This window comes from Tursiops truncatus, chromosome X, assembly GCF_011762595.2.
Source record: "Tursiops truncatus isolate mTurTru1 chromosome X, mTurTru1.mat.Y, whole genome shotgun sequence".
Lineage (NCBI taxonomy): Eukaryota > Metazoa > Chordata > Mammalia > Artiodactyla > Delphinidae > Tursiops > Tursiops truncatus.
In genome coordinates this window covers 37,796,953-37,867,400 of record NC_047055.1, presented here as the reverse complement: position 1 = coordinate 37,867,400, position 70,448 = coordinate 37,796,953, and the positions used below count along the sequence as shown (strand labels likewise).

General features: G+C 50.2%; 2 protein-coding genes across 5 annotated transcripts; one reads left to right on the top strand and one right to left on the bottom strand.

Annotated features, from left to right (window-relative positions):
* Positions 1-11,737: 11,737 nt before the first annotated feature.
* Positions 11,738-69,956, bottom strand: TSC22D3 (TSC22 domain family member 3). Of its 4 annotated transcripts, none has more exons than XM_073799446.1 (4): positions 69,801-69,956; positions 68,740-69,165; positions 14,400-14,451; positions 11,738-13,247 (listed from the first exon to the last, which is right to left on the bottom strand). In XM_073799446.1, exons 1-4 carry the CDS (start codon positions 69,893-69,895, stop codon positions 13,017-13,019), a joined length of 804 nt encoding a protein of 267 aa, XP_073655547.1. In that variant the 5' UTR covers positions 69,896-69,956; the 3' UTR covers positions 11,738-13,016. The 4 variants fall into 4 exon arrangements, with proteins under 4 accessions (XP_073655547.1, XP_033705250.1, XP_004327817.1 ...); XM_033849359.2 differs by lacking the exon at positions 69,801-69,956 and adding an exon at positions 69,551-69,681; XM_004327769.4 differs by lacking the exons at positions 68,740-69,165; positions 69,801-69,956 and adding an exon at positions 15,171-15,560.
* LOC101322692 (COP9 signalosome complex subunit 9) lies at positions 23,429-26,164 on the top strand. The gene is made up of 2 exons (XM_019949400.3): positions 23,429-23,491; positions 25,853-26,164. The coding sequence occupies exons 1-2, from the start codon at positions 23,429-23,431 to the stop codon at positions 26,030-26,032; spliced, it is 243 nt and encodes an 80-aa protein (XP_019804959.2). The 3' UTR covers positions 26,033-26,164.
* Positions 69,957-70,448: the final 492 nt, after the last annotated feature.

Below are 70,448 nucleotides of genomic sequence, written 5' to 3'. Positions count from 1 at the left end.
AGGCTCTGGTAAAACCCCAGAAGGTTAGGCACTGGTTAATTGGCTTCTCCAGAAGGCAGATCTTTTTAAGAAGAACAGAATGCTCTGCTGTATTTCAAAATGATTACTTTTCACCTCCCCACTGCCTGAGCACAGGGAGTTTTGTTTTTTCTTTTTTTCCAACATTCACTCTAAGGACCTGGTTGAGCTCTTGGAGATAAAGTTCACAAAAGTATGATGGCTTCCCTATGGCTGGGTCCCCTGGAGTTTTAAAATCTCAGGCTTGTCCACACTGAGCCACCGGCAATTCATCAATTACACTTTAGGTTTTCCTACCCCAGTACTGGTTCCCATGGAGGTTTCTGCTCTAAGGTGTGAGTCTGTATCTGCTTGCCTGTCTCTCCAGTTTGGGGGGCAGCAGTTTACCCAGTGATCTGACTTGTCTTATGAAGCTAAGCCTTTTACTTGTTGTTGGATGGAGTGGTGACTTCTAAGCTCCTTACATACTGGACTAGAAACAGTAAGTCTCTATGGTTTTCTGTGTGTTTATTTATGGTTGGTTTCCCTGGCTCTGTAAGGACAGGAACCTTGCCTGTCTTATTTGTCTTATATCCTCAGTGCCTAGCATTATGCCTGGCACATGGTAGGTCCTCAACACTCAGTGTATGTTCAATGAAAAAATAAGGGACCAGGAGTCAGAAGACATGGACCGTGTGATCTTGGGCAAGTCCCTTCCTCTCTCACAGCCTCAGCTTCCTCTCTACCTGATGTTGCTCTTGTTTGTTTCTTGATTGTCTGTCTCCCTCCACTAGAATGTAGGCTCCAGGAGATCAGGAACCTCATCTGTCAGAGAGTCTGGCACACAATATGTTCTCTATTAATATTTATTGAACGAACAAGTGGGTGACTGAATGACTGAATCTACAAAGGGCGGGGGTGGCTTTGGTAATTTGATGACAGGGATTTCTGGGAACTTTCCCTTTTCCATACCCTAACGGTGTGCCTGTCTGGGCTAGTTTTACGTACTCCCAAGAGAGCTTAATGCCTCGCTAGTAGAGGAACGGAAATAGGTCTCATGGGTTAAGATGATCAGAAGCGTATGGAAAAACAACTTGCCGAACTTTGGAACTCAGCAGCTTCCCTTCGTGTCGCCCAGGAGAACGCAGGCTGTGCTCTGACATGTGTGTCTGACAACAATTTGAAGCTTGATGTCGAGCCCTTCTAAACCACATAGACTTAGATAATGTGACCCAATTCTTTGGTTTTGCAAGGAAGGGGGTATGCAACCGGGAGAAGAGAATGCAGTTATTTACCGGTTTCTTCCTAAGGGCAAAAACCAGAATGTTCAGCATTCGTGGGAGGGCAGGACTTATGTTTTGCCTGAGGAATTCTTGCTAGCTGGATGGGCAGGGTCAGGTGACAAACTTCCACAGCTCAGCCTGGTACCAGAATGGGCTCTGCCCAGAGGCGGGAAAAATACTTTCTTTAAGTCCTAGTTTCCTCAGCATTCCCCAATCATGCCCTGGTGTCGCATTTCACAGGCTTGATGGGGGAGATCGAAAGTCATTAAACTGTGGACCTTCAAAGGAAACTCTTGTAGAAGAATTCAATTGGGAGCCCCGGTGACCAAAGTTCTAAAGAGTCCCTTGCTTTTTGCTAAAAGCAAAATAAACCCATTCTTGGACCCTCTGCAAGGCAGCCACTGCCGATATGACATGGAAGCCTTTGGAGTTAGAAGGAGAAGGGAATTGAGGGAGCAGTCTGTCTTTAGGGGACACTGAATTGTCTATGTCGTTCTCCATAAGGTTGGCAACTGCTCTTCAGCAAGTTTGAAGGCTGTTGAAACAGATCCTGTATTCCTAGGTTTGGGGAACTAGGTGTGATTGGGTAATTTTCACCCACAAAAATCTTTTAGCTCTGCAAAATGCTACATTCCCATAGAAAATAATCCCCTCAAATGAGCATCTTCTCCACGCAGCCTGTCTGTCTGTTTTTCTTTCTTTCTTTCTTTTTGGCTGGGCCGTGCGACATGCGGAATCTTAGCTCCCTGACCGGGGATCGAACCTTTGACCCCTGCAGTGAAAGCACGGAGCCCTAACCACTGGACCGCCAGGGAATTTCGTGTCTTGAGTGTGACGTTGGAGGGTGGAAGACAGTGATGGTTGGTGGGGTGAGGCCAGACTCGCTCTGTTCCCAGGGCATAGACCACACCTGCCTGCCAGCTCTGGTACATCCCCTTAGGTGGAAGTCAATGGCCACAGACCCTTTTATGATGCACTTTTTTATGCCTTCTTCCTCTTTTCTTCTTCTCTCTCTTTCTCATCTTTCAGTATATCCAAACACCCAGAGAAGAAACTTCTGGTTGTTTACTCCAACATGTATTCTTCTCTTCCTTATTACCAGTTGGAAGAGGGAAGGGAGACAGGGCAAGACAGGGGTAGAAGATTAAGAGACACAAGCTACTATGTATAAAATAGATAAGCAACAAGGATATATTGCACAGCATAGGGAAATATAGCCATTATTTTATAATAACTTTAAATGGAGTATAATCTATAAAAATATTGAATCACTTTGTTTTATACCTGAAACTAATATAATATTGTTACTCAGCTATACTTCAATTAAAAAAACCCCACAAAAATGCAAAAATATGTGCAAATTACACAACACCAAGTTAAACACTGGATCAAAAAATAAATCACAAGCAAAACATTGAGATGAGTAAAAAGAATACACTATGTATCAAACTTATACAGCTTAAGTGGTGCTAAGTAGAAAATGTATGGCTGTAAACATCTATCTATATTTAAGTAAAGTTTCAAATCAATACCCTAATCTTTCATCTTAAGAACTAGAAAAACAGCAAGTGAAACTCAAAGTAAGCAGAGAAAAAGAAAATTATAAAGGCAAACATGGAAAGTAATAAAATAGAAAGTATAGAAAAGTAGAAAAAAGTCAATAAAACCAAAAGCTGGTTCTAGGAAAAGATCAGGGCACGTGAGTGAGCTTGGTTGAAAGGAACTAAGCCCAGTCCAAATAGGCTGAGCCCTACAGACTCACGAGCTAAATAAATATTTATTGTTTTATGTTACTGATTCCGATGGTTGTTTGCTATGCAGTGTTATCGTGGCAATAGATAACAGATGCAGCTTCAAAAAAAAAAACCTCACAAAACAGAAACTTAAATTTCTTTGGGGGTGGCCATGTATGCAGTTAAAGAAAGCCTCCCTTAGGAGGAGTGGCCAGACTAAGAGCTGGCCAATGAGATGTAAGCAGAAGTGTTGTACAGTGTTTCTGGCAAGCTCCCTCAAAAGGAAGCAGTGATTTTTTCTTCCCCTTCCTCCTTTTTGTTGTCTAGATTGTGGATACAATGGCTGGAGCTTGAGCAGCCATTGTGGACAATGAGGCAACATGCTATAAGTCTGGTGGAGCAGCAACTTGGAAGAAATTTGGGTCTCTGGTGACTTTATAGAGTCACCCTATCAACCCTGGACTGCCTACCTGCAGACTTTTCTTATGGGAGAGATAAATGAACATCTATCCTTTTAAAGCAACTATTATTTTTTTTTCTGTTATTGCAACCAGAGCTAATCGTAACTAATACTATACAGTCTCCCTAAAATGAGACTGGAGCTTGACAAGTGGCTCCAGGTAATGGGGTGAAGTTTTATAGGTTAAAATTGGAGAAAAGTGAGCATTTGGACTGTCTTAAGGGATAACAGAGGGGATTTCTCTAGGCAAGAGGTATGGGAATACCACTAGGCTGTATGCAGTTTCCCTTCACAGTAAGCCCCAAGAGAACCCACATCACACTCTCAGATTTGTCACAGTATCCTCAGTGCCTAGGCCAGTGTCTGACACATAGGACAGGCTCAATTGAAAATTGTTGAAAGAATAAACAATTTGTTGCTTTCATAATTGACATAATCAACAGACAAATTTACATGTGTGATTTGAAAGACTGGGAAAGCTCCCTCCGTGTCCCCATCCAAAATTTCTTCCCTAACCTACCATCACCTGCTACAACATCTGAACCTCCCATAATTTTTTTTTTTTTTGCTGATCAGCATGTGTCAGGTCCTGGATTCAGCTCCGAGGATGTAGTGGTGAGCAAAACAGGTGTGGGTCCTGCCTTCAGGGAGCTTCCTGTGCAGTGAGGGAGAAACAACAAACAAAAATACGTGAACTAGTCATTCCCATTTGGGATAAGTGCAAGGAAAGAAACAATAATGGGGGAAACTTCTGTAGATAGGGTTAGGGGTGAGACCTGTCAGAGGAAGGGAGACAGCCAAAGGACAGGAGCAAACAGCCATGCAGAGAGTCGGGTGGCAGAGCTGGTGGGAGCATCTGGACTGAGGGAACCACGTGCACAAAGGCTCTGAGGTGTGTTTCAGGAATGAAAGACACTCAGGAGGGTTGGAGCTTGGTAAGAACGGGGGAGTGACACACATAAAGGCTGGAGAGGTCAGCAGAGGCCAGATCACATAGGCACTTGTAGGCCATGCAAAGGAGTTTGGACTTTATTGTAAGTGCAATGATAAGCCTCTGATAAGCTTAAAGTAAAGGAATACTAGGATCTAGTTTTGCATTAAGAAAGTCGCTCTGGCTGCTGTGTGGAAGTGGACAAGGGCCAGTGTGCAAGCAGGGAGACCAATGTGTGAGGCCTTTGCCTCCATGTGAGAGATGAGGGTGGCTTAGACCAGGGAGCCGTGATGGGGCTGGAAAGAAGTAGAGGGATTCAGGGTGTGTTTTCGGAGGTGGAGTGGGTCACGCTGGGCGATGGATTAGATGTGGGAGCTGAGGGGGAGGGAGGAATCAAGCGTCCGGTTTGAGCAGCTGTGTAGATGGTGGTGCCTTACACTGAGGTCGGATACACTGGGGGAGTTGGGAGTCAAGACTTTGATTTTTATCAGGTAGATATTGATGTACTTGTGAAACATACATATGGGGCTGTCAAGGAGACAGTCGAATATTTGAGCCTGGAGTTCAGGGGAATGCTTAGGACTGGCAATATAAATTTGGGAGCCATTAATGGGGGGATGCTACTTAGGACCTTGGGAATAGATGGAACCAACCAGAGCGAGAAAGTAGGGTAGAGCCGAGCCCAGAGGCGCTCCAACATTTAGAGGAGGAGAAGCCTGCAAACGAGGCTGACAAGGGGCCATAGGGTTATTTGTATACTGCTCGTCATCCCCAGCAGAATGTTTTAGAGTTTGAGGAGGCTGATAAATAGCATCTTTTTTCTTCTGCCTGAAATCAGAATTGATCAAGAGAGACATACATATGAGTCAGACAGGAGATAAGAATATCTCCTTTATTAATCATGAAGCTGCCTGGAGAAAGAGTAGAGCTGCCTGTAAACAGGCCTGTTAATATGAGCAGCCTGTCTCATCTGCCCTCTCCACATGGAGACAGGAAACCAGCACCAGGGCCCGGGTTTGCCCTGGCCCGTGCCTAGCAGAGGGCAGGGCACACAGCAGGTGCCGATGTGTGTGGCACGAATGGATGTCAAGATTGAAACCATCCTCACAGATCATCCAGGAATCACCTGGGGAGCTGACCAGTGCCGGTGCCCAGGTTACAGTCCCTCATCGATTTTATCAACATTTCTGGGGACGGAGTTCAAGACACCAGCATTCCATTAAACTCTTGCCAGGTCATTCCAATGTGCAGCCAAAGTTAATAATCATTGCTCTGGCCCAGTTCCTCCCTTTACCGATGGGGACCCTGAGGCCTAGAGCAAAAGGGTCATCTGTAACTCGTGGGCTCGTCCTGGCCCTGCTGCCTACTGCATGAGTGGCTGGGACAAGCCTGTTTCTCTGTCCGGGCGTCCATGTCCTCCTCTGGGAAATGAGGAGGTTGGGACAGTTGATCTCAAGGGCCCCGCCCAGCACTGATGGCGTATTACTCTGTCCTCTGATCCCAGGTGTGACTTAACTCGCTGGGACATTGCCTGTCCCTCGAGATGCTTCTGCACGACAGTTAGGCTAGCTTTGCCCTTGAGATGTCTGGGTTCTGGATGGCAAAGGACGGCAAAGAAGAGATGTTTGGGACAGTTCGGGACCCACAGAGTCAATCTTTGGTGGAGAATTTGTCCTGTTTGTTCTTAGGCAGTGGCAGCAGGAAGTTCCCGGCAGAGGAGCCATGCTGAGGAAGGTCTAAGGGTCTGGGGCTGCCCCTAGGGCCCACATTCCTCCTCTTCTGGTTCCTGTCCTATCCTGCCCACTCTCTCCAAAGTCATCTCTTTTTCATTCCTTTCCTGCCCTCTCTCTTTATCTGCATCAGTCACAAGTGTTTCCTAGGCGAACCGATTCCCTCTGCCTACCCAAGATGACCTCTGTGCCACCCACCCACCTCCCTCCCATGTGAGTTTGGTGACCCACAGCTCGTAAGTGTGTTGTCACAATATAGGCAACCAGAAGTGATTCATGCAATGAGAAAGGCTGGGAAATAAGGCTGTAGGTGATTCCTTCCTCTACAAAATCACGTGGAGTGTCGGGGTGCTGAGCGATGTATCTGTCTTTAAAAGTGGCTTTTTCTTCAACAACTTGATAAGAACTCGATATGAGGATGAAGAGAATCTGGGGACTGGAAGGAAAACTGAGGCCTAGAGCCAGGAGGTAGCTGTACAAATCTCATGCCTAGAGGGCTCTTCCTGGCCCGGGTACTTCCTAGGCACGTGGCTTAGAATCGATCCTGGGTAACTGCTTTGTTTTGCAGATTGAGAAGCTCACGTCTGGCGAGGACACCAATGACTTGCCCAAGGTCCTATAGCTTGTTAGCCAAAGACCAGGACAACAGCCCAGGACTCCTGACTCCTCTTCCTAGACTATCTCAGCTGCCTCATTCTACCCCAAAATGACCTTTAAGAATTAGTTTAATTTAATAAGCTGGTGGGGTTTTTGCTAAGGACTCTGGAGAGGAAATGTCAAAAAGAATAGACCAAAAGATAAAGATGGGGAGGAGATCAGAAAAACCTCAGTGTTCCCTTGGGGCTTTTCTTGTCTTTCTCTGACACCTCCCAGCCGGCCCTCCCTCCTCACTGTGGGCGGCCTCTGAAGCATGGCTCTGGGCTTTCTGCTTGGCCTCCTCTGCACCCACTTCCTGGGGCGCACATCCACTCGCATCACTCCAGCCCCTGTGACACGCAGACACACCGCATCTGGTGCTCCAGCCTCAGACCTCACATTTCTTTCCATGGCTGGTTCTGGGATATTTCCATATGGAAATATGCTTAGCTCAGCCAGAGTTCAAAATTGGAATTCATCTTCCCTTGGCAAATCTGCAGCCTTTTCCTACACCCCTGCCTCTTCGGTGCTTCCATTGTCTCTCAGTCCTCTGGACTCCAAACTTTCACGTCACCTGAGGCTGCGGGGAGGGGAAAAGGGGAGTTGGTGTTTAATGGGTCCAGAGTTTCAGTTTGGGAGGAGGAGAAAGTCCTGGAGATGGATGGTGACGATGGTTGCACAACAATGTGAATGTACTTAATGTCACTGGACTGCACACTTAAGAATGGTTGCAATGGTACGTTTTATGCTATATGTATTTTATCACAGTTGAAAAGAAGAGAAAACACAAAACTTTCAAGTCATCCTTGACCTGTGGCTACTTTGCTTTCTCATCCCAACTCACTTTATTACCAGGTCATGCTGATAATTTTTTCACTTAGTGGTGGTTCCTCAAACTTTCACATCCTCCAGCATGACCAGGGGAGCTTGTTAGCGTTATCAATCCCAAGCCCCGCCCGCTCCCCTCTTTAGTCTGGGGGTAGGGCTTGGAATCTGCATTTTAAACCAACTTCCCAACAAACCTGAGGTGAGTGGACTGCAGACCACACTCGGAGAAACACTGCCCTACAGTGCCTTTTGGCTTTGTCCCCTTGTCTCTTTTCCACGACCCCCTCCCTGCCCCGGCTGGCCTTTATCACCTCACACCTGGATTACCGCAACAGCTGGCTTGCCTTCGGCTAGCCTTTCTCTGCTCCAGCCTCCCCAGCTGCCAGGACCCATCTTCTGCAAATATCTTTGGCATCACATCACTTCCCCGCTCAGAAGCTTACCATGGCTCCCTCAGACCCGTTAGGTCCTAGCTCGATTCAACTGGCTGGGAGCCAGCCAAGTTGGCCTCGCATTCTTCCTCTTTCCTCCTTTCCTATTCACTCCATCCAGCCAGCTTCATTGGTCATTTTTAATCTCATGTTAGTCCCTCTGCTAGTTGGGGGTGGTCTCCTTTCTACCTCCCCCCACCCCACCCCCAGAACACCTCTGGTGACTTAGGGGGAATTATGAAAACTGTTGAGATTTTCCAGCCAGTTTCTCAATGCATCCATCTCCCCTCCCCTCCATCGTGGCCTGGCCATTCACTTGCTATAGGACTTCGGGCAAGTTGCTTCACCTCTCTGTGCCTTGTCTTCTCGTTCTCTCATCTGTAAAATGGAGATCTTAATGGTACATCCTCATAGGTTTGCAGAGATGATTAAAAGAGGCAATAGAAGTAAAAGGGCCTATAGAACATTGTCTGACACAAAGGAAGTGCCATGTGCCAGCTATTATTACTTAATCATTGTTATGATGGCCCCTCCCAGCGAGCTCTTCCCTGGAAACCGCTTCTGCTTGGAATAGCTAACTGGTGGCGTTCTCTGTCAAGCTTTGCCTGATCTAACGGAGGTAGTTAATTGTTAAGTATTTGGGTTCCAGCGAGCAGCTCTGCATGAGACAACCTGAGGAACTAGGCTGTCTACAAAGCAATAATTATGTCCATCGATTTCTAACCAACTAGGAGGAGAGGAGGTGAGATTTGAAATCAAGATTTTTCCAGGATAAGTAGGATTATGTTAGGACACTTCAAAATACCCTAAGAGACATTGGGTTGTGCACGTTATTTCCTATGGTCTTTCCAGAATCCTTCTCCCTTACACGCCATGTCCCAGTGGCCACGATTCCTCATCTGCTCACTCCCTGGGTTCCTTCTTGGAGCCTAACCAGAAACACCCTCTTCTGTGGTGGTTTCCAGCCTGGGAGCCCTGCACCTTGCACCCCTGAGGTCTTTGTCTGTAAATAATCTACCACCCACATTTCTGTTCTACTTTTCAAATCCACCTCTATGCTTTTGTGGCGAATACAGTTAAGTTCCTTTAAAAGCCCCATTGAATTCACAGTCACTGCTTGTCATTACGTGTTCTCTCTCTTTCTCAGAGAATACAGGCATACCTTGGAGATACTGCGGGTTCAGTTCCAGACCACGGCCATAAAGCAAATATCGTAATTAAGCGAGTCACATGAAGTTTTTAGTTTCTCAGTGCATATCAAAGTTATGTTTACACTATACTGTAGTCTATTAAGTGTGCGATAGCATTATGGCTTAAAAAACAATGTGCATACCTTAATTAAAAAATACTTTATTGCTGAAAAATGCTAACCATCAACTGAGCCTTCAGTGAGTCATAGTAACATCAAAGATCACTGATCACAGATCACCATAACAAATATAACAATAGTGAAAAAGTTTAAAATATGGCGAGAATTACCAAAATGTGACACGGGGACAGAAAGTGAGCAAATGCTGTTCGAAAAATGGCACTGATAGATTTGTTTGACGCACAGTGGCCAGAAACCTTTAATTTGTAAAAAAGAAAAAAAACAAAATGCAGTAGCCACGAAGCACAATAAAGTGAGGTATGACTATACTAAGAGTTCAACCACTCTCAGGTTGGGGGAGATCTGAGAAGAGTTTTGACATTTAAAAGGTGCCCTTGTTGACAAGGCTGTGGGAACCACTGCCCCATGGGATCACGGGGAGCCATGGGAGTAGCACGGAGCTCTCTGGCTCTCAGTTTTCTTATCTGTGAAATGGAGGTGAATCTTAAGTGCCTCTTTTTCTAAGGGCTGGCTGCGTGAGGATTAGATGAGATGATACATAGGAGGGTCCTGGGAGAGGGGGCATGTCCAGGCAGGACCAGCTGAGCCCAGAACACCAAAGCCTGTGAAGGTCTTTCCAGGAGCAATGTGTTCTTTTGCCTTTCCCCACCCCTGCTTGGTTTTCTGTGGAACAACAACAAGAGCTGCTCCTCTATGTGACTAACAAACAGCCACGAAGTTCCTCTTATCTACTCTAGCAACCGCTGCGGCCTTAGAAGTTGCAGTGTTTGTCTCTGTTTAGTCACGGTTGCCTAGGAAGCCAAGTTGTTCTCTCTTTCCCACTGTGTGACTGTGGGTACGTTTTTTTCCCCTTTCTCGTAGGGAAGGGCTAGATGACCAGAGAGGGCTGTATACTTGCTGGGGCATCTTCTGAGATTGCTTTTTTCATCGGTTGGTTCTTGTTTGGCTGGAAATCAGGGCGTTGTAAGTCTGCAGATGAGCCCAAGAGTCGAGAAGTCTCTCAGTTCTTCCTGAGAGGGGGATGGGATGGGAGTGAGTGGGAACTTGGGGGGGGCCCGGTTGGGGCAAGAGGTGGGGGAAGCTAGGGGAGTAGCTGCCTGATTCAGTTTGTGTCCATCCCAGCAACTGTGAAATCTGCACAGCCCCAAAATCAACCAAATGGGCAGGTGCAGACAATGAACTTGGCATCATGAGTAGGGAGGTGAGAAGCAGGGAGGGAAGTTGGGATTTGAGAGGCCAGCAAGCAGGGGTTTGTAACGTCCTAAGCGGTTTAGTGATTCGGAATGAACAGGCCAACATGTACGACCTCTACGGTGAAGGAAGCCTGACATTTGGAAAGTATTTAGGCAGCGACGGGTGCAAGAAAGGGAGCCAACACCTCTTGGTCCTTGAGGTTTATGGCTCAGGAAAATCAAGGAGTTCTTTTAAATTTCAAGTGACAAAGCGGGAGGTGCATATGTTATAGGAAGCTGAGATTGAATGGAGTCACTCACATTTGGGGTGATAGCCTCCCCTGGGAAACCAGGGGGCTTAGAACACAGCTCAGTGGCTCCAGGTTAGGGCGTGGTGGAGGAGACAATGAATGCCCAGAATCAGAAATGGCAGGACGCCAGATGCCAGAGACATGGGGCCAGGGAAAGGGTGATGGGTGAGGATGACCTTCAAAGAGAGGCAGAAGAGGGAAGTGGAGTCGGGATCGTTAGACTTGGCCGTGCCCACGAGGCTGGTGGGTTTTGTGAGTGAACTTTCAGCAGTGACAAGTGGGGCAGCAGGGCTTGAGAGCATCTTTCCTTGGGGGAGAGGGATGGGGTTTGGGCCACCGCATACATTGTGTCCTTTCCTCACTGAGGCCCTCTTAGCTCCTTTGCCCATGTCAGGGGTCTCCTGTGGATTGGTATTAAAGAGAATGCACCAAGTAATCTGGATGATGTTTCAAAAGAGGGAAGGGGCCCACTCACATTTATTCAGTTCCTCACTTCATGCTCCCTCACATGGACCCCCTGTCCTTTTCTTTTGGACCTTCTTGGGGTATCCTTCCTCCCGAATCACCCCCTCGAGCTGAAGTTGTGTTAGTAGTCACCTCGCCACTCACTCCGAAGCTGTTATATGAAAGCAGGAGCAGGACAGAGGGATGGATGGAAGATTGGGTCCCAACTCGCCATAATAGCTGTGTGACTTTGTGCAAGTCACTTGAACGGGCTGAGCCTCAGCCTCTTCACCCGTACAATGGGGGTGTTGTGACAGTTACACAAGATCATGGCTGTAGCACAGGCCTGCCACTCAGGGTGTGCCGGTGAACGGACAGCGAGTCAGAAAACCAGTGCCCCTGGGGCCCCTACCGCCCACTCCATTTTAAACTCAGTAAGACACCAGGTTTATTTTTAGAAAAAAAAAGAGCAAACTTTATTGAAATTTCAAGCTACATTTGAAACATCAAAGTCCAAATCCTGGAGACATAACATCAGGATAAGATGTCAGAAAGTGGAAAGTGTTCTCACTGCCACAGAACTCCCTAGAGACAAGCTCCCTGAGCACATCACCCAGGCACCGTCGGGTCAAAGCCATTCCCTTGTCTATCCTTGTCCACAAGAGGACACCGGCAAGCTACTCATTCTGTTCATTTGCAAGTTTTCCAAAAAAAAAAAAAGTTTTCGAATGACAATGTGGAGTTCCAGCTGATCTTCTCTCAACCCCATTCTATGTAGTCAGCACCAGTGAATGGTGGGTTTGGCATTCAAAAGAGGACCTCACATGTCTTCAGGGGACAGATGGGGCAAAGGTTGCAGCAGCAAGGCATTCAGAGGGTGCCCCCCCCACCTTTACTCTTTAGTTTTACTTAACCTAAAGGACAAACTGGATCAGCCTGGTAGATGAACACAGTCAAAGAATTAGCCTTAAGAGATAAGGGACCAGTCAATACTCCCAAAGCTGGTTAGGCCCTTCAACACATAGGTGTATGTGTATATGTATACATCGCTACACTAAGATACAGATCTAGCCCTATGGGTATATATACGCACGTATGGCTATATAGAAAAACTATGCCAACACTAACCAAACAGAACTTTGTAAGCGGTCATCCCAAAGCCGTAATCCCACACTGGGCTGTGCAGAAAGCCATGCATTACACCATATTAACCAACAGAAGGCTGACTTGGCTCAATCTCTCCCAACTGTGGCCCTGCCTTGGCGAGGCAGGGGAAGAGAGAGAGGCTGCCTCTGCTTAAACCACAACTGGCTTCTTCATAGGACAGTCGTTGTCAGGTGAAGCTGTTGAAGATGTCCATGGAAATGAAAAACCAGACCCCTTAGACTTTCTGGAGCAAACTGGCGGCCTGTCTCAAACTACCTTTCTCCTCTGCCAGCTGCAGCTAAGTTGCCCAGGCCCTGGGAGCCCCCAGGGCGCGGTGGCATTAGAGGCTCGCTGGCTTGGGGTGACGAGGCCCCATGCAACTCAGCCTCCAGAGACCTGCTCTTTGTCAGGGGTCTGTCACTGGAGTGGACCCAGGTGGCCATGTCCTTGGGACATCTCTTGGCACCAGCTATGCTAGGTGTAAAGTTCTCCACGTGAGATGACGCTTGGGGAGCCAAAAACAAACTGGAAAGAACTAGGTAGAACAAGTTTAGTGGCTCTGCCCACCCTGAGGACAGAGCCACTTACACCGCAGAACCACCGGGGGCCTCGGGTGCTTCTGGGGTTTCGGGAGCTGGCTCCTCGGGGCTCAGACGGGACTGGAACTTCTCCAGCTGCTCTGGGCTCGCCAAGGTCTTCAAGAGAGTGTTTTCACGCTCCAGCTGGGAGTTCTTCTCCACCAGCTCCCGGATCTGCTCCTTCAGGATCTCCACCTCCTCTCTCACAGCATACATCAGATGATTCTTCACCAGATCCTGTCCCGGAGGAGATCACGACAAAGCTATCCGTTAGCCGCGGCGGCCCCTCTGCGGCACCTTCTCCTGGCCGTTGGGGCGCCTGCGCTGTCCCTCATGCTGCCAACCTCCAGCCTTCCCTCAGCAGCCCCTCGGAATGCTGGCCCCGCAGCCCTGGTCCTCCTGCCCCTTTCTCCGAAGCACCTAAACCTTCGCTCAGGAGAGCTGCGTGATCGGGGCCACGCCTGAGTTGGGAGCCCAGCTTTGAACTACATAGGAATTCCCCCCTGTAAGTTTCTGATGACTTTCAAAGCTGGCCTCCTGGGAGACTTTTGGGTGAGACTTCTGCTGGTTGGCGGTGGTATGCTATATCCCCATTTCCACATAAGGTCCCACGGCTGGCCCAGATCCCAGGGAACACCTGCAATGCACCCTGTACTGTTGGTCTGCTTTACCCATCTCCACCAGGAGAATATAATGGGCTCTTCTGGAGACTTCTCCTGTCCACAGGACCCAGCATACTGAGCTGCAGCTGTCCTGCAGCCTGGCCGGAAAGGACACTGGCCCTGGGGGAAGGTACCCGGATGGCTTCATCCTCTCTGAATTCAGATGACTGCACTGGGGGCGGGGAGCTGTGTCATTAGGCTCCGGGGCACAATAAAGTGTTTGCTAAAACTGCTGGAGGCCCCAATCCCCTGCAGCCATTTTGGCTGCTTGGTGGAGTACGACCTCTACCTGGTGAAGGAGGGAGAAGGGGTGGGGTGCTTTGCTTCCTGTTTCCTCCCAACTCCTGACCCCAGCCCAGGCTCTGCAGAGGCACTGCAGTGCGGTGGCATCCAATGAGCTCTGGCCCCTGCCAACTGTGGGATGCAGACAAATCCAAGGGTCTGAGCTCCCTGCCCTGCCACGGGCCCAGGAGGGAGCCAGAGGCTGCTGCAAAGCCCTGGGATGGGAGAAGGAGGAGCAAAGGAGAGGGTCCAGCAAGGGTGGCCTGGAAATGCCCTAAAAGGTGCCACTCTGATGGGACTCTAGCTAAGGCCTCCAAGGGGACAGGAGGCAGGCTGTCAGCTTCCTCGGGCGCTTGGCTTTTGCACCCACCCGCTCACTGCCACCCTGAGTTACATAAGCAGTAGCCAGGTCTGGGGATGGGAATGACGCAGTGATGCCACTCACCATGGCCTGCTCGATCTTGTTGTCTAAGGCCACCACGCTGGCTCCGGAGGCACTGCCAAGACAAAAAGGAAAGCGACTGCGTTACCCACTTGGTTCCAGTCTGAGTACCTGGTAGCGGTGGCCACAAAGTCCTCCATCTGCCCCAGCTCTTCCTCTCTATCGCCTCGCTGGCCCGAAGTTCCGGGCACTTTGTCCCTAGGTCCATCTCTGGCCCCTGCAGGAAGCTGCACCTCCCCACCCAGACCGGCTCCGCGCCGCCACCGCCCAGAGCTCCGCGTGGAGCAGCGCGCGGGTCCGGGGGCGCACGGGCCAGCGAGGCCTGCTCGGCGACATGCAAACAATGGGGGCGCGCGGCCCAGGGAGTCCCCGGCCGCCAGCCCATTCCGGCGCCGGCCCAGAAGGTCCCAGGCAAACCTACCGAGCTCCGAAGCTAGCTAGGAATTCCTCCTCGGCTCGACAGCTTCCGGCCTGCTCCCCAGCGGCGCACGGCGCGCGGCTAGCCCCCCTGCCCAGCCCAGGCCCACTGCCCCTCTGCCTCCGCCCCCGGCTGCAGCAGCTCGTTCTTACGGTGCAGCGGCCGCAGGGACGCTCCGACGGCAGATCCCAGCGCGGCGGTGACCCCCCCCCTTCCCTGCGTCCCCTACCCCCGCCCCTTCCCAGGATGCTGCACCGCGGGGAACGGGGACCGGCGGCGCACGGCTCGCTCGGAGATCCCGCTCTCAGCCCAGCCCCCGCCGGCGCCCGGGCTTGGGAGCTGTGGCCAGGGGTTACCTGTTATCCAGCTTAACGGAAACCACATCCCCTCCAAGCAGGGAAGAGAAGAAGGAGATGTTGAAATTGTGCAGCTGGTAGACCGCCACCTCCATGGGGGTCTGATACATTTCGGTATTCATGGCTCGGGCTGCCGGGGAGCTCTGGCCGGGCTGCGGGCTGCGGGCTGCGGGCTGGGCTGGGCGGGCTGGGCAGCCGCTGGCTGCTGGCGCGCTGGACGGGGCTGGGCTCTGCGCGTCGGGCCCTGGGGCTACGAGGGGGGCGAAGGCTGCCGAGCGAACCCAAAGCCGGTCGGGCGTTCCAGAGTTGAAGGGAAGTGACTCGAGGGGTGTCACCTGGTGTGTCAAAAACTCCACGGCCGCCAGTCCAACCCAGACTCGGAGATATTTCGGCTCCTTCTTCTTTATATAGGAGGAGCCGGCTGCGTCACATGGCGTCAGCGGCATGCAAATGAGTCCTGTACCGGGCTTTGTGGCTCAGTTAAACCACATCCCCTCCCTGAACCTTAGTCTGGAACTGTAAACAGTTCAGCACTTTCTTGTGCCAACTGGCAACTCCAAAGAGGGCTCTGGAGATTGGTAAAAACCAAATGGAACTGATTTCTTAGAGAAATGAGAAGTACAAATGCCATTACAGGAGGTAGGAAGCCTTCAGTAGAGGGCGGCGCTGGTTTTAAAAGCTCTTCTTCGGATGTCCGCCAGCATACCTCCCGTGTCTTTGCAGTGCTGTCACAGGCCGCCCTCCCTGGACACCCGCCCTCACCATCAGGACCCTCACTCCTTCCTGGTGCCTGCCTTCTCAGCCTCTCTCCTGCACACAGACTTTGTCAGTTGCATGTCCCCTCACCCAGCCAGCTTGTCCACTGGCTTGCCCCCATCCGCAGCATCTATCCACTCACCTCCTCCTACGGATGTACCTGTCCGTGTACTGACACATGCACAGATCTGTGACATGCACGGACTAGCTAATCTGTACATGCCAGTGTGCATGTATGGAGGAGAGCATGAGTGTCCAGGAACTCAGATGAGTGGGGGAACATGTACAAGGGGGCAGCTGGGGGCCAGGTGGGTGACAGAGGAGGTGGGGAGGAGACAGTAGGGGAGTGGGCACTGCAGTGACCGCAAGATGCCAGCCCTTTTCTCTTTGGTCTCAACACCCTATTCAACATCATCCAGGATCTCATGTTCCTATTTTTAAAAACAAGATTTTGTTACTGTCCTATGAACAGCAAATGACAGCAAAACTACAAACCAAGGCTAAATATAAACCATCCCAGGAGAACACCCGCCCTGTGATTGGTCCAGCCACACACGGGGTTACAGGGTACTTCACAGACAAACAGATTCCAAATCACAGGGAAAATGAGGTGACTGTTGCCTACTAAGAGTTACACATGTTACCATCAAAATATATTTTCATTCTTTTAAGCGTCAAGCTTAAAAAAAAAAAAAGCCATCAGAGGTTTGAGGTCCTTTTATCCTGCTCTTTCCTAAGTGAGGCCACCTGGTGGTCTGAAGCAGAATTGCAGCCAGATGGAGCAACCTAGACCAAACAAGGGACAGGTGATGCAACTGGGAGTATTATTTACACCAACTCAGGGCCGTAAGAAGAACATTGGGTTTCACCACACATACAATAGTTTGGATGAAGTTAGGGCCAGTACCCATGAATCAGTTGGTGATTCAGGCTATGGTCCAAAGAAATACCCTAGTGCAATCAAGCTATTGGAAAAGTACTGGGGCCTCTTATCAGCAAAGAAGGTAATTATTATTTGCTTCAGGATATTTCACCTAACCAGGTACCTGGCACAGACACCCTGGCCAAGGCCCCAGTTAAGCCCAGTCTGAAGGCCTTAGTTTTCTTCAGGCTGCCCGTGCAGTCATGCCACCGAACAGCCAACATTTTTCACTATGACGTGGAGCTCCCATTGGATCCCACCGGTGGTAATACGTGCACAAGGGCCATTCTATTTGCAAAGGACCGACAAAGAGATCTACCCAAGCAAACCTACTGCATGCACTAGCCCAGGATGGTGATTTCCTTCACCCCAGTTTAGCTGGGAGACAATCCCAATCTCAGGATATCATGTTATCTTCAGGTCACAAACTCCCTGAACAAGGTGTTCATGCTAAGCTGCGTGTGGTAGACAGAACAAAGTGCATACCACATTTATAGGTCATCAAGAACATTATTTGAGCAAAAATAAAAAAAAACCTTCTTAAATCCGGAGCTTAGCTGATACTGGAATTCCCTGATATATTAATCTGCCCTCTGTGTCACATAGAGCTTTCTTGGTCCAGGAAGAGTCTGAGTTGACCTTTCATTGGCTTGTAAATCTTTCCTCAACTCACTATTGCTACCTACCCCAAGATTCCAAGGGAGATGATGAAAAGAAAGAAAGAGAGATAAATAAGCCGGGTCGGCAGGGAAAAAACACCACCAGGAAAACAGGGCATGGGACCGAAGAAAAACCAGCTCCTTCAATGGGGACTCCCTTATATGGAGACAGAGGCACAGAAATCCAGGTAGTTTGGGGAGGGGAAAAAAAACAACAGATGAAGTTTGCTAGCAAGGCTGTGTTTGAATTGTACATTAATTATACTTCAATTAGAAATAAGCTCGGCTTGAGACCCGCTGACAATAACAGCTACCATTAACTGAGCAACAGCTGTGGGCCAGGCACTGTGTTGGCTGAGTCACAAACCCTGTGGTGTAGGTGCTGTCACCATCATTTAACAGATGAAGAAACCGAGGGTCTGAGAGGCTACCTTGCCCAAGGCGGTGGCACAGCTAATAAATTATAGAGCTGGGACTCCAGCTCAGGTCTTCCTGAGTAGAGACCAAGTTTGTTCTTACTACACTTACTAGTGGGGGCAGGGAGTAGGTTTGTTGAATGAGTGAGTCAAGGAAGTTGGGGGACGGGTTGGAGGTGCCAGGAAAGTGGTGTAGAGGAAGAAAAGGTGAGGGGCAGGGAAAGTACTCCTAGGACTCCAGCAACATGGGGGACCAGAAGAATATACAAAATGTCCAAATGAGCTTCATAACAGGGCTTTGCTCACCTGCATTATTTCAAAAGGCAGCCACTGCAGTCCTTAAAGAAAGCCCTCTCTGCCTAGGAAATAGAAACTATGAAGCCAACTAGCTGGCTCCCAGAATGGACTCCACAGCGTCCCAAATTAGGTATGGAGTCTCATGACAATAATCACAGTCCAGTCAATTTCCAGTTTGTAACTGGCACCCTTAATTAACTCTTTCTCCCCCCTATACCTGCTGTGTCCAGCTTTTAGGAGAATTAAACCAACAAGAAAACAAGCTAATTTCAGGGATTTCGTTTCAGAAAAACAACTTTGAAAGGATGTCCCAGGTTCAGCCCACACTCAGCCAATCTCTCAGTCCCCTCTGCACCTCTAGTTTACCAACCAATAGTGAGAAGAGCTCACCCTGAGGGCTTATGATTCTCAGTTCGCAAATAATGGCTGGATCCCTGGATCGCAGGCTTTGCTAAAGGGAGACCACCAACCTAAATGTCTCTGTAGGAAGATTTTCAAACAGCAGGGGTAGGGGAGACAGGGGCAGATAGGAGGGGGAGAGGGAGAAGTTGGAGGAACCCAAAAGGCTTTCTGTGTAACCCTCGGCACACCGGAAAATTCCTCTGCCCAGAATAGCTGAGCCAAATGTTGCAGTGAGTGGAAGCTTGTGCTGTATAGGGTAACTGTGATCTGATCTAACTTTTCTGAGTAAAGTGCTGATCTATGAGGCTCTCAGCGTCCTTGTGTCTCTGGAGGTGGGCCTCAGGCAGGAAACAGTGGCCTAAGGATTCAACAGCATAGCAACTCCAACATGTGTGTTTCCAAATTTCCTTTCTTCCATCCTGTGAGTTACATGGTAGGCTGGACCCAGAGCCACCGTGGTCACAGCGCCCAGCTGATGAGCCAGGTCCTTTGCTGGCTCTCGGTTCTAGGCCTACAGCTATGGGATTCTGTGATTAAACAGACACAGCTGACCCTCCCTCTCTCAGGGTGACTTTCTAGGTGGAGGGTGGCATGAGGAGGATGGGGTCAACTCCCACCGTTTCAGGTGGCCCTGGAAGCCAACTTGTTCCCTTTGAAGTGGAAGAAGGGTCTCAACATCGTCACCGTTCTGTTCCACTTCAAAAGCCAGACTCTCTAGGACAAGAGTCCTTCCTATTTCGGGTTCCCATGGCGCAGGAAGGCGGAGACTGGGCAGTCTGGGCCTCATAACCTGTGGGCAGGATCTCAGCACGCTGCCGAGGGGTGGGAGGCAGACTCAGGGTGGGTGCGGTAGGTAGGGGGTGGTGAGAAGGGGGAACATCTCACTTCCCTTTTTGTCACACTCAAAGCATTGTGTACCACGCAGCCCAAAGGAAACTCTTTATAGGCAAGTCTTCCTTATTTTCTACAGGGAATGTTCCACCCCCAAGGCTCGGCAATGTTGGCGGCGAAACACAGGGTCTTGCGGCAGGAGAAGCGGGAAAAGACACGATGCGAGAGGTGCGGGACAAGCCACCAAGCAAACGCTGCGTTAGGAGCTGGACAAGGAAATCAAAAAGGATGCTGAGCACCAGAGTGTTAGCACAGTTGACAGGGAGGCTGCAAAACAACCCTCCCCGTTTACCCCTCCACGGCGGCCCCCTTCTGCCTGAAGCTCTGTCTACGTCTAGTTACTGACTTGTCCCTTTTTCTGAAGAGGCTGGGGGAATAAGGAGGCTGAAGTGCCATCATTTAATTTGTGCTGGCTCCACTCTTCTCTCTTCCCCTTGGTTCCACTCCAGTGTGGGAGACTATAGACAGGAAGGATGCTGCCACTTAATCTTTACTTTGGCCTCATGGAAAATCCCCAAAGTCCAGAAGAAGGGAAGCAAGAAGGAAAGACGGAGACAGACAAAGTGCCTTGTCCTCTGTGGGTCACGTGAACTGCCCTGCATGGCCAGGGCCCAGAACGTTGACTTTGGGGGGCAGGAAAACAGGGAGGAGGATGCGCACGCAGATGCAGAAGGCAGTGGTGGGCGGCAGGGAGCCCACGAGGAATCGTGGTGGAGAGGGACACTGTCTTGGAAAAGTGGCTCTAGCAACTGATTTGGGCCAAACCCTGGCACTGAATGATGGCAGGAGCAATGAATTGTGCCTTTCAGCTCCCTCCCCAGACAGGATCCAATGTGAGCTTCACAAACAATCTCCCAGTGACACGAGGGATGACAGGCAGAACCAAACCCCATTTGGACAAGGCACTCCACTCCACTCACCCTCGTTCAAAGAAGTCAAAAAGGGCTCTTGTCAAATCACCTTTGTTACCCCAACTTTGGTGGCTAACTATGGGGGGTAGGCAGTCTCTCCTGGCATCTCAGCAAGACTGGAAGTACTGGCAACGTTATCCAGGAATGAATGCAATTTAGCTCAGTGGATCTTAAATTTCATGAACCTTGTATCAATATTTATGCTTGTCTCCCTTCTCTTTTTGCCTTGCAGCTGGGAAAATTTACGTCCATCATTTTTCTAAGCTCTCTTCTCATTTTCCACCATCCCCATTACCCATCTACAAGTATGAAACAGATATTCCTGAAAAAAGAGAATGTCAAATTAACCTCGGTAAATGGAATCCCCTCCTCCACCCAACACTAGTTGCCATCATCATTCAATACAATTCAATTCAACTCAATTCAAAGTTGATTGACTGCCTATTCAAAGTACAAGGCACATTTCAGGGAAATTAAAAACAAACAAACAAACTGGTAGTGCAGGTTAACAACTGTGCTTCCTTCCAGAATATCCTGGGCCTCTGGTGAACTCTGAAGTCTACCTACTGGTTAGATCTCAGTGAAATGTTTACTTCAGGAAAAAGCCTAGGGCTTGGGGGTGCTCAGGAGGGTAGCCTGGGGTTTGGGAAGGCCACACCACCGCCATCACCCCTGGCATCACTTCAGTCCTCAGAATCGGGCCCGCCTTTTTTCTCCCCACCCTGTCGTTTGGTCCGTGCCCATCTAGATGGGGATTAACATAGCAGCCACAAAACTTGGAATTTCTGTGGGACCCAAGGCTCCTCTGACATGGTGGCCAACAGTGTCAGGGTCCCTCACTCTGATTCCCTTCCTTTGTAAACCAGGGGAACAAAGCACAGGTCCTTAAGGGTCTCTGAGTTGCCAGCCCCTTCCTTCTGAGAAGGGGGTCTATGTTTAGCACGGGGAGGGGGTCACCTCTGTCAACCTCCTCGTGGTCTTATCCTTGTTCTATAGTGCCCTCCCAGACCAGCGAGCATCTTCACGTGGGCAAATAAACTCCCTCATCACGGCCCACCTTCTGGGAATCCTGGCCCTCGACAGCCTTCTCAGGGGCTGGGAAAGGAAGCAGCAAGAACATGGCTACTCTCCGTGTTTGTTTGTCTGCACCAGCCCTCCACCAGCTTCTCCGGGCCAGGGAGACACTGGCAGGGCCTCTCCCCAGTCCTTTTGCTTTATGGAGCAGTCCCAAGAGCCGAAATTCCAAGCCTTTTTTTTTTTTCTGGCAGTTGCCGGGGTTACTCTGAGTGGTATGTGAAGGACTTGGGACTATTGGCAATGCTTGGAAGACGAGAACCAGGAGAATCTTGCTGGGGACGCTGAGCCAGCAGACAAGGGGCCTGTGAAGAGGCCAGGGGCTCTGAGGTGCAGCACCTGACTCCCCTGTGGGCCCCGCTATAGAATGGGTGACCTCTGAAGTGGTCCAGGTTCCCTGGGGAACAAAACGACGGTAATAACGCCGGCCTCTTCAGGCGCGGGGGCTCCTGGGCCACGAAGGGTGAGCATTATGAGTCTCCCAAGGCTCTCACATTGTACGCCCGAGGCCCTTGTTTAACTCACAGCGGAGCTATTCACCGTGGGCTCACTTGAGGTAGCTCCTTGATCCTCTGTTGTGCGACTCTGTGACTTGTGAGGAAAGGCTCTGTAATTGCAAAGGGCCTCTGGCTCTCCAGCCGCCTCCCCCCTCCCTTGGGTTTCCCGGATGGAAAGAAGGCAGCCCAGCTGAGGTGGGGGGCGGTGGCAGGAAGGGGCAGGGGACACACTAGTCAGGAGAAGAGAAAGAAAGGACAGAAACAAGGCAAGCTTCTCCCTGGGGGCACCCCACCCAGCCCCAGCCATGGGAACAGAGCCAGGCAGCTCAAAGGCATGCGGGGAGGGGTTAAGGAAGGCCTCCTGCCCGGTTTGAGAATTGCTGACAAGGAATACACACACCTTATCAGGAAGAAAGGGCGGCACACAAGCACACACACACACACACACACACACACACACACACACACACGTTTATGCAAACACCCGTTCAGCCTTTGACAAAGTCTAATTCACAGAGCTAGGCACGCAGAGGGCATCATTCCATCTCTGTCTCTCTCACCTGATGCCAGCTTCGTGACCCCCAAAGGGGTGGTAAAGCAATAGGACATGCAAAGTGGCAAGGCAGGACGCTGTAGACCCAGTCAGAGTGTTACAAGCCGTGGCCTCTGCTCTCTCTGACATCCAGAGCTGGCTGCGTGCTGTGCAGGGGTCATAGGTGACAGGCTCTTGGGGGAAGCTTGGAGTGGAAGTTAGGTGGGCATAGGGGGAACCAACTTGAAGCTTCACACTGTACACCGGGCACAGGAAGCGCTGGTGCCGCCAGGTCCACAGTTTTCAAAGATGTCAATCACACATTCAAATGAAAGAGAAATAAAAACAAGCACCATTTGTGTACAATCAATCATGTGAATGCCTAGGAAATGATTCCCATAGGCTCCTCACGAGGACAGCTCTAAAGAGAGCCAGTCCTGGCATAGATGTCACATGTGACTGACGACCTGAGAAGTGTGATTTGAACGGCACTGAGAAAAATTCCTCTCAGTCCAAGCTGTTTGCCTGACCAGACTACTGCAGTGCCTACAAACGTCACCCTCGGAGTCATACCTTTGAGTTATAATGGAATTCTTTACACTTTGAGGAATTAGGAAAGTTTTTTCTTCCAGTGCAAAAGCCCTGGGAGAGTACCACATTCTGCCACTATCAGCTATAAATACTTAAATAGGGATAAACTAAAGTTCTGTAATACTTTCAACACAGTAGTCAGTGGTGGATCAGCATCAGAAGATGATTAAACACACAGCAGGTACAACTTGCTGGTGGGCTGTGGAGGGAAAGAAATGGGTCCAGGTGAGGAGAGTATGGATATCCTGGGCTCCAGCCCTAGAAAATCTAGTAGAATACATCTGTGGCTTGAGAAGGGTACTTTCAGGAGATGAGGATGCAGCTCTTCTGGCCCCAGTCCATGGAACTGCTTTTGGGAACCACTGGCCTACAGGTGAGAGCCAAGACAGGATCTACCCGAAGACTCCCCAGAGTGCCATGACCACCACGACCCACTCTGTGTGACACACGATGATGGGGCTCAGCATATTCTGAGCCTAACATCTGTTCAGTCATCTCCTTCCCTGTCATGTCTGGCTACCTCTTTCCCTCTCACTCCTGAAAACTTGATCAGAACGTGAATGAGAGCTGCTATTAGAAAGATAACGCAAACTTGCTCTGATTTATAAATCAACCTTTGGCAAATTTGGCTTCTCTGTTAATGAGGAACAGATTGCTTCTAAGACACTTCACAGCTGTCTGTGGGAACTCTTGGCCTGGGAGGTTGGAGGCGTGGGGGGCAGGTATCACAGGGCGGGAAGGGAGAAGAACCTGGAGAGAGGGAGAGAACGGAGAGGGGCTGATTTTTCTCCAACAGCACAGTCTGGTCAGTTAAGCTGCCCTATCCCCCTTCAACAAAAGCCAGCTCTCCTCCAGCCCTGTGGCTCTCCCTGCCTGGTCAAACGTGGATCCATTCCGAGGTTGGCTGGAGGGCTGTGACTCATTCCCCCCTCAGGAGCTTGCTGGGGCTGACTACAAAGACTTGCCAGGATCTCTGCAAACGTGCCCATCCCGTCCCTGAGCCAAGCCTTGCGCTCCCCTGCCCCTACCATCCGCATCCCATCCCATGGCTTGCAAGCGCCTCCGGGGCAAGGAGGGTACCCCTGCGGCTTACTGACTCCCCTCTCCCAAGGGAACTCACTGCTCTCTGTGGTACGCATCCGGCCTGTGTTTCAGTATTCTATTTTATTTTTATGTTTAATTTACACTGCCTGCTAGGTTTGGGGCTTAAATAAACAAAGGCTATGTTTCCCCCAAGGCCTGGACTTCCCGGTTGCCTGTCAGCAATAGAGTAACCCTTTTAACCTCTTTTCTTGCCCCTTGAGACACGCAGTGTTGGGGGTGGGATTGGAAGAGAAAGATACTTTGGGTCAAAAGCCTGGAAATTCTTAGTGCCAGCCTAAAATACCACCCCCTCGCTCTTCTCCACATGAATGTTAAGCCCCGAAGCTGCCTTAGCAAGTACAGACTTCCTTCAAAGGCCACTGCAAGACTGTAAGGGTTAAGGCACAAAAACGGAAAATTCAAAGTATTTGCATTGATTATTTGAAAAATCTACTTACAGATGTCTTTGTACCACTGAGCAAAGACAGAAGGGCCCAGGTCTTGGTGAGTGGAGCCTTGGCAGTGAGCAGCCTTAAAGGCCTATAGACTGAGCAGAGCTCGGTGGGCCTGCCTGGGAAAGGCTTCCTGCCAAAGCTCATACACCTTAAAAAATAAGAGGAACACTGGCCCCTGTGTCCTAGGATAGAGCTCTAACAGCAAAGTAACAAATCCTGGTCAACAGTTCTGACATCCTGTTATTTGCTAAAACTAATAATACTGTGGCGTTTGTTGACAGAGTTGCAGAAGAGCTAAAGTAAACATGGAAACTGAGGAAAGGCCAAGTATAGACGGTTACTAGCTCAGCAGTTGAGAAAAGGGAGTTTCACAGACACTCCTTGGACATCTGGGGGCAGTGGGGCCTGAACACAGTTCGGAGACAACCCAGAGGCATCTGTCTTGTCACCAGGTGATTTCTCTCTAACAATAGGCTACTGCAATAATGGGCTTGGCCCATGGAGCTGAGTCCTCAGACAGAGAGTAATGACAAGACGAATTGAGAGGGACTCTCCTAGTGCGTATGCCAGGGTAGGTGCCCCCTGAGAAACGCAGCTCTGGCACCCATTCTAAATGAACTAGGTCAAGTGGGAAGAAAATACGTCAGAAGGCCAGAGTTCCTTTTCTACCTTACCACCAGGCCCCCAGAACTGCTTAGAAGGCTTCTAAACCCCCTATGCTGCTAGCTCCTCGTTCATGAAATGGGAATGATGCCCCCCTGCCCCACATAAACAACACACAAGGTGTATATGTTTATGGACTCCCCAAAGTCTGGAAATGGAGATAACATTGTATAGTTTTTGCAGACTGATGATGTCCTTGACAACATGTATATATGTGCCTATGTTTCCAGACATGGTGGATATCCTATAGGCGGCATAGCTGAGTTCTTCAGGTAGTAAAAAGGGCCATGTGAATGCGATATGTGCCGTGATGAGTAAGGGCCCTGGTCCTCAAATGCTGTTGGCAAAATGGCTCACCAAACGAGCAGTCCTATCAATGCTGTTTCAAAGTCCAGCATTTCTAACTTCCTGTCCAGTTCCAGTTTGTTGTTTCCATGATTTCACAAGTTATGGATACTGCCTATGGGGAGGGGCATAGTTTGAGGGACTGATGTTCAGATGGAATCAACATTCAAAATTTAGTGTCTTGACAGGCGGAGGTGAAGCAGGCGGTGGACGAGATGTTTCCCGAAGGTGCCGGGCCCTACATGGATCTGGACGAGGCAGGAGGCAGCACAGGGCTCCTGATGGACTTGGCAGCCAATGAAAAGGCAGTTCATGCAGACTTTTTTAATGATTCTGAAAATCTCTTTGATGATGATGATATCCAGTGAGGTGTGTCCGGCGGTGTGTTTGCTCAAGTTTTGCCACGCGGTGGTGTGGCGGATCTCCTCAAAGGACAATTTCAGATGGTTCCAGAGAACTTGTGGAAATCACTTAAAATTAGGAGATGGTTAACCAAGAAAGAGAAGATGGTTTTAACCATCTGGATGAGGCCTGTTAATCTCTGAATGTGGCCAACTTTTGTCCTTAACTTCAATTAAAAAAAGTGATGTTATTAAAAAAAAAAAATTTGCGTCTTGAAGGTCTTAGCAATCCTTCCCTCACAGAGGACTTGTAACTTGCATAAAGTTTTGGCCTTGAGAGCTTCTCCAATGGCACAGTCAGTAATCAGCAGGACCATTGGACTGAAGGCACAGCGAGATAAGATCATGACCACTGGAAGTGGACAGTGCAAATGGTCTCAAGTGAGCAGTGACTGGCTTTCTAGACTAGAATACAAGCTCTTCGAGGGCAGGGGCTTATCTTATTCATCACGGCACCCCCAGAGTCTAGACTAGTGCCTGGCACACAGTCTCAATGCCATAAACATGTGCTTAATAAGTAAAGAGAAGGTTTAGATAAGTATTAGAACTTGGCTAATGGCCTCCACAGGGAAGAACTACAGGCAAATTCATGAATTTGCCTCCTGTTAACATGTTAATTTGGGGACAATCATTGTACAAGAGCAACTCTGCAGTTAAAAACACGGAAGACTGGTGAAAATCAAACATACTTGGAAAACCCAACCCAAACACAATTTAATTGAGTAAGTGGCCACTAATGACCTGGAACCAAGGCCCGACCTCTTCAATAAAAGGGATAATTCACCCGTGTGTGTGCTCCTGGTTCTGCACTAATGCTGGGACTTTGCTCAGTTCCCATCTTTAGCTGGAGGGGCTGGGTCAGTTGGGAACAGGGCACCCACAGGGAGCAGTAGAGGGTGATGAAGCCCAGGAGGAGGGCAGCCAAGTCTCAGCTGGCAGTAACATCAAAGAGGGATTTCAGGCTAGCAAGCCTGATTCTGAGCAAGTGACAGCCACATAACTGGAACGATGTGGCGGGGGTGGGTTGCAGATAAAAAATCCATCCTGACTAAAAATACCCTGATGACCATCAACATAAAGGAAATTCTCACCATTAATGTCATCCTTGGGTTTGAATCTTGAGGGTCCCTGTTAAAATGAAAGGTCTTTCTCAGAAGGGGAACTATTTAGTTTTTCTCCGGGAAGGAACATGATGACCTGCTCACTGTGGTCCGAATAGTTGGGGGGCTTCTGGGAGAAGTGACCCAGGCTGACTAAGTATATAGACTAGGGGGGTACTGCCTGGGGTGGGCCATACAATGGGTCGTGGCTAACTGGTGGCCTTAGGCTTTCAGGGGACAGGCAAATGTGCCCAAATATTCCTGGACTCACTGTAAAGAAACCAAACTGCCTGAGTGGGCAGCTTTGAGTAGCAGAGTTTATGACAAAGGAGATTGTTTTCTCCTGCTCTTCTTGGTAAACACAAGCAAACTGTTCTGAAGAGGCCGCGAGGAGCAGTAATATATATATGTCCAAGCCCGACTCGGGGTATCTATCTTCAGTGCTTTCCTGTCCGGGGAATCTTGTTTGCATATGCTCATCAAAGCATTTTCCCTGGAAATCTCCTCCTCAAGTCCTACTGACTCACTGATAAGTTGGCATAGGTGAGAAATGGAAGGCTCTGTGACTGATAAGGGGTTGATGGGTTCTCCTTCCCCCTGGTAATTTCTTTTTACCAAGAGCCTCCTGTTGACCCAAAGGAATGCGTCCAGTGGGGGAAATGCCAGGCAGGAGGTCAGGTTGCTGGGGGGAGCTTTCTTTGGCCATCTTCCACCAGTCTCTGTTGGCAGTTGCCTTCTCTGCCTGTGTAGCAGGCGACTCTGGCGGCAGACACAGTACTCACACCAGAGCTGGCCAGGGCAGCCCTTGCCCCTCAGCACCCCTCTTTCTTGCCCTTGTAAAACTGGCAAAACCTCAGCCCCAGAACCCCACTCTAGCTTGACCAGGTGATGGCCAACTGCTTGATACCAGGCAGAGCTGGGCCGATGGAGGGAGGCAGGGGAGTAGGGCTGGGCAGGTTCTCCCACCCCCGTGGCTCTGTTGTGAGGTGCTGACAGCTGAGAGAGGACCTGAAACCAGTTAGCCTGGGGCTCCCAGCCAGCAGTGTATTTTCATCTTGTTTTGACTGGGACTGTCCTCCTCTGTGTAAACACGTCCATGTCAAGGGGAAGAAAATGTAGAACAGCTTAAAATAGGTGGGTGGAATGCATCCCACCCATGAATCACCAGCTCAGGGAATGCCCTGCAGGTAGGCCTTGCTTTAAGCAAACCTGACATATGAAAACCTTAATTCAACAAGAGGGTAGCGATGCACCGCTATTAGGTCTTGACCTATCACTGAGAGATCTCAAAGCCACATCTGGTCCAAATAATAACTTCAGTAGCTCCCATGTACTGATTACTTAGCAGGCACTGTGCTAAGAGTATATTCATTAGCCTTTTGAACGTTGTCAAGAGTTATGGATAACTGATAGTAGGAATTGGGTATCGTATTATCATTAAGCCCATTTTGTGGATGAGGAAACTGAGGCCCAGACAGGTTAAGTGACTTGCCTAGAGTTACCTGGCTCATAGTGGCAGAGGAGAGATGTGAACCTCTGGGGTGTGATTCTAAAGCTCCAGGCTGTCTCTAGCTGGGCATTTAGCTTTGTCTTGAGATTTCTAGGCAGGGCTGCATTCTTGGCATGAATGTCCATTCGTGCTGAGCCCCCTTCATCACAGTTTGCAGGGGAATGATTAACAGGCCTTTATCAGGGTTAGGGTGGGGGAGCCCCCCAGGTGGGGGATGGTTCTTGCCACTGACTAAAGGATTCCCATAAGGGGGGCCCCCCTAGCATGCCAGGATCGGACAGATCTGCATTTCATTTCAGGCCTGGCAGACTGTTTAAGGGCAACTGCTTGACCAGACACAGGGAAGGTCCCTCCTAATTGCAAGTAAGTACAAACTACTCGACACCAGGCTGGGGTAGGGACAAAAAGACTCAGTATAATCCAGTATAAGGAAAGACCAAATGTAAACATGTATTTTGAAAAAACATGTCACCAATCACAATGTTGGTGCAGGGCTGGCCCCCAGGCTAAACTGTGAAGTAGGAGTGTGTCTTCAGAACCTTCCTGCTTCATTTTTGGGTACCTTCTTCCTGCCTGTCCCTGCAGGTGACCTGTGCCCTCCTGCTGCCTAGGGTTCCATGGGGCCCCTCACTACTGTTTGCAGCTGCCTGTCTTCCCTAGCAATGCCCCCTTTAAGGGGGACTCTTAGTCTCCCTCCCCCAAATCATAAGGACCCAGCCCATCCTAAAGGACAAATCAGGAGATGTGTTTGTGTAAGTGATAAGTAGTAGCTTAACAGGTTTTCCCCAGATCATGGGGCTCTAACCCTTAGATTTCAGTCAGTGGTACAATTTTAGGCATGGGCGGGGGGTGTGGAGGTGGGCAGAGAACAAGCTGGGTGGGGGCAACAGTGGGAGTGGGGGAGACTGCTCGTCAGTGACCTTCAAATCTTGCCAAGTAGGCCATGTGCTCCTGTCAAGTCTGGGTCTGCATGGAGGGATAAGCGCTCCACCCTTACACTCATGCTGTATTGTTTCCAGAGCATGGTAGACAGGGCACTGGGATAATAGTCAGGAGACAGGAGTCTGGCCTGGTTTTGCCTCTGGCTACTGGAACAACCTTGGAAAAGTCTCATAACCACTCTGAGTCCCAGTTTCCCCTAAATGTAAAATGAGAGGATCAAGGCTGCGAATTTATAGTTATGTGGGGGCTTATTTGATGAATGATACCCCCATTTAGACTGGGAGCTCCATGAAGCCATATACCAAGGGCCTATAACAGTGTATGGCACATAGTAAGTGCTCAACGAATGGAATAATTGAATGAAGGAAGGAAGGAAGGAATGGCAAAAGTGACTTCTAAGGTTGCTGCCAGTTCCAGCAGTCACAGCCTTGATGTCCTCAGATGCAGCTCTTTACAGCTGTGCCTCTGAGTGGAGAGGCCCAGGCCAAAGGCTGGGTTAGGCCTTCAGGCCCTTGCCCTCAGGACCAGAAGGTACAGGGGCAGCCTGCACTGCAGAGGGGCAGGCTCTGGGACCGAAAGCAGTAGGCAAGAGCTTCTGGGAGGCCCAGGAGGCTTGCAGGATGCTGGATGGGGTGGGGGTGTGGTAAGGAATGTAGAAAGGGAAGGGACGGTCAGGAGAAGTCAGGAGAGTAACTTTTACACAGTTTTCTGTAAAACGGGAAGCTGAGATAAGAGAGACTTGATGGGTGTCTGGGCTGAGGTAGGAAAAGTGCCGAGTTGCATGGTGACTCAAGGTCAGGAGCTGGAATGGGGCCCAGAGCTCTCAAGCCTCTGCTCACCCCCTTGGGACTGGCCTCTGGCTCCAGGCCAGCTCCCTCAATAGCTCCCCTCCCCCACTCAGCCGTCCACAATTCCAGCTTCTTACGCCAACCTGCTTCCCTGTCCAGCTGATGCCTTGGCTGCCCCCTCCCCCTCCCCCACTGAGACGTGAAGTCCTCCCCCAACCTCCCTCCGAGACTCCGGTGCAGTCACCCATTAGACCTCTAGAAGCAGACTTGCCCACCCCCCTTCTCAGCATCGCCCGCATTCAGACTCTGACGCAACTCCTCACCTTCTTACGCAAAAGGCTGCCTCCCTCCCCTCCCCTCCCTTCCTGGCCTGCCCCCCTGCCCTCCCCTCCCCCACCCCACTCCGTGGCCAGGGCACTCTCCTAGGAATACTCCCAGACAATATTCTAAGGCGCTGAGATATTCTCGCGTGTCCCCACTCTTTCCTCTAGCACCCTTTCACGTTTCAACAGGAGCCACAGTTTCAATCCAGGAAAATGAATCTTTAAGAGTGAAATTTCAGGTATTAGTGAGTGGAGAGAGAGAGATTTATGGGGCAGGGGTCTTTCCCAGAATTCCTGATATAACGCTGTGGAGGTGGTTACCTCCATAGTCTGGATGCTCGTTAGACCAATTCTGTCTTTTGCTGCCCTGGGATTTGGGAGATCAAAGTTCTGGTCCCATCTCTGCCATTAAAACTGTCTGTGTGAACTTGGGTAAGTCATGTAATCTCACTGAGTCTCGGTTTCTTTATCTGTCAAATGGGAGTAATTACCCTTGCCCTACCCACCTCGACAGGGGTGTTTTGAAAATTAAAGGAGATGTGTGTGTGTGGTGTGTGTGTGTGTGTGTGTGTGTGTGTGTGTGTGTGTGTGTGTGTGTGTGTGTGTGTGTGTGAGAGAGAGAGAGAGAGAGAGAGAGATAGAGAGAGAGAGAGAGACCACTAACTGCAAGGCCCGGGACAAATATCAGGGATTACTCATTCAGGTTACTTGTACAGCCCTTTTTACAAAAATGCCAGTGTGCCTTTGGCCTGCCCCCTTCCTCTGTTTCTCCTCGAGGGCTTGGGCCTTAGCCAAATCTGGTCTCCTGTGTAACTCTGCCCAGCTTTGAGAACATCTCCCGCCCCTCCCCCAACCCCTCACCACCCATCCTGTCGCCCTCAGGCCTTCCTTCACCATCCAAGGGCCTCTTGCCACACTCTCTCCCTCTCTCGCAGCCCAGGGCCCAGGGCCATCCGTGTGCGCCGAGTGACCCTGCTCTCCCAGCCCTGACCTCAGCCCATCCCCATAAATGCTTTGAAGAGGAAGGACTCTGGGGCAGGGGTAATGACTGAACTTGATGATTTGCTACAGAGGCTGAGCACAACGCAGAACACCCAGCATGCGCTCCAGAAACACATCATTGTTTGGTTGCGTGTGCTGAGGGAGACCTGGGGGTGGAGTCTGCTTTGGGGCTCCTGACATCGCACCAGATAGGCAACTGCTCCACCTCTAGATCCGCCAGGCCCCGCCCGCCTGGTCTTCCCACCCATCTTTCCCTTCACCTCTCAACCCAGAGAATGTGCTGGGCTCTTTCATCTCCAGGACCTGCATGCTAGAATGTGATTTGGGGCCTCCCTGGCCTAGCGCCACTGAGTTTCTCTGGTGACCCCACCTTTCCCCCAGGGACAAGAGGCTGAGAGCAGTCTGGGGCACCCTCTGAATTTCCCAGCATAAGCAATCAGCTCTCTCTGAAGGCCGTACCCAGGAATCTTCTCACCTGAGGAAACCTGGGTTTCCCTCTTCAGAATTAGGGGCTCCTGGGATTTTCCTAGGGGCTGGAGAACGATGCTTACCACAGTTCAGCATGGATCTAATAGCTCTGCTCCTATATTAGGTTGACAGCAGTCCCCTTGGCTGGAATGTCTCTTGGTCTAGCAAATACTAGAGAGGGTTTCTTCTAAATGGCGGGGGCAAAGCCCTTACTTTTATCCTTCAGGGCTTCGTTTCAACCTCCCCTCCCCAAAGGAGGAAATTAGAAGCAAAAGGTGACCTTGCTAGGCCTTGGCAGGGAACTGGTGACAGGGCGGCAACACAAGGCCTTATTTTGTTGGCCCCTGCCACCTGTCTCCCTCCCTCTGCCTGCTGTTGGGGCCCCATGTTGGCAGGCAGGTGGAGAGGAGGTGGAACTCTCTGGAGAGGCCACCTGGGAAAGCTGGTCTCATAATGAGAACCTCAGTCACCTGGAATTGGTTTTTCTTCACTCCATTTTTTCCCCTAAGAGGCTAACAATTCCAATCAGGGATTTGTTTAAGAGCATCCAATGAATGGGGCAAAGGTCACACAAGAGTACTGGGCTCTGAATCAGGAGAGAGACCAACTTTTGCTCCTGGCCCTGCCATGACGTTGTTCTGTGACCGCAAGCTGGTTGAATTCCCTCTCAGGCCCTCAGTTTCCCCACCTGTCCAGACTCTATCTCTGGTCCTGGGCAGGGATCAGCGATGTATAAAATCCAAGGGTGTCAAATACTTAGTGATGGGCCCCTGAACCCTCTGTCCTCTGTGGAAGAAGCCCTGCCAATTTGAAAGCGTTTCCATTCCCCAAACCCCACTTGGAGCTTACCCTTTGGTGAGTCCACTGTAGCAGTCACCACCCTTAACATCTGGTCCAGGACCCACTCAAGACCTCTGTGCCAGGCGGTGGCTCCTTAACTGGCATGCCCTCCAACCAAGGCCCCCCTCACTGAACATGCATCCATGTCCCTCCCTTCCAATCTCTCCTTTGAGATGACCTCGCCCTGCCTCTTCCTCCCAATTCTCCTTGCTCTCCTTTCCCCCCAGCTCACTATTGCTCTGGGAAAACCATCCTTCTTTTCTCCTGGCAAATATGTCAGATACACACTGGCTGGCTTCCTCCTTAAATGGGCAATTCTCCCCTTTGGCCTACTTGGCATTGTCTGACCTCTTTTTGTTGTGTTTTGCCTTCCCACATATTCAGAGAGATGGAAGGAACCTTGAGGATCAACTAGTTCCAACCCCTCCTTTTATAGGCGAGGAAACAAATTTGAATACAGCAAATGACTTGCCCAGGGTCACACAGCCAGGCAGGGGCAAAGCCAAAACTCCATCCAGGTCTACCTGATTCTGGGGCTTCTGCTCCTTTACTCTGCTCCCTTACCCTTCAGGTAAGGCCTTAGCCCACCAGCTGCCATTCCCCTCTTTCTCCAAATGCACCTATTGCCCATGTCACACCGCTGAGCACTGATTCTATTCCCTAATTGTTTCCCATGTGTGTATCTAGGTTTCCCAACGAGAAAGTAGTCTACGAGGGCGGGAGCTAACTCATTCCTCCCACTTGAATGAGGCACAAAAAGGGGAAGTGAGCCGCCTAAGGTCATGCAGCTCTTCAGTGGTAGAACTGGGAACCAGATCTAGGTCTCTGAGTCTCCACTTGGGGCCTCTTCCCACTATACCACGATGTGGTGCACCTCTCTTTTTATCCCATTTTTCCCATTCTGTACTGTACTGGGATGTTTCATTCTTGCTTCTTCTTTATATTCTTATCCTCCTTCTTAACTTCTGCATTTCTCACAAATCTGCTGGATTTTAGAGCTGGAAGGGACCTCGGGGATCATTAGTTTCACCTATCACTGCACAGATGAGGAAACTGAGACCAGGAGAGGGGAAGTCATCTGCTCGAAATCAGAGAGCTAATTAGTAGCCCAGCTGGGAGCCAAGTCCAAGTCACCAACTCTTAGTTCAGTGCTCTTTCAACCACCCTCTTCCTGTCTGCACTCTTTGCCAAGAGTCCTTCTTGTTTGGAAATCCCCCCTCCTCTGCCCTCCAGGTCCTGCAAGATCTGAGAGTGCTTGGGCCCAGGGTCATAGAGCATCATTGGGGAAAGGTAGAAGGAGCAGAGGCCTGGAACTGCCCATATCCTCCCACTTCCCACCCTGGAAGGCCCCAGCCTGGCCTTGCCGAGAGTGGTGACTACCAAGTATGTGTTGAGATAAAGCAATAGCCTCTCGGATTCTCAGTTCATGGCCTAGACGGTGGCGTCAAAGCCCGAGCCGGCTGCAAAATGAGGTCAGTTCACTGTCCTCCCAATGGAAAAATCTTGTAAAATCAATAGCACTTATAACGTCAACAGACCCGGAGACCTTTCCTGTTTATTTTTTCCTTCTTTCTCACCCACCCTGCTGTGAAGGCACAGACAACACAGGAATCTGGCCAGCGAAGCTGCAAAGGCCAGACCATAGCTCCCAGAGCCCCTGAACCGAAAGGGGAGGGGTGGGTGCACATCAAGGTATGAGTGACTTGTGAAGACCCCGGCCAAGGCCCTCCTGGCTAACCCTCGGGCAATGCTAATCAGATCCTAGGCCCTCCTTGGTAACTGGCACCTGGTTGGGAATAATCAGAAGCTGTCCGGAGCTCCAGTAGTGATTCTGGAAGCTCGGCCCTACCCGAGCTTTGCCACACTGGGCCTTCACTAAGGAAGAGAATAACTAGAAAGCCAATTAGACAACACCATGGGGCCTTCCTGCACTGGGAAGTGTCTGAGGCCCTCAGACTGGAGTGGATGTTGGCCCTTTTCCCAGACATCCTTCCCCCAGCCCCAGTGGGTGTATACTACCTTCCCTCCATGCACACAGAGAGTGGCTGCCCTCATGCTGTTATTTGCATGGTCACAAACAGGCTTCTTCCTCCTGCCCCGAAACTGGTCCTGAAACCAGACCACAGAGCCTGAGCCTGACATTTCTTCTATTAAATGCTGTCCTTTATATGAAAGTACTGTGAATTTATTTCAACCTGGATTCATTTCACAAATATTTACTGAGCGCCTACTCTGTATCAGACACTGGTAGCTTCTATCAACTGTGTTTTGTGCAGTTGAAGACTGCTGTACCTCACGAGTTCCAAACGAGCATGTAGGGTCAGATGAAGCTCGGGGGTCAGCTGCGAAGGCAGGTCCTGAGAGTAAGCGTGTACCATAGTGTGGGTCTCTGCACATCGGGGATACTGAGGCATGGGCGCCTAGGGTGGTGAGCTGGGAGATGCCACTTCTACACAGACTCCTAGGACCAGGGACAAACCTCGCACACCAGAGAAGTTGTCCTGGGTAGCCGCAAGAGGCAGAGGTGAGGACAATCACAGGGCCTTCCATGGCTAAGGGACAGCTGTGCGCTCCACCCTCAGTCCTTGCCTGTTGACCTCGCAAGCAAGGCAAAGGACAGGACATTTTGGAAGGAGCGGTGCTCTCTTTTCTGATATGTCCCCCGGGCCCCTGAGTTTGGTTCCCTTGCTGGTCAAGAGGTATCCAAGGCATTTAAAGGCAACTAGGTATTTCTTCAGGGGACAGTGTTCCTGGTTAAACACCCACCCCCACCTCCCAAGTGCATGAACTTGACTTTGCAGCTCATCTTCTCCTAGGCAAGGTCTTGGTCCTGGGCCTGGTCCCCCAACCCTGCCCTCTGGGCGATCTTGCTAAAGGATGCCAAGGGAGTTGGTGGCAGGGGCTGGGAGCAGAGCCCAGGTTTCCTGGATCCTGGCCTGGCACTCTTGCCACCAGATCCCACTGCCTCTCCCTCTCTTCTCTTGCCCTTTGTGCTCTGTCTGCACCGTCTGGAGGCACGTGCCCTGCACCCCACTAGCTTTCACTGCATGAGATATTTCTGTCCGACACCAGTCAGCAGTTCAACCATATGGGGCATGGGGAGTCTGGCTGTCTGCTGCCCGTGGGGCCAGGCCCAGGTGGGGGAGGGGGAGGGCGGGTCGCTCTGCTGGTCTGGGATCCACAGAGCTGCAGCCCTAATGCAGTCATTTTTTTTCCAGGGGCCCTAGGTGGGGCCCCTAAGCTTAGCATCCCAGGGCTAGGGCTAGGTCACCGTGGGTCCCCACTCCCAGGGCTGTTGCTACGATACTGGGTTCTACAAGTGCTGAGTGGCACTGCCGGGGCCGGATGCAAACGGCATGCAGCAGGGTCTAGCTGTGAGCCAGTTGGCCAGCTGACATTTCAGGGTCCAAAGAGCTTGTGTGTACTGGACAAGCTGTTTATTGTGGTCTTGGCACTGCCCGGCCCTTCAGACAGCAACAAATGCTCCCAAACTGGGAAAGGAGAGGAAATAAGGAGACAGCCGTAGCCAAAGAAGACCTGGAATCTCTTTCCTCACACCATTTGCTCCCTGCAGCTGACATGGTGCTGGTGCCAACCATCGGAAGTGCCCCTGTGAGGGTACCGGAGGGGGCAAGCCCCACAAACCTCCATTCGTGAAGACCTACATTGCAAATCATGTACATGCCCACAACAGCATCCTTCCGACTGCCCAGCTCTCAGAGGCCACTGCTGAGGGAAGGTTGAGCAGTCAGAAAACACTAGGAATGAGAAATCTTGATGTCACAAAGTTTAAACACGCAGAAGAACTGGTACCCCAAGGCTGAAGGTTCTTCACACACACACACACACACACACACACACACACACACACGGAAACACACACATGCGCGCGCGCGCGCACACACACACACACCATCTTCAGAGAGATAATTATCGACAGGCCATGATAGAAATGGTCATTTCGAGTCTTAGCCTGGTTTTTTAAGTTACACTCAGGGTTGACAACATGCTGGGGAACGTGCAGCAAGGGCATGTGTATTAGAGCATAGGGTGGGTGGACAGATGAGACATAGGAGACCCCAAATGAGGGAAGCTGAGAAGCCAGAGTCCAGAGAAGTTGTAGGAAAGGTAGAGTTTCCCAGAAGACATTTGGCCCTATCCACGCCTGCGAGTCTAGTCTGGCCTATGGCCTGAGGAGAAGGCTTACTTGGGAGGGACGGAATCAGGGATAAGCGGTTGAACTCGGCCTCAGGCTCTTGACCTCCATACCTTGTTCCACCCAAGATTGTGGCTGCCAGGGCTGGACAAATGGAACTGCCAGAGTGCCTTCTGAGTGTCTTGGTCAGGTCCTCCAGTTTGTCTATGGTTTAGCACATAGTCAGTCTTATCAGCTCAGCTGTGCATGATAGATGCCTCCAATACACACACACACACACACACACACACACACACACACACACACACACACACGGTAGCAGTAATGAACACCAGCAGTTAACATTCATTGAGTGCCTACTTTGCACCAAACATAGTTCAAAGCACTTCATATACAGTACGTATTTTATCTCAATTAACCCTCCCCAGTTTACAGAAGGGGAATCTGAGGTCCAGAGAGACGAAATAACTTAAAGTCCCACCAGGTAGAGTGGCTGAATAGGGATTCAGTAGAGGTCTGGCTGACTGCAAAGCCTGTGCTCATTAAACTACAGGGCCCTTGTGACTAAGCATATGAATGTGCCCATTTATACAAAAAGCCTCAGGGAAGGAAGGAAGAGAGGGGTAAAAGGGAAGATTGGAGAGCTGGGCCTTGGAGAAGAACCACAATGGTGGAGGAGATGGTGGGCCATGGTGTGAAAGAGGGAAGATGGGCAGCAGAACGCCCTCCAGATGCCAGAAGCTAAGATTATCTAAGTTTGCAACCTCACACCTCTTGGGAACCCCCAAGGCCCCCCATCATGGTGCTTGCCCTCATACCAGTACTCACTCAGTAAAACTGCTAAGGAGCAACCTTGGGGAATACACACAGACCAAGTTGCTGCCTCCCTCTTGGTAAGACCCAAGCTTTAAAGTGGTTTCCTCAGAGGCCAGGTCACCAGACATTACTTAAGCCCCCAGCACGTGGCAGGCACTAGGGGGATAGAGACAAACCCAACAGGCACCCTGCCCTTGAGATGTGGCAGGCTGGCAGAGGAGATGTTAGATTGGCCTTGAGCCACCCCCAGGGGTTAACTGGGGCTAACGGTGCGGGCTGTGCACAGTCAGGGAACAGAACGAAGCCCCTGGGTCTCCCCAGAGACAGGGCTGCTGCCTTTAGCTCCACTCACAGAGCTAGGCAGCCCAGCTGGCACCATTCTCCACTGGGTTGCTTCTACAAACGTAGCTCGGAGCAGCCTTTCAGGGCTGTGCCGGGACACTTTAGCTGACACACAGGGAGCCTGAAATGGGTGAGGGCTGGGAGAAGTGGTGAAGCCACAGGAGGATACCCTTGCCCTCTCGTTCTTTAGCTTCTGCCAGTGGGCCTCCCACCTCCAGCAAGGGGAGAACACTCTTCTTCAGAGCTCTCCCCCACCAGCCCATCGTCTCCTCCCTTCCTGGGAAGCCCAAGGCTTAGAGAAATGAGTCCAAGTAATTAACTAATTAATGAATATGGATGGGAAAGTTGCTGAGGTTGCTGGAAAACACCCTGTTGCAGCCAACACACACAGCCCAGCCAGGCACCCGCCTCCCAGCATGGGTGAGAAGGAAGCTCCGAGCGACTACTCGACTGTATCTCCCCAAGGCTCCAGCTGCATCAGAAGCACCCGCCACCCAGCAACCCCTCGCCCGATGCCAGGAGACCTGCCTCTGGACGGCACATCCCCTTGCAATGACAGCCACCACCACCCCACTCCAGCTGGGGCTACGATCTGCTCAGTTACTCGGCATCAAGGGTACTCTCTGTGGTCCAAGGAAGTCCGCCTGTGCGCTCTCCCAATGCAAAGTGCAAGGCTGCAGGAGATGGATGGATGGAGATAGGAGAAGGGGAGAGAAAAGCAGAAGGAGCAACCAAGAGGCACACACAGCTGGCAGGAGCCCATCTCCAGCTGTTGGGCGGGCTGTTTCCTTTGATAAAGCACTTGGCAGTACTCCCAGTTCTGTAGTTTCTGGCCTGCGAAAGCACACCCGGAGCACAAGCCTGCCTGTGGGAGGACTTCAGCCTTGCTTTGTTTTCTTTCTTTCTTTCATTTTTTTAAGCTTTAGAAGATGCCCCTCCCCTTCCAAGGAACCTCATCCCTCCCCCACACCTGGACAAAGTGAAGTTGTACCAACAGGTGATGTGGGCTGGGCTGCCAGCTGGTCGTCATAGAAAGTCAGTGCCACAGAGGCACAGGGGTGTGCAGTGAGGCCTAGGCCTGTGTGTGTGTGTATGTGTGTGTGTGTGTGTGTGTGTGTATGTGTGAGAGAGCGAGAGAGAGCGAGAGCGAGAGCGAGAGCGAGAGCGAGAGAGAGAGAGAGAGAGAGAGAGAGAGAGAGAGTCTGTGTTTGTCTGAGAGGCTCTGCTTGTTTGTTGTGGCTGACACTGCCTTCTGTGTGGCACACCATCACTGGTCTCCCCACCTAGCATCCTTCCAGGCTACTAATGTTTCCCCAGAAAGCACTGGGAAATAGGAGTCCCGCGGTCACATGATCACACAGAACAACACGCCCTCCCTCAAACCCCTGGTCCTGTGGCTTTGTGGAAGCCAGTCTCCTCCGGCCCGTGTGAAATGAGGGGCCGGGCTTGAAGGCCTCCCAGGTCCCTTGGAGGAAGCAGAGCAGGCGCTGTAGCAGAGCCCCTGCCCCCTCGTCTCCCCCAGGCTCCTCAACAGCCTAATGACAAGCTGCCCCCAGGCCCCAGTGTCCCAGATCCCTGAGGGGAAGCTCATCGCCCGCCCGCCTGCCCGGGAGTGGCACGGGCTCCTCGCGGGGTCCCCAGAAGCCCCCACTCCCCGAGGGCCCCGAGCCAGCACCCACTCCCACACCCAGTCCGCCCCCGGCGCCCGGAGGCCGGGTCTCCCAGGGGGCCGCTCAGCTCGCTTCGCAAGGCTGCCTCCCAGGGGAGGAGGACCGGCCTGGAGGAGACACACAACTTCCTCCGCAGCCAGAGGGGGAGGCCCGGGGCGGCCCTGAACCACCGACCCGCCGCCCCACCGCGTTCACGGCCCAAACCGAGGGGCCGCCGGCCCTTAGCCATGGGAGAAGCCAGTCGGGAAGAAGCAAACACGGAAACAAACACAACCTGGGAACTGTGGACCAGCTTCCAAACTGAAAGTCCTCAAATATACCTTGGCCGCCCCCTCGCAAAAAAAGCATTTGCCTCATGAGAAAACCTAGGCACTTAGACTGCAGGATGGCAGAGCCAGAGCACCTCGGGGGATCATGTCATCCAACCATTTCATCTTATGTATGGGGAAACTGAGGCCCAGAGTGAGGTGGAGACTTCTGCTGGTTAGCAGAAGAGCTGGCACTAGAAGTCAGGGAACTAGCCCAAAGAATTCTGGGTCCTGGCCATGGTTGGAAGACGATATACCAACCCAAGGCCCAAGTAAGAATTCTGGGATCTAGAAGCTCTGAGTTGACATGGGCAGGGTAGCCCGGTGAGCTGAATGTGGCCCTGAGGCTGGTGTGGGTCTGTGAGCACTTTAGATCCCTTTCACCTGTCAAGGGATATGCCTGTTGATGTTATGGGGCCATGTGGCCATCACACCTGGGGCTCAATGTCAAGTCGGAGTTGGGTTGGGGACCCCCGCTCTTTCTTGCCTTCACCTTTTCTAGAGTATTCTTCCTACCAGGGCTCAAGCTCTGGAGGGGGAAGAGACTCAGCCATAGTTTCTCCACTGGTTGGGGAGGGCAGTATGGGGGCAAGCCTAGGTATGTGGCTTTTGCCACCTCTTTGGGATTCAAAGCCCACCTTGCTCCTTCACAGCCCAGGTATAATCCTCCAGTTGTGAACAGGGAAGAAGAAGTGGGTAGGCAGGAGTGCCTATCAGCTTCAAGAAGGTAATAAGCCTTAGATAGCTTTCTTAACTTTGAGCAAGCTCTGGGGCCAGATTGTAAGCAGATGGCAAGGCCCACAAGGCTAAGCCTGGCATGCTCAGGCTGAAATTATATCGACTGCGTCTGTCTTCAAGCCATGCGCTGGGGCTGAAGCTGAGCTGACCCCACCCCCTCTGACGTAGCCAACCCTCCACCACTAGAAGCCACTAACCCTTCACTATGGCTAGTGTGGAAACAGCACGTGCTGTTTTCTGAGACACAGTGACCTGGATATCTGCGAGAAGCTCCATTAACATAAAGAGCTCAGCATGGAAGACAATCATGCCCAAAACTTTCAATACTTAAACACATGCTTTAGAACCTACTTTAACCACTTCCATTCCCCCTTGTTCTTGCTGAGGGCTGTGGTATTCAAGTGACAGTTAGAACAAGGTCCTTCTTGATCCCACCCATGAAGTTCTGCACCGAGATTCCAGACAGTTGCATTTACCACTTAATTCCACCCATCACTTTATAGAGACCATCATTTTATAAGACATTTTGCTATGTGTTATTTTACATCTGTGGACTATCTCTATCATTGTTCTGGAGTGATTTCTCTGTGTGTGATCTATCTCCCCAGCTTGATCCAAAGCTCCTGATGGGTGGGAAGCGGGCCTTTGGTGGCTTTTTCTCCCCTCCTCCCTCTCCCTGTAGCACTCAGGACAGTGGTGTGGCCAAGAGGATGGTCTCAATAGTGCTTGTTCAACTCAATAACAACAACTCGGGAGGCCAGCATAATTTCTGAATTCATCGGCAGGCGCATCCAGTGATGACGGAAATCTGCAGCTGGATGTATCCGCTGCTGTAAAGAAAGAGCTATTCTTGAAGGGAGGGTCACCCAAAGCCAGCATGTCAGTTGACTTAACTACCCCCTCCCTGTCCCATCTTGATGAAACAACAACTAAGCAGTTGGGACAAGAGTGGGGTGCCTCACGCCAAGCGGCCATTAAGCCGAGGAGCTGGACATTCCATTTCCCAACATCCTCTATTCTGTTTCATCCATCTCTTTGGCAACAGAGTGTTAGGCTTCTTTCTAGGGTCGTTTCCACAAGTGACAGTCTCCCTGCGTCTAGCTGTGGGAAGACAGTGGACCCAGATTGAATTATTGATAGGAAATTATTTGAAACTAGAGATCATGTTTGTTCATTAATGGTTATTAACGTATACCTTGTTTATGGGTTTACCTAGGGGAAAATAAAAGAGGACTGGCTTTGATGGTGGATACACATTTATGGATGGGAACCTTGAGTATTTAGGAATACTTTTCCTAAAACACTCATTCCAGTCAGAACTGTCTCTAGGTTTTCCTTCTCTCCTGTTTCATAAGTGGCCTCACCAACTGAGTAGCTAGAAATCTTTCATTTCTAACAGGAAGAATACAGAGGTAGCCTGGAGACCTATGTTATAGCTGAGATTGAGAATTTAGCTAATATCTCTAACGAGTGAGCTACTTACTATTAACCTGGTCATTAATTAAGGTCATGTTTGCACTTCAATTGTCAGCCCTAAACATCTGTTTGTTTAAACCGAGGTCACTTCAGTTTATTACAGTTATAGCCACTGGTGAGATAATCTGCTTAGATTTCACAAGTATGTGTGAATTGCCTACCTCAGCCCTTATTTTCACAGAATAAGAGTTCTCTTGAAGGCACAGGGTCAGACTTAAGATAATACATGCTTTTCCTTCTCAATAGAACTAAAAACAAGGCTTTAATTAAGTCACCAAAATTCTCGGATTGAATATCTATATTACATTTCTTAATGATGTTAATCTGTCCAAGGGTGACCCACAGGATTCCCATTGATCCAAGAACAATCTTTAGGCAGACATTTTATTGGCTCGGAGATTGTTTCCTGATCATTCAGCACTGCCCTTCTCAATGGTGGAGTCACCCCCACTTTGTTGATAGAGACTGCAGGTGGCCTGGGAGAGGGGGGCAGTGGGGAGGGATGATAGAGATCATGAAACAGAGAAAGGGGGGGGGGAATGCAGAGGCAGAGAGCTTAAAGAGGTCTGTGAGTGGAGAAAAGGGAATAGGGGCCAAGATGGTTCTCCCAGGCAAGCCTAGGACTTGAGGAGAGTCCAGACATATACACCCTCACAAACCCTCACCACACACACACATACACACACACAGAGGCACACATGCCTCTTTTACATATACCTTCCTCACCCTGACTCTCAAGTCCCAAATACAGGAATAGGCTCAGATGGAGTTACAAACATATGTCACACACACAAGAACACCAACCCTCCCAGATGCCATCTTTCCAGCTGTCCCTTCACGAACACAAGTGTCCCTCCCCATCTACACATAAATATATTTACCATACATTTTCCATACCTTTTTTTGCATACGATTTGAACATATTTTTATGTACATTCCACATTACTACCCAAACTCCCTCCACACAACCAAGTCCTCGCATATGTACACAGCTACACACATACACACACTCATACACATCTTCCTTCCCATCAGAGGCCAAAAAAGTCTGTGCTCAATAAATTCTAGTGCTTTCTTCCTTGGTGCGTGGGATTTGAAGAAGTGGCTGGATAGCCAGGTGAACTAGAGAAGTGCTTTTCCTAGCATGGTTCTTAGCATGGTGGAAAAGTCCATCAAGGACATTTGAAATCCCTCAGAGTTCACTCCCTTGGCCTATAGACAAGACACCAGCGGTAACCTTTAGCAGCTGCCAAAAGCATCTAAGACTCTCTTAGTTCTGCTATGCTAGCTGACCTTTGCAAGGAATCCTGGGTATTTTGAACCAAGAACATTTAGTATAAGAAACAAAACAAAACAAAACAAAAATAAAAATCTTTCCCTGACATTTAAGAACAATACTAAAGTGTCTGTGCAAATTCACCTGGCAGGCTTGGCCTGTGGCAAGATGGCAAAGAAGGAAAAGTTGATTTTAAAGCCCACCAGCCCTGGATGTCCTCTTGGAGCCTGTCCCCATCCGCCTCCCCATACATGCTCTGGAATCTCATTGTCCCCCACCAGGCTGCCTCTGTTCTGGCCAAAGAAGACTAGAACTGGGAAAAGGCTTTTGGATTCGACAAAAAGGAAGTGATGAGCAAGCTGAGAGTGTGCAGTTAGTCTATTAGATCTAAGATCCAGGTGGTGGGCACTGTGATCTATGCAGTGCCATCTGCATAGGAAGTCTACGGTCCGGTTAGTTTCTATCCAAGTCCCACCAGCCTGCCCATTAAAAAGTTGAAATGTGGCTAGGCTGAAAAGCAATCAGATCTGTTATTGACACTGTTTCATTCTGAATAGCACAGAGGACTAAAGGCTTTCTTTACTTAGTTCATTAGTTAGCTAACAAGCATTTTCCAAGCACCTACTGTGCATGGAGCACTGTCCCAGACACTCGCTCTTGCCATTGCTGCTTCTGCTATTTAATTTCTGAATACAGGCTGTTGCCAGACATCCAATTTTCTGAGTGCTTGCTCTGACAGGGAACAATGACTAATGAACCAAACATCAGGGAGGGCCCTCTGATCTCCAGCACAGAACATGCCCATAAAGGCAGAGTCTAATTTGTTCAGCAAGCAGCTGCCAATTCTTCTGGGATCTTAATTACCTGGAGCAGTTTATATGGGTGAATCCCCTTGGGAGAGAAACCCTGAACTCCGTCTTTCTCACATCCTATCATACGCCAGGCCCTACAAATGGCTTTAACCCCCAGCCACTGCACATGGGTACAAAGTCCAGGACACGGTGGTTCACCAGACAGGCATTCCGGCACTGCACACGACCCTCCTTCACACCTCTACACACACTCCCCTACACACACACACACACACACACACACACACACACACACACACACAGCGGCAGCAGTGGCTTATTGCGGAAAGCACTCTGGACTGCAAGTTAGGAGATCTTGGTATCAACCCAGCTCTGCCTCTGCTTCTCTGTGTGACCTTGGACAAGACTTTTTCTGTCTCTGGGCTTCTGTTTCCTGTCCTATAACGTGAGGGGTGGGACTAGATGATCTCTGTGGACCTTTCCGGTTCTAGGACTTGACATTCTACTTCCTGAGTCCCAAGAGAGCTGTGTGACCAGGTCAGGTTTGTAAAATGGGGATAAGACAAGATGGGGGCAGTGGTCGACTCAAGCAGTCACCATCATGGAGAAGGGGATATCTCCTTGGGTCAGCCCCTCCCAAAGTTCCATTCTATTTCTGAAAAGTTTCACAAACCAGGCTGGGGGATCTGGTGGCACTGTGGGCTCTGCTGCTCCCTTCAACCTCATCTCCCTCCCCCATCATTTCTTTTTAACCCTTTTTCCAACTCTCATTCCTTTTAACCAGGCTTTCAGCTCATCCTGACTAGTTCCCTTTAGCAAGCTCTTCAGAGAGACGGATGATTAAATGGTCTTGAGAGTCTCCTGAGTCTGTAAAATGTAAATAACAGTCCCTGCCCTGGCGGCCTTCACAGGCTTTCCAGAGGATCAAATAAGATAAAGTCTGTGAAAGTGCTTTGGAAATTGTCAAGTGCTATGCAAATGCGAGGGATTATTATTAATGATGGTTGGGGAGGCAGCCACGTGATGCAAGGGGGAGCAGAGTGTCAACTTGCCTGCTCTCCTCACCATCTTCGCTGGGTGAAGGCACTGGTGTTGCCAGCCAGCTTGTAGCCGACTAACACATCAGTAGGGGTGGTTCTTTGATTAGCGTTACCCCCCATTGTCCCCTAGTAGAGTTCAGAACCAGAGGAAAGAGGACAAGGAAGGAGTAGGTTGATCTGGATATACAGAGAGTAAGGCCTAGGGTAGTGATTTTTTTTCCCTTACAAAAGCGAATCCTTTCCTTCAAACAGAGTCTCACATGGAAAACCCAATTTATAAAACAGATGAAAGCAGAGCTACTCTAGTTGAAGTTGAGATGAGGCCCATGGATTCCCACTGGCTGGGCTCTCCGTTTGCCCTCGAGATCACTCTGGTGGCTCCCCAGGGCTCCAAAAGGAGCACATTGGAAAACTAGCAGTGTAGAGCAGGAGCTCTTGCCTGGCACCCAGTGCTCCAGACATCCAGGGGGCAGCCACAGCCTGGGCACTGGAGTGATGGGGGTACAGGACATAGAGAAGGGGAGTGAGAGAATGCTATAGAAAGGCAGACAGAGTTGCGGGCAACACCTTTTGTTTACTCAGCAGCTTTGTCTAGGGTCCCAGGCCGGCATTCTCGGGCTACCCTAGAATGGGGCTGCAGTTTTGTGAATCAGTGCTGGAAGGCCTACGGAAAAACATGGGTCTAGAAATGGTAAAACAAAGGATGGGACCAAATGAATGTGAGCAGGGCTCCTGCTTTCTTATTTTGCTTTGAGGGGCAGGGGGTGTTGGGCCTGGTCAGGATTGGAGTCCAGAAGCCTGAGACATAGAACAAGGAGAGACAGCTGGGGAGTTGGGGGGTGGGGAAAGAGTAGGCTCCGTCCTGGAGCGCTTGCTCCATTTTCCCACCCTCCCCACCCAAACAGGCTCAGCGACAGGGCACGCTGACTGACTAGGCAGAAACCGATCAGATACTGCAGGTACAGGCTGAGGGTTCCAGGCCAGATAGGGGTATGTGTGTCCAAGACTTTCACACAGCCAAGACATGTGTTGTTGCTGACTCCCTAAGGCAGATGGAACAGTGTCAGGGATTTTGTTTGAGTCACTGTAACTGGGAGGATATAATAATAATAAAAAAAAATCACCTTAGACTAAATGATGCTGGCATCCGAGAAACATCCGGCGCTGGTATTTCTATATTATTCAGGCCGTTTGCAAAAGCCCAGCATCTTTCTCTCTGTGGAGATTCTTATTCCACATGTGTCTTCCCCTGATTCCTTTTGCACATGTGGTGGCCTAGAGCTCCTTCTCAAATTACCCTGAGGTAGCTGCTACAGAGACACGTTTGCTGTGCCAGGGCTGAGCAGGAAATGGGTAACCCAGAGCAGAGGATCAGCGGCAAAAGCCATTTGTGCTCGAAGGAAACGAGAGCATTTGGAATTCCGGTGTGCTCGGGCGGAGGGGAAGAGGTCGTTACATGGGCCCAGACAGCCTTTGTCCCTGCTCTTCTGGAAAGGAGCAGTGGGACCATCTCGAAAAATGTGTTGGATGAGAGAATCACTTGGCTAGAGGTTACTTCCCCTGCATAAGCCTGTGTGAGCACAGACACCAGGAAGGAGGTAGAGAGGGGGGCTCCTGAGGGGCCTGGGGAGGAACAGAACTCAAGGAGGAAAGAAGAGCAAATGAGCCAAAAATAGCTTAGCAACAGACCCCTTGGAAGGACTGTAACCCTTGCTCTGTAAGTGGTTAGAGCTCCTCCCTTCAAACGAGAATGGTTTTGCTATTACAAGTAATTGCCTCACTCTTGCTTTCTCAGATATTTAAAGTCAACTGAGTTAGGTACACACACACACACACACACACACACACACACACACACGAGCGAGGATTTCCAGTTTCTTCCCAGCATCATCCAAAGTGCCTGCCTGGCTGGTGGGGGGAGGGCAGAGGCCAAGGCCAAATTTAGGCTCAGCTGGAGCCTTACCCCTGTGTATGGGCTTCTATGGGGATGGGGGCAGGGCACAGCCAGGACTCTCCCAGTTGCCTCTGCTAAAGTCAACTGCATCCCCTGGGATGACTTTGCACATACATGGAGAGGGTAGCTGCCTGCTTGGTATGATTTAAGGGGCTAAAGGTCAGAGGAACCTTGCCCAAAAAGGTCAGCTCTGCTAGCCCCCAGCTGAGCCTGCAGTTCTCACTTCACTTCCATCAAAGGTCTAGGTCTAAACAGAATTGTGACTTGGGCAGGGGAAGCACATTCAGTTACTACCAGCTGTTTACACCTTAGCTGGATTCACTGTACCATATTAGCAGTAGCAGCAAGTAAGCCTCCCTCAGGGGCATGGTTAAGAGGCAGGGTGATCAGGAAAGTTCTGGAACACGAGCTATCTATCACCCTGTAGCTGAGAGCCCTAAGCAGCTGGGGGTAGTTTGAGGGAACCTGTGCTAGAAAGGAGAATGGGGGAGAAAAGAGAAGGTCAAAACCAATTTCTACCCAGTTTGCCATTTTCTGTAGAATGTGCCTGCTTCCTCTAGCCAGGCTGACAATGCTTCAGATTTGGCAATTAGGTTTACAACAAGAGAGATAAAATCACCTCTCCAGACAGAGGCATTTCCCCAGAATTCAGACTCATCGCCTCCCACATAACGTAGGGACCATGTGCTGGTGAGGAGGGATGAGATCTGGAGCCAGGAGTGTCATTCACCACCCTCCCTACTGGGCTTCAAGGCCTGGCATGGCCCACCCCTTGCTTCCTGAGAAGAGGAGCATGACAACAGTCACTAGTTTTTTTTCTTTCTTTCTTTCTTTTTGCTTTTAGTTCTTTATTTTTTTAATTTTTATTGGAGTATAGTTGCTTTACAATGTTGTGTTAGTTTCTACTGTACAGCAAAGTGAATCAGCTATACGTATACATATATACCCTCTTTTTTGGATTTCCTTCCCATTTAGGTCACCACAGAGCATTGAGTAGAGTTCCCTGTGTATGTTCTCATTAATTATCTATCTTATACATAGTATGAATAGTGTATATATGTCAATCCCAATCTCCCAATTCGTCCCACCCACTCCCCTTCCCCCTTGGTATCCATACATTTGTTCTCTCTACATCTGTGTCTCTATTTCTGCTTTGTAAATAAGATCATCTATACCAACTTTTTCAGATTCCACATATATGCATTAATATATGATATTTGAGTCACTAGTTCTTTGTCATGGCGGGGAATCTGCTCCCTTGGCCAAGCCCCTGCCCTGGAGACAAAGAATAGGAAAGGAACACACAAAGAGCTGCACCTGGAGGCCAGGAGTCTGTTTCCGTTGGTGCTGGGAACAGACCTGAGTGGAGTGGGTGCTCCTAAAGACACTGGGTTGGACTTTGCAGCTGGGGTCCCTTGGCATTGGAGAAGCTAGAAGTCATCTGGACAACTAGAGCCCAAAAGATGGAGCCCTGCTGTCCAGCTTATATTCCCCAGAGACACCACGGAAGCCTAATGACATTGCCAAGGGAGCAATCCTGGCAGCCACGCTTCAGGGGAAGGGATGTGGAGCAAAGATGCAGTCCCAGGCTCAGCAGAGGGCTCATAGCCAAAATGTGCCCAGCAGGCAAAAATACAAACATCAATTCACAAAGACTGCAAAGAATTAAGTCTAGATAGAGCCCCCTGGCCTCTGTGGGCTGCAGGGACCTGAGGAACCCCATCCACCAGGTTGCCACAATGCCCATCATGGCAACATGGCATCCACTGCAAGCTGCTGTGACTGGCTCAAGGGTCTGGGGTCCGTCCCCTTGGCCTCTAACTGCCAGGCAAAAAGCAGCAACAAGCCTCCTTCCTTCACCTACAGCTTGGCCCCTGGCGGGATGCACCTGGCCAGCTCTGCTCTGTTTTCTTAAGTGTGTGCGGAGCCAGAGAGGAGCGAGGGAGGGAGGAAGGGGGTGAGGAGGGAGGATGGACTCGAGGAAGGGAGGAAGGGCCAGGATGCTGGCCTCCTGAGGTAGCCCGGATTCTGCATGAATACATTACTGACTGTGAAAGGTAGCAGTGCTGCCTCTTCCAATTCTAGCACTTCTGGGAGTCATTTCTCAGCTCACACTTCCCTCCTGTGACAGATACATAAATCCTTGGCTGAAGAGGCTGCCATGCCCCTTCCTGTCTCAGACGTGATTTTCCTCAGATGAATTGCACCACCTCCTTCAGACTTGCACAGGTCGGGTGACCAGACTAGGCACAGTGCAACAGCCATCAGGCTATGGAGAAGAGGGAGAAGGGAACGACGATTTCCTGTCAACTCCCTGGCCCTGTGCCTCCCCAAGTCAAACTAGGTACTGGTAGGCAGACCCCTTAGACCTTCCTGGACAAATCCATGGCTTAAACTACTATATGACACATTCCAAAGACACACAGAGAAGATTTCTGAAAGCCAACTCCCAAGTATTTCTGGTGGCTTTTCCACTTTGTGAAATGTCTGTGGCAACACTTGGTCTCAGCTTAGCTTCTCCCTACACCCAGGTTCTCCTCCTAGTTTCTGTATACTCCAGGGATGCAAGCTCACTTTCATATGGGTCCAAATAATTAGGAAGGCAGAACTACTGAAAAAAGAAAACTAGACCCATAGTGCAGTTTGAAAGCCAGCTATACATGATTTTTTTGTGTAACTTTTATTTTCGATTATCTATGCCACAGGTCCAATGTTACCTCAGCCACGTAAAATTCAACTATGATCGTATTTGAAATCTGTGTGTGAGCAGATAATTTATTTTTACAAGAATCTTCTTTATTTATGCTTGACTTGGATTGGTGTCAAAGTGACCCTGCATGCCTGAACACCCAGAGAGCAGCTCAAGGGTGTGTGTGTGTGTGTGCTGGCAACCTGGGATTCAGTGACTTCTATGGATAATCCCCGATGTGGATAATAAATATAAGAATAATCAAAGTATGACTCTACCCAGATACGAGAATGGGGCTATGTGGGTAGGGCAGCAAAAGACAGAGGTTGCAATGAATTATAAGCACACAATTTAGTATCATTAAGGAAAAAGCATGATCCTGGATGCTCTAAATAAGGAAGAAGCATGTAGGAACTCTGAGGTCATCTTCCTTCTCTATTCTATGGCCACTGGCCATTAATGAAACCCTACACTGTTCCAGTCTCCCGTGGGACAGCCAGCTCCGAGGGTTAGGGCAGGTGATTGGGTCCTCCGAGGTCCAGTTAATTTTGCTCCTTTCCTAACCTGCATTCTTGCAAATGTGTGTCACTGGTCAAAGGAGAGATTTGGGCGATTGGCTAAGGGCAGAGACGTGCCTGCTAACTCTCAGCTGTTACGGAGGACAGAATGAAGTTTCTGGTGGAGAATTTGGAGACTGTCTAAGGAATGGAGAAATACAAACTGATTCTAAGTATTTTTTAATAGATTTTGCTAATTTGGAAAAGAGAGCTGACAAAGGACATAATAACCACCATTTAATCATATTAAGGGGGTATATCTGAAAGCAGGAGGACAGAATTTAGGAGGAACAGTCTCAGAGAGCAGAGGTTGTTAAACACTGGAGTGTATGACCAAAGGACAATGTGGTATTTCCTTTCTTAGAGGTGTTGGAAGATCAGCTGTCTCTCCTTGAGCCTTTGGCTAAAGACAGTTCCAGGGACAATACAGGAAAGACATTCAAGGCTCCTGAGGTACAATCCAGGTGGAAAGCAGGAGACCTGACCCAAAACCTTTATCACCTTTCCACTTCCTTCCAGGGCTCACCTCGCAATCCGCAAGGTGAGCCCTGGGAGGAAGCAGGACTAATAATCATGTTCCCTATCTCAGGGCAATGGAAGGAGGAAGTGGCCCAAGCTTATTTACACAGAGCCCATTACAAATTCTTGGCAGAAGTGGGAACCCTCTTGTACAGTTTGATTTTATACAAATTTCCCACCGAATCTTGCCCGAACCTGTCCGGAAATCAGCACCGGTTCATGCGAAATTGCTACAGTGACATATTTCCTGTCCTTCTACTGTGGCTTTGTGCATTCAGAGAAAGATTGGAACCTCTTTGACTTGCTTCCTGGATATACTCCTTAGGTTGGAGCTGAATATGTCCATGAACAATGCTGAGAAGTAGTCAGTGAAAGCTGGTGAGGACAACTTCTCAGTGCTGTGTCCCCGTGTGTGCCCGAGCATGGTAGAGACCATGCCCTGGAGCCAGGGAAAGGCCTGCTGCTGATCTGGAGTGTTGAGTGTCACGGGGCAGAGCAGGACACCAGAGATGTAAAAATAGCAGGGTGTTCTTACACTTGGAATCGGGCTGTCAGAGGGGGACTTCAAGCTAGGTGTACATGGACAAGACGATGTCAAGTCATACTGCATGGCTCCTATTGACCACTCTGCTAACACAGTGTGGTAGGATGGCCCCAAATCCAATAATTTGCCTACCACTCTCAAGATCTGGGCCATATTTGAGGACCACCAGTATTGTTATTTATTTACTACTTTCTCTAAAATAACTTAAAGCAGATTAACTTTTTAAAAATGCCTCCACCTCAGAAATATTTTTGAAATCATACAGTGTACACACTCCCCCCCATACATGTTAAATAAATAAATAGCTACAAAAATAGAAGAACAAAGTTAGTCCACGTACCACCTAAAATCATCTTGCACACCACCAGCGTATGTTTACCGCACTTGAGGGAACAGTGCCCTCTGTATAGTGCACGCAGATGGTCCCCACCGCCAACAAGCACGGCTTTATTTCCTCCTGCGATGTAAAGCCAGCAGGGCTTTAGAGGGCCGAATGGCCGGGATGCCTCCCTCACGCCTTCCTCTCAGGGCTAGAGCCCTGGCTCTTATTATTTTCCTCCTTTCAGGTGCCAGCCCCAGCCAAGGCTGGAGTTTGCAGCAGAACACAGGGCCCTTATTCTCGGTCAAGTGCTCCTTCCCTTGAGCTATTTCCCCTGCTGAGAATTCCTCACTAGACCTCACTTAACTCGGACAGTGCCCTCTGTGGAGTGGACTTCCTCAGCCTTGGCCCCAGGGGCTGCTTTGGCTGGAGTGCCCTAAGCCCACATCAGTCGCCTGCCTGTCCATCCCAGCGCTCACATGGGCCCCAGCAACCTCCGGCTGGGAAGCTCGGAGCACGTGGTGCCCTTAGCTGGGAACACCGTATTCCCTGGGAAGCCAGCGACCCCCCTCTGAGCCTGCTCTCCGGGTGGTCAGGAGACAAAGGAGGCCCGCAGCAAGAACATGAGCAGTGGGGCTAAAGCATCCTGCAGGCCAGAAAGATTGTGCCAATGTTGGCTAAACACAAGGACTGTCTAACAATCAGGGCTGACCAACAAGGCAACCGGCTTGTGGGTAGATGCCTTCAAGCTGAAGCAGTGTGTCCACCCCCTGGGGATGCTTTACAAGACATTCTTGTTTGGGCTGGAGAGTTAAGGCCCTTCAGTGGCTTACGGCCTTTTTTGATGTTGTTGTTAAACAGATAGTCATTCCCCATCCCCATTTCCCCCAATCTGACCTGGACACTCTCAGAGTCCCTGGATACAAAGTCTTCAGACGAGCAGAACTGCTCTGAGGGAGGCGGGGCTGAGGCAGGGAGTTCCACCCACTCGGCCCAGAGCCCCCTAACTTCCACTACCCACCAGGAAATGCCTTGTAGTTCAGGGCAGCCCAGCTCGAAAATCCTCTGGTGAGGAAAATTAAGCCAGATGAGGACCCAAACCCCTCCAACTTTAAAAGACACATGCAGATTCTTCTTTGTGACCTTATTTGGAAGTGTAACCTCTATTTGGTGAGGGCAGTGGCACAATCAACCTCCCGTCTTTCTTTCTGTCCCCCTCTAAACTCTCTCCTCTTCTCCTTTCCTCCCTTAAATTCACCTTCTCCCTGGCTTCTCCCCTGCCACCAACTCTCTCCTCCCTTTCTCCCTTCTTCTTTCCTTTCAGCAGTCCCTAAGGCACTAAGGAGGATCATAGCACTCTATATAGTGCAGCACTATTCCCTGTGGGAATTCTAAGATCCCTTGCAACCATGGGAATCTATGACTGATTAACTGAGGGGCAAGAAATGATTGTTGAACAAACTGAGCCAAGAAGAAGGAGGGTTAGCGGCGAGGAAGCAGAGTGTGCGGTGTTGAGGGTGAGGGTGCTAGGGAAGTAGGCAGGTGTCAGGACAGGTGGGGGCGGTTCCTCTTCTACTCACCCTCCCCACCACAGTCTCCCCAGCAGTGGAGAGGCTGGTGGGTACACGGTTGGCAGAGGACACTGGAGATGATCTACCATGTAGGGAACCCCGAGCTCTCAAGCCTCTTGAGAGCTCTCTGGTTAGTGAAATGGCACCTACTGTGGCTCTGGACCCTCACCATATAACCCAGGGAGAGATGACCCACTGTGAAGGAATCTGAAGGCAGTGAAATGTACCAAACACCAACATTCACCAAGCAGATTGGTTTCTGGTAGCTCATCTGGGCATTAGCTGGGGGGAGAGTAGCTATACATAGCAGCCGTCAAATTCTAGTCTTTCTTCTTAGGCAGTCTTTTAGGTCTGGATGTGAACATCCAAGACCTGAAAATCCCCCTAATTCGAATGAGAATTTCCACAAAGACACACATGAAGAACTCAAGAAACGCATTCTGGATTGAGGACCTGAGCTGTGGGGGTGAAGGCGCCACTGGGAGACATTTGGTGGAGGGCTCATTGGCAACTACACACTGACCACACCCCCAAACACCCTCGTTCTTGTTACTAACTCATTCCGAGCCCATCATCCTTGAGTTTCGAAAATGGACCCTAATGTTCTATTCAGCCTAGACCCTCTCTTGGAGTCACGACTCTACACATTTACCATCTTCTCCTTCCCTTTTTTGCTCATATGAACCCCCTCTTTGTCACTCCCACCATTCTAACATTCAGGGGTTCAATGACATATTCAACTGTCCATGCATCCCATCTACACACATCAAGATTTTAGAGATGTAGCCTTCCAGAATATCTGAATTGGAAGAGACCCTAGAGACCACCTTGTCTCCCCCCTCCCCCATTTTTTAAGTAGGGAAAGCAGCCCACAGAAGGGCAGGGAGTTACTTACTCAAGCTCAAGCATCAGATTGGTGGCAAAATCAGGATTCGAACCCAGATCTTCTGGATCCAAATCTGACCCACTTTCCACCACTTCGAGCTGTAGCTCCTCCAGGAACTGTGCCTCCTCCACGAGTTCAGTGTCCTCTACAAGCTGGGGGTCTTCCACGAGCTGGGGCTCCTCCAGCCTTTCCCCCTTCATCTCACTGTTGCCCAGGGAAACCTTGATTGCCTGGCTGGGGTTGGCTCCTGTCTCTCTCTCTCTCTGTGCCTCCCTCTCGCTCTCTAGCTCTCCCTCTGTAGCTGCCTGGCTAGGCGGGAGCAACTGGAAACTCTTTCCCAGGCTCAGAAGAAAAAGTGCTCAGGAGCCTTGGGGCCAGCCTGGACTGGCTCAGCTGTGGAGGCGGGAGGAAGTTCCCGGCCCCGGCCCCGGGCCCGAGTGCCTTTGGGGGCTCCCAGGCTCTGAGGGAAGGCTGGAGCTCCTGGGGCGAGCGCTGCCCTCCAGATCTTCTGCCGAGGCCGGGCCAGCTTCCTAAACTAACTCCCAGACTGAAGGGGAGGGCCGGATCCTCCGGGGGAGCCCAGACGGCGGCTCTGCCAGCCAGCCCCTGTGGTTGGAACTTTCAAAAAGACCAATGTTTCAGTAACTGATTTCTTTTCCAACCCGAACAGCAGGCCTTTCTGTCCCCCTTGCATGACTGTGGCTGTGGCATGCAGCCCCAGCCTGAGCAGAAGCAAGATTCCAGGGCTGGGACTCCGTAACACCCAAACCACTGGTCAATCCCGTTAAATGAAATCAAATTCAAAAACACCGTTCTTGGCATCAGGTAGACCCAAAGCTGGTCTCCTGGCATGGAGGTGTTGTGTACCTACTGGGATGGGATGTCCACAGCCATCTAGAGACAAGAAGTCATGAGGCCATTGGATCAAGAGAATCAGGAGACATGGTTTCTTTTTTCAGCTGGTCACTAATTGGCTGTTTGCTTTGTGGCAGGTACCCACCCATCCCTGGGCCTCAGTTTCCTCATCTGTAAGGGGTGGGCGTCAGACCGAATGGCTGCGGAAGTCCTACCAGTTCTGAGCTTTTGTGTCTCCGGCTAAGATGCATGTGGCAGCCACCAACCCTCGGGAGGGGGAAGCTCAAGGTCTTGAAGAGGCAATCCCCAGCTCCACTGCCCTCTGAAATCCTTCTCTATTTGCCAGCAATGCCAGTAGGGTGCCCTGGTGCTTCTGTAGGTCTTGATCTGTTAAAAATTTCGAAGCTCCCAGCAGCTCGTCCCTCCAACAGGAGGAAGACCAGAAGCCTTCTCAGTAATTTCCACCTGAGTGTGAATGAAGAAGGTTCAGAGAGCAAGCCTTGATAGGGAGAACGCTTGCCAGACTGGGCTGCAGGTGTTAGCTGGCTTTGGGCAGGATGGGGTGTGTGATTGACGGAGCAAGGAGAGGGGTCGGTGAGGGGACTGGTGAGAGAGGGAGATGAGGCAAGTCTGAAGAGGTTTTCTTCTGGCTCCACGTATGACTTGCCTAATGATAACGAAGGCCTCCCTTTACTGAGTGCTTCCTGGGGGCGTCCTCTCACTTAACCTTCCCAACCACACTTTCACCATTTTCTACACGAGGAAACTGAGGTCCAGAGAAGTCACTTGCCAAAGTCACAGAGTCTGTCAATGGTAGTCTTATCAGACTCTTCAGGAGCACACAGTGGCTAATGTCCTCTACTCCTCAGCGGCTCCTCCAGGAACTTTCAAGGGTGAAGAAGCCCAACCCAGCTCCCCACAAGGGCCAGCACCTCCCACCTCCCTGGGACAGGAACCAGGGAAAGCAGAGTGGGGGCCCTTCCTCTCTGCAATCCTTGCTCCCCCAGTCTCTACAGCCCTGGGCACATCCTGCAGCCAATACTAGAATATACCAGCAAAGCCTCCCATGTTTGAATAGGAGACTGAAGATACAGCATTTTGGAGACATGGTCATTTTGGGGGGCCAGTTCCGAGTGTAATTTTCAGCACATTAGTTCTTTTTTCTCTTCAGTGACCTTCATCCTGTTCATCTGGCAGGTGATGAGCTCTTCAAAGCCTTTCTGATCCCGATTTTCAGCAGATAGGCTATTACGGCCCTTAGAGAATCACTCTGCCTAAATCATGGCTGCTTGATCTTGGCAATGAGAAAATTTCCTCGGAGGTTTGCTCCTATCTGAGGGCCCCAGTGAGCCAGAGGAACTTCAAAATCCACATCTTAGGGTATTAGCGGTGACTGGGTTCATTTTAACTTTCCTTGCTACTGATTTGGGGCAAGAATCCCTCACAGAGGGACACAAGCAGTGCCCAAGGTTTTAACAAGGTGACTTTTCTTTTTGCGGATTGTCTAATCCTGGGGGAAGCCCCCTTAGCCTGTGTTCTCACGGCTTCCTGCACCTTTTCTTCATTATGATCAATTGTAATGATATGGTTATTTGTGTAATTATTATTTGATGTCTGTCTCCACTACTAGATTGTAAATTTCCTGCCGCGGGGATCCTTCCTGGCTTGTTGGCTGCCACTTTCTCCCCTGTGTCTGATTTTCACTTGTGTGTGGAAGGAGAAATCCTCCTCTTCCCCATGCACCTGGGGTGGGCAGTCTTATCCCAATGCCCCCCACATTGAGATGCTCCCCCAAATTGTTAGACTATGGAGGATGGGTGTCCCATTGAAGCTAATTTGTCCAGGAGATAAGGCTGAAGGATGCGGAGGGGACCTAACCGCTCCTTAGTCTATTCCCCCACATGATTCCAGTCCTAGGAGAGTATATGCTAGCTTTCATGACTGTTCTCCAATGGAAATTTCATACACATTTCTATTATGAAAGTATCTTCCTAAAAACACCTTCGGGCTTCCCTGGTGGCGCAGTGGTTGAGAGTCCGCCTGCTGATGCAGGGGACATGGGTTCGTGCCCCGGTCTGGGCGTATCCCACATGCCGTGGAGCGGCTGGGCCCGTGAGCCATGGCCGCTGGGCCTGCGTGTTCGGAGCCTGTGCTCCGCAATGGGAGAGGCCACAACAGTGAGAGGCCCGCATACCGCAAAAACAAACAAACAAACAAAAACAAAACAAACAAAAAAAACACTTTCATCTCTCACACAGGCACTTTCCTTTTCCTTATAAGCACCTACTCTGACTCCTTTGCTTTCCCCACCTGTCTATCCCCTTCTGTCCATGGTCCTTATAACCAGCCCTCTCACACTTTTATTCAGTTCTTTATTGCTATTGTTACCACCTTCCCCATATTTGTAATATAACATCCCTTGGTAATTTTGTCTAGCTTCTCTGAATGCTGGTAGGCAGGAAGTTCTTTCTGATATCTAATCGCAATTCTTCATGCTACAGTAGAGGCCTATTTCCTCTTGTTGTGTTCCTAGTGTGGTTTGGAAACAGCTAGTCACCATCTCTGAGTTGTAACTTTTCTTATATTTGAAGATCAACCTCTCTTCTCTCTCTCCACAACCCTCAGGCCCACCCTTAATGTTCCTCTCTGATCAATCATCTTAGTTCCTTTAGCCTGGCCACGCAGCTCCCTGAAGCCCCAGGCTTTAGCCCGTTGGCTAAACAAGCCTCTCTTTCCTTCTGCATTCAGGCTGTTTTTCAGCCTGGACAAATTATCTGACATTTGCAGCCCAGAAAATTTACACCCCAGGCCCCAGAAAGGAGTGCAGCCTGAAGCTCTGTGCTCCACTGCCTCTGTATGATGAGAAGCATTCATAACTCACAAGGAGGCCCACAAAGGGAAAAGAAAACCCAGACGACCCTCCCCATTCTTTTTCTTTACAGTAAATAATTTACAAAAACAAATTTTCCTCCCCATATGCTATACTCACTTTATCACTGGTCCCCAGGGCCAGCCTTTACGCATTTCCATACTGTCATGGACTATTTTTAGCGAAGGATGACGTTAAGTACTAGCTGCCCCGTGGGCTTCAAACTCATCTCTTCCTCTTGTCAGAATGCTGTCAGTCCTCCTCTTGTGGACCTGCTGGCCACTCATGGCCTAGAAATATTTCCAAGAGTGTGAGCAGCTACCTAATGTTATGACTTCAGAGGTTCCTGAGAAAGCCTCTGTCTAAACACGTCTCCTTTGGCTTGGGTCTGATGATTAGAATTTCAGCAATAGAGATTCATTTCTTTAGCGCAATATCACTTCCTCAGGAAGCCTTGTCTGATCCTTTGTTATACTCTCTGAGAGAAGCTTATTCCTTTTCCCCCTTGGCACATATTTGTAATTATACTTTCACTAGCGTGGCTCTTCTGGTTAATGTTCATCTCCCCCAGTCTACGGACTATCCCATGATGGCTGTGACCATGCCTTTTGTGAGTTTCCCACTCTATTCCCAGTGCCTAACGGTGAGCCTGTTACATGGAAGGCACGCAAGAATTTGTTGTTGCTATATTTGTTGTTGACTGAATCTGGTCATGAACTTAAATGTGAATTCTCCAGAGCACTGATAGGAAAGGGTGTGGGCGCGGATGCCCAGGACACTAGCACGGGGACAGGGCTGCAAGAAAGTAAGGTGCTGACCACAAGCAGCATCCTCCTTCCCCAGATGATCTGAGGCTGGTTCCTCTTTGCTACTCCAGCTCCCTCTCCTTTCCCGTCAGCTCGAGGCTTCCCTCCTTCCTCAGCCCAACCCCAGGACCGTCATTTATAGGGAACCTGGGAAAGAAGCGTTTGACCAAAGTAGAAGCGAGGCTAAAATGACACCCTGTGGGGCCTCCAGCGGCAAAAGGTATATATATTATCAGGGCAGCACCTTGGCACGCCCCTGCTTCTGTCACCCCCCCTTAGAAGGGGTCTGGTGGAGACTGTGCCAGAGGTGCACAGATGTGAAGCCATACCCCCAGGCTCCTCTGGTGCCCACCCTCAACTGCACTCCCAAGCTCAACGCTGCTGGTTCTGATGAGCTTTCCACAAGCATCCACGAGAGGTGCCTTCCTGCTCCCGGGCCCTGAAGGCCTCCACCTATCCAAGTCTAGCTAGGTCTCTGAGGGGAGGCTACTAGGGGCCAGCTTGCCCCGAGTCAGAGAGGGGCTATGAGAGGAGGGCCAGAGTAGGCCTCTCCTTCCTGAAGCTGGGTGACTCTGGGTTTCAGCCCAGGAAGAATAGAAAGTGTTCCTCACTGTTCCCACCGCAGCCAGCTCGTTCTGACCCATGAGCCCCGCTGGACTGGCAAGGTTCCCTTTCCCGCTCCCAACTAGAGAGCCCTACAGCTCTTCCCACAGGGCCACACCAATCCATTCTTTAAGGCCCTGCTGGAAGCCACAGCCAGAAAGAGACTCTCCTTTCCTAGTCTGCTTTGGCATCGCCTAAGCTCCGGACTTGCGGATCCAGGGAACAGCAAGCTCGAGGCCTTTCCCTCAAGGAGCAGAAGCCCCAGTGTGGCCTGCGGTGGCTCCGGTGGAACTGCTTGGTTCCCCGCCGGCCTTGGGATGCAGCTCTATCACTCTCAGCTCCCCGCAGCCCAGCCCGTGCCTCTGCTGCCTGCCTTCTGTGTCCTCTACAGTGCTTAGCGGGGTAGACATTCAATAAATCCGCAGTAGGCGCTAGATTACTAGCAGGCCCCTGGTCGATAAATGATGGATTGATTAACTGAAGTGCTTGGTCACTCAGTGCAGGGCCTGAGTTCATTCATTTCCCTGTGTACCTGGGGAAGGCGGAGTATATTGCCTTAAAACTGGGCAGAGGTTTTCTTATTTTTTTTTCTTTGTTTCTTTATTTTACTGCAACTGAGATGGTGGTCTTCAGCTTGTCTGAGGATTCATGACTCTGAGATTTGGATACAAATCATAACTGCTGGTAATTCCCAATGCCACCTTTTTGACTTTATCTCCCTGTTTCTTCCTCTTTTTCTCAGACAGGACAGCAGTGTCCCCAGCTACCCTCAACCTGTGAGCCATTTACCCCCTGGTGACACAGTGTGACAGGCTGGGCAAAAACGAGGAAAGAGAAGAAGAGGACTTATTGGTTTAGTCACAAACTTTGAGTCAATGCACTATTAGATCGATAGGGCTATTCTGTAATGTAGATATTCGAGTAAGCTTATTAGAGAAATACGTCATAGAATTCAGCAAGCCCCAGTTCACTGGGGGCTCAGTTGCACCAAACCGGTAATGCAATTTTCTGAACAGGCTAGGAAGAGAGCTAAGTATCACTGTGAATTCAGGCTAGCCTGGGGACTTTTAGACTTTGTGGAGAATGGATTGGTAATTGGCTTAGGCCTTCCTTTAAAAAGTTCCTCCAGCTTCCACTAAACCCTTCTCCCTAAAGTCTCCAGAACAGTACCTGAACCAACAAGCAGATAGATACAAAAGGAAGAAGAACTTCTGACACCTGTTTTGGGGCCCCTCCAGATGCACCAGGCTGACTCTTTAGCACCGTACCATCAGGTGATAGCAGGAGATGCCACCCACCCCCCAAAAAACACCCCAAACCACACTAAGCCCACAGCAGCTCACCTGCCTGGTTACATTTGCTGCTGAGTGTGGGGGCTCAAGAGGGAATCACCTTCACAGCCTGGCACTTGGCTCTGAGCAGATACTGGCCTGACACTAAGGAGAGCAGGCTGTTCCTCTGGAAGTGTAGTGAGCTCTACTTAGACCCCCATCAGGCTTCTGAATGCCTGGCCCCAGGGAAGCCTGCCACTGAGCAAGCAGAAGCTTGATGCCTCAGTAACCTGGCTCTGTTACATAAGGCACTATGCGAGATATGAGTCAGGGACCTCAGGCTGGCCCAGGCCCAGCCTAGTCTGGGAGTGAGGCTAAAAGGGAGGTGTGTGTGTGTGTGTGTGTGTGTGTGTGTGTGTGTGTGTGTGGGGTGTAAGCCAGGAAGGAGCCGCTGGAACCACTTCCCTTCCTCTCACTTCTCACCCCCTTCTTCCTCAGGGATAGCTGTAGCCAATCACTGGCCTAGAAAGCTCAGAGCGGGAATCCTGGCCAGACCCTAAGCTGCGAGCAGCTGCTCTCCATCTCCCCTGAAGAGAAGACAAGAGGAAGTAGGTTGAATACCCAAGGCTGTTTCGTGAGTAAATTCTTCCTTCGAGGAAGGATGGGGAAGGTCCCTGTGGGGCTTTGTCCACAGGCAGGGGCCTGATTTCAGGCTGGGTCTATTTGAGGAAAGTGGCTCCCAGGGGAGGAAGGCTGATAGCGTGCCTGGGGCATCACTGACCAAGCATGCTTCTTGCTCTTGTTTCCCCCTGGGCTAGTGTCTGCACATTGGGAAGCTTCCTAGTCAGTCTCCATGCTGGCTGGGATCTCACACCTCTTAAACTATTTCCAAAAGGGCAGTAGCTACTTTGGGGCAGGGATTTCCAGCTAGAAGGTACAAGTGAATTAGACTTGTCTGTAGAGAAGATTCCCTCCTGCCTGGATTAGCATTTGAAAAAGTTTGTTTTCTATTCTCCAGGACCCCATCTTATCACCGCTCTGACTCCTTCGCTAAGCTGGATTTCGGTATGGTACATGGTAGCTTCCATAAGCCATTTCCCTGCCCTGACTCCTCATCATAACTGCTTTGAGGCTGGGATCTATCCTTCAGGCCTTCACAGAGATCCCATTAGCCCACAGGGTCCTGCTCTGCCAAAGCTGCGGCCCCACAGCGAAGCCCTAACCCTTGTCCCATTACTGCAAGCCTTGGGACAGTACATGTCCTGGGCCATTATTGCCTTCTTCATCTAAAAGGGAAATTTCATCTTTTTTGACCCCTTGTGGTCAAGGAATGCTCTCCCTTGAGTGCACTGAGCACACAGATGCCCCACCAAATGGGTCCAAGCTTCGGGTCCAGGCAGCACATTGGCTTCTCCAGGGGTAGAGAGACTATTGCATGACACCAACCAATTTGTTATGTAAACCCAGCCAGCCATGGCAGATTATGGCTTTGTAGTTATCTTGAGGGATGCCTTACATAAGAGGAGAAAGTTCAGGTAGGAGCAGAATCGTGATGAGCAAACACCATGCAATGGCCACCACCAGGTGCAGACATGGCCGACCTTATTCCTCTCAATCAGCCCACAAGGTGTGGGCAATGCTCTGCTGGGCTCCATCACTCAGGGGACCTGGAGACCCTGCAGCCATGGCCAGACACATGCATCTCCATTTTCCCAGACTTCCTGGCCTTCAGGACCTGTTATGGAAAGGATCCAAAGCTCTAGCTGGAATTGAAAGCTTGTTAGCTTATCTGGAAGTGCAAATATAAGCAGGATTGTTAACCTTCTCTTCAGGCTGGGAGGGAAAATAAGGTCATCCTGGAAAGAGTTATTTTCTGAGGTGTGGGCTCACATGGGTCCATTCCTGACAAACCAGAGGTGGAGAAGGTGAAATCTGTGTTCTGTTCTTGCCACCTTTCTTGAAGAGCACGAGCATTCCATCTAGACCTCTCAAGCTCCATGCTGGCCAGAGCTCCACACTGCAGCAGGCCTTTCAAGAACTCCGGCCCCGTCTCTCTGCTTCTCTTCTCCAAACTTGGCTTTCCCATGTTCCATTCCCATAGAACCCTACTCCCAGTGAACTGTCGCCCCAAGGAAAATTCTGATAAACTAATCCACACATAGTAGGTAATGACAAGCAAAGCCGTTACATGTTACTCTTTTAAAAAGGAAACCCTCAGGTAGTAAACCCCCGTAGACCCTGGCCATTCATTAGAGAGACACGCTCAAAACTTTTGCCAGTTCCTAATTCATGAGCATCCTGAAATCACATCATTTCTCTCATATGACTTCTACTATTTCTGTTGTTTGTTAAACTTCTTAGCTTTCTTTTCATTGTGATCACTAGCACTAGCAGTTGACTCAGGGAGGGGGTGTTCTCCCCAAAGAAGTAGACATTCACTCACTTCATGGGCATTACTACACTTGAATGGATTGACTAAGAGTAGAGGACCAAAAAACTGAGTTGAAAAGTAGGTGCTGGGCAACTCCACTCCTAGGTAGAGACCGAAAAGAATTGAAAGAAGGGACTCAAAAATATATGTGTATACCAATGTCCAAAGCAGCGTTCTTCACCAGAACCAACAGGTGGAAAGAACCCAAGTGTCCGTGGACAGATGAATGGATTAAACAAAATGTGGTGTATCCACACAATGGAATATGATTCAGTCATAAAAAGCAGTGAAGTACTGATACATGGATGGACCTTGAAAACATTACGCTAAGTGAACGAAGCCAGACACAAAAGGCCACATATTGTATGATTCCACTTATACGAAATATCTAGAATAGGCAAATTCATAGAGACAGAAAGTAGAATAGAGGTTACCAGGGACTGGGGGGGAGGGGAGAATAGGGAGTTATTTAATAGGTACAGAGTTTCTGTTTGGGATGATGACAAAGTTCTGGAAATGGATAATGGTGATGACTGCACCACTGTGAATATACCTAATGCTACTGAATTGTACGCTTAAAAATGGTTAAAATGACAAATTTTATGTTATATATATTTTGCTGGTATATATGTACATACTAATATATATATATATATATATATATATACTTTATATACATATATAAGACACACACATATGTAATATATATAGTAGCTGCTAGTAGAGCAGTAGGGTCGGTCACTACCCAAAGCCTCTTAGCACATGGAATTCACATCTGTGCCTCAGCAAAAAGGTGATTTCTTACATATTGAGGTTCTCATGAGGTATACAAACCATAAATGTTAAGTTTGCAAATGCATTTGTGTTTTTAACAGAGAATGTGCCTTAATCCAAGAGTGCCTATTCTTTGTCAGACCACTAGGCACTCAGGAATTAGTTATTTTGAATTAACTTGGGCTAGGGAAGGACTTTCAAAGTTTGATGCCAAAAGCAAAAATCACGAAGGCAAAGAATGACAGACTTAACCACACGGAAACCCAAAACCTCTCTACAGCAAAGTACGCCATCCTCAAAATCAAATGGCAAATTAGTTGACAAAGGGTTGCAATCTCTAATTCAGGATTTCTTATGGTGTGGTCCAAGTACCACTGCGCTATGGGATAGGAGTTTTAGATGGTACAAGGACAGAAAACTGATCTTAGAATATGAACTTAGGCACTACAGCAGGCAGGCAGGAGAGTTTTGTCCCTCAAATCACACCATGTAAGTGGCTACGTCCTCAGAAATCAGGTCCAGGAATATACATTTATGAAGTCATTAGTCTGAAGATTCAGAGAAGCACACATAATTTTTATGCAATTTTCTGTCAGAAGCCTGATCTCTGAATCTACATCTTTCCCTTTACTGTTATATATACGTCAACAGGGAAGGTTAAATGAATTAGCACACATAAAACAATTAAAAATCTTTCCTATTATTATTTTCTGAGCATCTAAGTGTGGGGACCAGTTGTTGCCAGCTCAGAAGCTTAAAGGTAGACTCCTGGGGCTCTCCGAGCTGGAAGGGAACTCAGATTCAGAGCAGCTCAGATCACATTGGCTGATGTGCTTGGGGGCCAAAGGCAGAATAGAGCTGATTAAGTAGTTTTGGATAAAATCTCAGAAATAAATTTAAGGTTACAACAACAATGACAACAACAGAGTATGGCAAAAGCTCCCATTCCAGCTTGCTACACCTTACTGATCGGAGAATTAAGGCCCCTCAAATTTCAACTTTGCAAGTTTTTTAATAGACTGTATTTCAATTGGAAATTTTAGCTCTTTGCCCGGCATATTACATCTGCCTCTTAAGTTTTCCAGTTTTAGAAGCATTTTCAAACGATACGGTATAGTCCCCTAATAATAGGGTGACCAACCATCCCAGTTTCCCTGGGACTGTCCCAGTTTGACCATTGAAACTCCTGTGTTGGTTGAAAGTCCTGGGATGGTTGGTCCCCTGACCTAATAAGGACATTTTAACCATTTGGTTAGTTTCTGGGATAATATTTACCTCTGCTTAACAATTCTTTCTTCATAGACAATTCTTTAGTGTCTTTCTGACCTTAGGTGGAGTCTTGGCTCTGCTCTTCATTGTAAGGCATCGGGCAAGTTATTCAATTTTCCCGAGCTTCAGTTTCTTTCATTAAAAAATGAAGAACGGTGATAACAGTACCCATTTCATTGGGTTGGTGTAACTATTAAATGACATTATGCAGCTATACTGCTTAGTACATGCTGTAAACACTCAATAGATGTTAGCTATTAATCTATTATAGTTATTAGTTACTTAACACAAGATTGAAGGGATGGTGTGTAAAACACATCATCTCCCCCCCCACCCCAGTAGTTTAGAGGCACCATGTACATACCAACGAGCTACATGGCCATTACCACTGATTCACATGTATATACACAGCACTGTTCATCAGGACTTCTACCAAGCTATTAGAATTACTGCATGTGGTTCATACCGAAAAAAAAATCACATTTAAACCTTAATAAGAATTTTCCAAGACTAAAGTTGTAAAATCTTTACAGAGGACCACACCAACAATTAAGCAGTCATCTAGCCAAAAAAAACCTTTACTGAGTACTGGGTGTATAACTAAAAGCCAAGGGAAAGCCAAGTAAGTGGAAAACACACCCTACCCTCAAATTGCTTACACTCTTGTGTTCCAAGGAAACCAAGAGCTAAGCTGGGAGCCAGGGACAGGTCAAAGCAGACAAACCAGAGAGAAATCAAGAACTTGCCCCACCCTTTCTCCCAAGAATATAGGAGCCCTTGCAGCAGGGGAGTGGGCTGCAGGAGGAGGGGCAGGAAGAGTCGCTTCTCCAGAAGAGACAGCCTTGAAGGTAGACAAATTAGAAGAAAAAGACACCCAGGCAGGAATCTGAAATATCAAATCATTAAATGGAACAGAAGGAAGAATGATGGCTGTGGTATGAAGATAGAAAACCAGGGAATAAATGAAGTAAGAAGAGGAAATTTTCACTCGGGAGAAGACTGTCCAGCTCAGATTTTGGAGAAACCCTGTGACCAGTAATAATGGTCTCCTACTTTGCTAATGAGCATGTCATTCTAGGCAAAACCTCAACCAAACTGAGAATCTCCAATCTCGAAGGTCCCAGTTGTCAAGGCAAATGAGAGAATGCTTTGTCCTGCTATTGTCCCGCTAGAACCGTTAAGGCCGTTACCACAGGACCCTGTCACTCCCCAGCCTCATGGAAGCCTGAGGGCTTGAGATGCTCCCTCCACCAATGCTCTCAGCCCCCCACCCAACCTGGTAGCATTTCCAGGCTTTGCCAAGAACCGAACGTCAACAAGCAAGTGTCAGTGGAGTAGGTGACAAGGAGGTCTTGCCACTCAAGAAACCCAGACCACCAGAAAGCCTCCCAAGGTGTGGCACAAGCGAACACTTCGATTTCAGGCTTTCAGTCTCACCCCTCACTCGCTTAGGTCTGACCCTCCCAGGCCTCCAACCTAGGAACCAGAGCCGAGGAAGCGTCCCCTCTTCTGTGTCATCAAGCCACTTCGGAGCCGTTTCTCTCCCAGCTGAAAGAGTGCAAGTGCTACAGGCGCGCTTTCCAGGTGTCTTGCCACCCCTCCCCCGCTGCCTATGAGCCCAGATCCCAGCAGATTGTTAGGAGCCTGTTAGGGCTTTCGCTCGGCAGGGTTGCAGCTGCTGTGGTCTGAATACGCTTGTAGTAATCTTTCACCAGAAATGAAGATTCCCTCGAAACCTTTTCCATACACAGTGTGGTTTCTTGGAGACAATGAGATAAATTGATGCGTAAAGTAAAATAATAGGTGAGAAAGGGCTTCGATGGCATGGAAAATGCCTGAAAATACAACCTGTTATAATAATGCTAATTAAGTCACTTGTCCCCTCCTGGAACTTCTGGGGCTGAGGACGCAAACCTGGGCTGAGCACTAAGTGAGGGTAGTTCTTGCCTAGCTCAATGGCTTTTAAACTTTCTTATTTGTGCCTCACTGAAAAGCCATTCAATTATTCAAGTATTCTGCGGGAGCTCAAAATTTCTTATTACCTTGTCTGAGCACATTACCTGCCCACAACCTGGCATCTCAGAACTAGAAGGAACCTTAGAGATCACAGAGGTCAGGCGGCTTGCTCAGGTTCACACAGGGAAGTAGAGCCATAACTTGTACTGCAACCCAGGTCTCCCACAGCGGGGTTTCTCTTTCTCTTACATAACCTGTGATGTTGAGAAAGAAGAAAATCCACCCGCTTGCACGCACGGACGCGCACACGCGTGCGCACACACACACACACGCACCAGTGCCCTGTTCCTATGGCTCTAAGAACACCAAACACACCACTAGGTTTCCTGAAGTTGCCTCCCCTGCCTCAAAATTGCCTCAGTTGTCCCCCCAAGACCAGCTCTTACCAGAGTGTCTCATACTGGAGGACTGCAGCCACCTTTGGTCTTCCCATTGTGTTTCTATCCTTCCCTCTCTCTTCCTTGCCCTTCAGCAAGATTTCTAGAAAGCCTGACCCGCACTCCAACACACGCCTGCTATGACATGGATCATCCACCCTCCTGTCCTTAGGATGCTCTTTGGGGCTGCATTTAACCGTCATTGGAAACTGAAGGCTGTGATCCATGGAGGCGGTGCGGGGTCCCGCCTCATCCGGAGTTTCAAGAAATTCTCACAGGTCTCTAATTTTGCCTATCCCCCCCCCCGCTCTCCCCGACACCAGCAGCAGCTTAATTTGTCTCAACGTTTTGCTTGCCCTCATCCTCAGTCAGGGCCACTCAGTAATTTTAAAGCCCTTGCCGTTTCCATCTGAGTTTGCATATTTGGAAATGGGCTTTTTAATGAGGGTGGGACTCAGATCCCAAGAGCTACACCCAAACCATCTAGGACTCTGTCCACCTTCTGGGCTCCAGCATCTCCCTAGGAAAGACTCTGCAGGCACCTTTCAAAACAGGGCTCCCACCTGCCAGGCTTCCCCTCAGCCGTACAGGAATCCAGGTAGCCTCAGGGTCCGGTCGTGGCAGCCCGGGAGCCCGACAGCCGCCCCCCCCGTGCCCCTTCTGGCCTTCCCGTTGCCCCTTTCTGTCAGAGGGGCGGGTCCAGCCGAGGCGGCTGCGAGCCGGGCCCGTGTGCCCACCCGCGTGCCCTGCCACCCACCTGTGGAAGAAGAGCAGGATGGAGAGCATGGTCTGGTCGATGTTGCGGTTGCAGATGCCCTCGTTGATCAGGTAGCAGGGGTCCCGCAGCACGGGCTCTAGCGAATCCTGCCGCATTATGCTGTTGAGCTTGTCGGTGTTGAGGTTCTCGAAGATCAGCTTCTCCTGCAGCTGCCGAAAGTTGCTCACGGTGGGGCTGCCCGGGTTGTTGTTGGCCCCGCTGCTGTCGCGCTGGAGCCCGCTGCGGTGGGCCAGGGCCAGGCAGCAGTTGCAGCAGTCGAGGCCGACAGGTGAGCGGCAGTCGGGCTTGGACTGGGCCATATTCTCCGCCTCGGGGGACGCCTGGCCCGCGAGGTCAGGGGCGGCCGGCAGGTGCGCGCCCGCCGGGCCGGCCTGAGGGGACTCCAGGGTGTCTGGGAAAGACAAGCTGTGAGGAGAAGAGTTGGAAATGAGCGCCGAGAGCCGGCCACCCTCGGCTCGGCCCCCTTCTGGCTGTGCCGCTCGGGGTGCGAATAGAAACAGCTGGACAAACAGCTCTGAGCGGATCCTTCGGGCTCACTTCCTCCTCTTCCTCCTCCTCTCCCCCACCCCCTCCTCTCCGGGCCGGGGCCGCCCCCCTGAGGTGCCACACGCGGCCCCAGAGCCGTCCCAAGTTTCCCAAGTGTAAGCGGGGGCCCGGGGCGGACCTGTGGTAGCAGGAAGGGCGGTTGGCGGGGTAGAGGGAGAGCCGGGGCGCGCCCTCGCTCCCTCCCTCACGGGTTCGCTCCCTCCCTCACGGGTTCCCTCCCTCCCTCCCCGGCTCGCGGACTTGCCAGAACTCGGGCTCCCCGGGGCTGCGCCGGCGGAGCGGTAGCGGGAGCCGAGCGCGAGTGAGCGAGTGAGCGAGCAAGCGAGCCGCGCGTCCGGTAGTCGGCGCGGGGCCGTGACAACATGCAAATGACCCCTGGGGGGCAGGCGGACCACGAGGGGCCGCGCTTACCCCCGCGTGCTCCTCAGAGCCGGCGCGGTCCTGCCCCGCCCCCAGCCCCGCCCCGACCCCCGCACTCTAACGGCTGCCCGCACCCTCGCCTGAGGCGCCGGGAGCCCGGCCCAGCTCTCCCTCCCTCAACGCGCTCCGCGGCGCCCAAGCTCGGGCTCTCTCGCCGCTTCTGGCGCATCTTCGGCCAGAAATCCCCGAGAGCAGCCGCTCGGGGCGGCCTCGCCACCCCGGTCTCGAGCTCGGCGGGCGGGCCAATGTGTCTGGTCCCACCGCGGACGGGTGCCCCTACAGGAGAGACGCCGCCTTCGAGAAGCGGGGTGGCGGTGGTGGTGGGGGGGGAGGTGCAGAGAGAGCGGTGGCCCCTGAGGAGAGTCTGAGGGCGCCGGGCACGCCTCGGGAGGACCCAAGACGGGCCTGGAACAAAAGTCACAGAAGCACACTCAACTGCTCCTTGGTCTCTGTCCCTTTCTTTTCCCTTCACTCATCTTCCCCTTTCCTCCCACTTGCTCTCTCCTGTCTCCCCTGAGCCCCAGCGGAGGCGGTCTCTGAGCTCGCTCCGGGGAGTGCCAGCCCCTCAGCGGGCTTCCCGCCGCCCCTGTTCCCTCACTGTCTCAATCCCCCACCCCCCAGCCTGCCTTCTCTTGGCCCTTCTCCCATTCTTTATCTCAGTTTTCCTCTTTATTTACTCCTCTCTGCTCTTTCCTTTCTTTCTCGCCCCCCCCCCTTTTTTT

What these genes read in the sequence shown, in the direction of transcription:
- LOC101322692 (XM_019949400.3), top strand. Translation starts at nt 23,429, where the DNA reads ATGAGGATGCAGCTCTTCTGGCCCCAGTCCATGGAACTGCTTTTGGGA. An exon ending in TGGGAACCACTGGCCTACAG is followed by an intron (nt 23,492 to 25,852) that starts GTGAGAGCCAAG and finishes GTGTCTTGACAG; the next exon opens with GCGGAGGTGAAGCAGGCGGT.
- TSC22D3 (XM_073799446.1), bottom strand. Translation starts at nt 69,895, where the DNA reads ATGCGCCAGAAGCGGCGAGAGAGCCCGAGCTTGGGCGCCGCGGAGCGC. An exon ending in TCCCGGCGCCTCAGGCGAGG is followed by an intron (nt 69,166 to 69,800) that starts GTGCGGGCAGCC and finishes TTCTCCTCACAG; the next exon opens with CTTGTCTTTCCCAGACACCC. An exon ending in ACAAGATCGAGCAGGCCATG is followed by an intron (nt 13,248 to 14,399) that starts GTGAGTGGCATC and finishes CCTCCGGGACAG; the next exon opens with GATCTGGTGAAGAATCATCT.